The sequence below is a fragment of the Odocoileus virginianus genome, chromosome 29, assembly GCF_023699985.2.
Source record: "Odocoileus virginianus isolate 20LAN1187 ecotype Illinois chromosome 29, Ovbor_1.2, whole genome shotgun sequence".
Taxonomy (NCBI): Eukaryota; Metazoa; Chordata; class Mammalia; order Artiodactyla; family Cervidae; genus Odocoileus; species Odocoileus virginianus.
In genome coordinates, this window is record NC_069702.1 from 18384616 (window position 1) to 18442706 (window position 58091).

Sequence of the window (58091 nt, forward strand, 5' to 3'; positions counted from 1 at the left end):
GGCAGATTCTTTACCAGCCAAGCCACAAAGGCCCAGGAATACTGGAGTGGGTAGCCTATCCCTTCTCCAGGATATCTTCCTGACCCAGGAATCGAACCAGGGTCACCTGCGTTGCAGGTGGATTCTTTACCAACTGAGCCATCAGGGAAGCCCCTAGTTCCCAGACCAGGGATCAAACCCACGTCCCCTGCATTAAAAGGCAGATTCATATCTACTGGATCGCCAGGGAAGTCCTGGGACCCTGTATTTTATCTGGGCTCCTTCAGTCAGAGTTCCTCAAAATTTAAAGAAATGTAAGCGGACAGGCTCAGCATAACCTGATGTCTAGATTGGGTTGTGACTGATAGGGACACGTGGGCAGCAGGTAGGTGTGGGTGGGACAGAAGAGTGAAGCCTAGGAAAGTGAGTATTAAGGTAGATTCCAGCAAAGTCCAAAGGTTGAAGGAAGTGGGTGCGGGGAATACTGATGAGAAGTTTCTGAGAAGCCTGTGAAACAGCCTGGGCTCGGAAGTGGAACAAGGGTAAGAGTAGTGCGTTTTATAATTCCTTCCATCTGAACAGAGTTTTACAACTTCACACCGGTCATCTCCATTGACTTATGCAGGAACCTTTCAGAGAGAGGGCATGACTCGTTGATCTCAATGAAAAATGAGGAAACAAAAGACTCAATATAGGTCAGGCAAGTTCCCTTGGATAACCTTGGTGAATGGCCCTGCTGAGACTCAAACAAGGCCTTCGACTACACGTCACTTCCTCTGCTTTCTGAATGCTTGTTCTACGACCAAAGAAGTTAATCAGAGTGGTAAGAAGAAGCAACACCAGCATCAACAGCTAACATTTATTGAGCACTTACCTGGTGCCAGTTCTGAGTGCCTTGTGTATTTAATCACCTCTCACAGTATCCTGATGAGGTGGGTATTATTACCATCACCAATGTATAACTGGCACAGAGAGAGACAGAGCAAATCGTTCAAGAAGATACAGAATGAGCATTCAGGTCCAGTTATTCTAGTTCAAGAGCCCAAGTAGCTGATGAAGACTCAGTTCTCCTTAACCAAACTTCAGTCAGGTTCCTCTGAGATATCTTCCCCATCAGGTCTCAACCTTGTCCCTGTCCTGTTCTTGCTGAGTCTAATGCAGCAAGGATCTTGGTAAGTCCATTTAGAGAGAATTCCTCACCCTTAATATATATATGACTTTTGACTGCACTGTGTGGCATATGGGATTTTAGCTCTCTGACAAGGGATTGAACCCGTGCCCCTTGCAGTGGAGGCTTAGAATCTTAACCACTGGACTACCAGGGAATCCCTCCCTGACCTTCATATCTGATCAAATTCCTCATCCCCCTGCCTCCCCCATAGTTATCTCATCACCCTGGTCTGTCTTCAGCAAGAATCTTATTAAGTCAGTTTAGCAAGAATCCCCCTACCCATAATGTCTTCTCTTACTGCCTCTCCATTTACTACTGACCTCCTCAGACTGCTTGTCAGCTGTAAATCCCCAGCTGTGTTTTCTGTATTCAGAATTTTTGTTGTCGTTTAGTTGTAAAGTCATGTCTGACTCTTTTGTGACCTGATGGACTGTAGATTTCCAGGTTCCTCTGTCCATAGGATTTCCCAAACAAGAATACTGGAGTGGGTTGCCATTTTCTTCTCCAGGAGATCTTCCTGACCCAGGGATCAAACTCACGTCTCCTGCATTGGCAGGTGGATTTTTTACCACTAAGCCACAAGGAAGCCCAAGATATAATTTTTCTTTTGGGGGGGGTAGGAAAAAGCAAATTTATTTTCATTTAGACAAGATAAAAACAAGTATTTTTTTGAACATAGTCAATGAAATAAAATTATCATTATTCAGATTGTTTATTTGGTAATACAGGACTGGATATTTGGAAATCTACTGAACTGAATGGCAGGACAAACACCTAATAACAGGAATAGTTGCTTTTCTTATCATTCCATAAATCACCTCCTCTTTTTGAAGTCCCAGGGCCATCCCATTCCTTGGCCATAATTACCTAACTTGTCCTTGGATCTCATTATCTTTGTGGGGCTCCCATACAAACATAACTAGCTGTGTTTTTCTTCTGTTAATTATCTTATGTCAGTTTCATTAACAGACCAGCCTCAAGAACCTAGAAGGGTAGAGGAAAATATTTCCTCTCCTACACAAGTAATCCATTGATCTTGTGCAATATGCAACCACTCTATTGGAAACAGATATACAACAACAGACAAGACAAGGGAGTCCCTTGTCTCCAAGGAGCTGTGGTTTGACCAGGAACTGAATAATCTGAAATTGGGACAGGTCCATAAAGTCCAGAAAGCAAGATTCCTGTAGTCTTAGACAATAATCTATAGAAGAGCAGCAAGAATAAAGTCTTTGGTGCATCTTTATAACCCAGGGACCAACGCAATGATCCACTCAGCTTGTTGAGTCTAGCGTATGCAGAGCTCGCAACATCCAATGACAGTGGTTAAGTTCATACAGTGTGTTAAAATGAATGTTAATTACAACAAGAATGAAGCAACTGAAGAAACATGTTCTTTTTTTTTCTTTTAAGCAGAAGTGAGTTCTTTCAAATGTTACTGTTAATTTTTGCAATTGTGTCTTGAAAGCACTTTCCTGTCAACTTTTTCCATGATCGTGTCAACGCGGGGGGGGTGGGGTGGGGGGGGAGAGCAATGCAGCAGTCTGTTTTTCAAGATTTGTATCAAGTCAAACAACACTTTTCATCCCCACAAAGATGAGAGGTTCTTCCCTTGCTTGAAGTAGAGTAGGTGATGGGCCAGGTGCTACTTCCTCACCCAGGCTCTAATTTTAATTTTTGCTCCAAAATAGTGTATTTAAACAAAATTTTTCACAGTGTGTATTTCACAGGATGTGAAAACCCAAACCAGCTTCACTGGTCTGGGTGGGGTTGAACTTTCTGCCCACAATTCAATTAACCCACCTGTGCAGTAACTGAATCATCCCACAAGGCAAAACAAGCATGAATGTGTTTGGCTGCATAGGCAATAGAAATTAAGGGCTGGGTCCTGAAGCTTTGTTTTCAGAAGGAAAATACTTGTTTGTGATTCCCTTCCTACCATGATTCTTCCACCCCCTACCTCGCCCCAGTCCAGGTGGGGTTCCTGTGTTTTATCCTCCCAAAGCACCCGTTTGCAATGCATTTGTGATCTTCTGTGATTTTCTGTCTTCTTGCAGTGAAACTTCGGCTAACAAAGGACTGGTTTACTTGGATCTCATTTACTACGGGATCCTGGATGCCTGGCAGAGTAAGTGCTCAACAAATATGTGTGCTGATGACCAATCAACTGGGGCTTCCCAGATGGCTCCATGATCAAGAATCTGCCTGCCAATTCAGGAGATGCAGGTTCAATCCCTGGGTCAGGGAAGATCTCCTGGAGGAGGTAATGGCAACCCACTCCAGTATTCTTGCCTGAAAAGTCCCATGGACAAAGGAGCCTGGCTCGCTACAGTCCATGGGATTGCAAGAGTCAGACGCAACTGAACACAGATGCACGACCCATTGACTGTCCACTTTCTAGCTGTGGTTAACATGTGCGGAAATCAAGAGAGCCCCATGCTTATTCAGAGCAACTGAGTCCATCTTGACTCTACCTTTTCTAGTTTTCTGGAAGATTCACCCAGGCCTTCTGAACTTCATTTTTTCATCTGCAAAATAAAGATGGTAATAATAACTTCCTCCTCTGCGGCATTTCTAAGGAGCTAATATGATGATGGACTTGTAAGTGCTTAGTAGACATTCCAAGTACATCAGCCAAATTCAATTAAGTGGTGAATTTATCAGTGTGGATGCTATAAACGATGGTAGAAAATGAGTAACTTAAAAATTACAGAGACTTCCCTGGTAGCCCAGTGTTTGAGAGTCCGCCTCCCAATGCCGAGGACTTGGGTTTGATCCCTGGTCAGGGAACGAAGACCTCACATGCCACAGGGCAACTGAGCCTGCATGCTCTAGAGCCCATGCTCTGCAACTAGAGAAAGCCTGCACCTACAACAAAAGGCCCAAAGCACCAGAAGGAAGACCCAGTGCAGCAAAAAAAAAAAAAAAAAAATGCAGATATGGCTATGTACATCCTTGCCACCCAAAGTCAGTTTATCTGAGGATATCCATACCATGTGGGAACTCATGGAAGTGTCAGCAAATGAACACATTCACTGTCTGCCTTCTCTTGTCCTGACTATTTGAGTGCAGGCTCCTTGAGGCTGGGGAGCTCACTGAGTGCCAAGTTCTAGGTCAACGTCAGGCCTAACTGTATTCAATACTTGTTTACTGAATGAATGACTGCTTGACCTGAATGAGCTCTACACTTCCTCCAGCTGTTGAACCTTCGTGCACCAGGTGTGTGACTAATGCCTGGGAATTAAATTGCTTTACCTGTATTGCTCAGTTGTGTCCTACTCTTTGCAACTCCATGGACTGTAGCCCACCAGGCTCCTCTGTTCATGGGATTCTCCAGGCAAGGATACTGGAGTGGGTTGCCGTTCCCTTCTCCAGGTATCCAAACTCTGTCTGGATTTTAGTGTCTATGAATCCACCCCTGAATTTTGTTTCCTCTTGGCATAGAATTGTACCTAATCACTAATCCTCTGGATTAACCAAAGGACACACTCATTTCTATGGGTACCTACCAATTCTGGTTTCCCAGGGATGTCGTAAGGACACCCACCCGGGCAGAACTTCCAGGAAACTGACCCAATAAGAAAGTTACCATCAGAGTGGCTGCCGGGGTGGGATGGGGAAGGAAATAGGGAGGTTTTGTTTAATGAATATAGAGTTTCAGTTTTGCAAGATGAAAAATTCTGGAGATCGGTGGAACAAAAATGTGAATATATTTAGTTTTACTGAACTGTGTACTTAAAAATAGAAGATCAGTGTGGTGACCCAAGGACAAAACAGCAGATAAAACCCAGGAGGGTCTTGGAATGCAGGAATGAAAAAACCAAACCCTTATCATCCTTCCCTCCCCCATGTTGTAACTATTAATGGATTTCAGGTCCTCCTGAGCAGTATAACCTCTCTCCCCTGCTACCCCATAGGGAGAAGGTATTTGCCTTACTCTTCCCCCTACCCAGTATACATGCCTCATCCAATCAGCAAATGACTCACAAGACCCCTATCCCACTCCTTGTACCATGGCTATGAAAGTGGACCCTGTTCAGTAAGGGTTCTCTAAGGACTTCTGTTCAACGTCGGTCCTCTCTTGAGCTGGCCTGCTGTTAGAACAGCATCTCCCACTCTAATAAACTTTATTTCCCTCTCATTCTGTCTCATGTCAAAATTCTTTTCCAACCCATGCCTGGACCACGACAGTCAGTAAGTTTTATGTTGTGCATATTTTTTGCCACAATATTTAAAAATGTAATCATTGGAAGTCTCCACCATACACTCAAGAAAAAGGGTGAGACCTCCAAGGTATAAGGATACTGCATTTTATTTTATGACAGATTGTATTTAAAGCTTAGGTGTTCTTATCACCTCTGGAATTCTATAGCTTCAGAGAAGCATTGATCTGTAGGGTCAAATAGGAATAAAATATCATCCAAACATTTCACATTCCCAGACAAAAATAGAGCTTCGAAAAATTAGTGTCCACACTATAAAACAGTGTGTGAAAGTTATTAAATGCACAAAATACATGAACCTAAATTAGCTATAATGTTGCAGCCATGCGTTCTGGGAAACAAACTCACTCAGAAGGACAATGCAGATAATGGAGTGCAGTTTATTACACTGGCGGGCCCAAGGCAGAGTCTCCTCTTAGCCAAGGACCCCGACCAGTTTTTGTGAAAACTTTATATACCTTAAGTGTACATGCTCAAACCCACCTCCCCAAATTCCTTGAAACTAGTCTGGACAGGGTAAAAGAGAGATACGATCAAAGTTAACCCATGATTCATGTGTCATAAACCTAGATAGTTAAACCGTGGACATTTATCAATAGGCCTGTGGTCATACCCCATAAGCATAATGGGATTTATGACTTTGCTCTGTTACAGAGATAATTAGCATGTTCTTTTAGGCAAAGGAGAGTCTAGGTACAAGTTCTGAGGCTCCTTCATCCGGGGGGTCTGGTTTTCCAGTTTGTATGTTTCCATAGATACAGGGCACATAGCTCAAAGTCCACAGTCCGGCCCAAGATAGAGTCCTGCTTTCAAGATGGAACCTGTTCTGTCTGTTTCCTCCTTCAGTAACACTTAGGGGATTTTCCCCAGCCTTATTGGGATATCACTGACATATAACACTGAGCGAGTGTACGGTATGCAAACTGTTGAGTTGATACACTTACCTATCGGCAAAGATTACCACCTGCAGCTAACACTTCCAACAAGTCACACAATTACAGCTTCTTTTCTGTGCTGAAAACATATGAGATCTACTCTCTTAACAGCTCTGAAGGGCGTCACACAGTATTAACAGTGTTTGGGTTTTGAACAAAAGTTACTTAACTGGAAACTCCTCTAGCAACAACTACAGACCTGTGGGGTAGAATATACACACCTGGTTTTCCACCGTTACCATTCAACATCTCCATTCAAGTTACTCTGCTGAATTTGCACGCCTTTTGTCTTCTTGCTTCACAGAGCACGGTTACCTAGAGCTAACGGAAATAGGAAAAGTTTCAGTATTTACATTTCCCTTCTTTAGAAACCCAGAAACTTTCATCCATCAGCTTTGCCAATTTTCATATTTACACAACTGTTTCAGTGGCAGCAACACTGTAACCAGAGGAATTTACAGTTAGTCCAGGGCTTTCTCCCATTCCTGGAGAAGGCAATGGCGCCCCACTCCAGTACTCTTGCCTGGAAAATCCCATGGGCGGAGGAGCCTGGTGGGCTGCAGTCCATGGGGTCGCAGAGAGTCGGACACGACTGAAGCGACTTAGCAGCAGCAGCAGCGTTTCTCACATTCCCCTCTCAGTTTTGCTTCTTAAAGCATACGGCATCATTGCCCTGCCTCCTTTACAAAAATGTTCTCTACAACTTGTCTCCAGCTGTGGGTTTTTTTTTTTTTTTTTGGAGGGAGTTTCCTCCTCCTTCTCTGGCTCTATCCTTCCTGCTACCTTTCTCACTTGGTTTTCTCCTCTATTCACTCAGAGAATACTTCTAGAGGGGCGGCAATGTGCTCCCAAGAGGGGGTAAAATGGATGTATAGCCTGCTCCCTTGGGGTCTCCCTGAGACCAGAGAGACAGGTGTGGATCAAATCAACACAGGGACAAAGGTGGACTTGCAATGGCAGTTCCTGATGGGGGCACTGGGCCAAGGGGAGATCAGGGAAGGCCACTGGGTCTGAGCTCTGAAGGATGGGTGGGTGTCTGTGGACAGGTGAAAGGGCGAGGCCAGAACCCCAATGCTCTGTCTCAGGCAGCACCATCTTCACCCACATCCTTAATTTACATGGCACTTGTGGTTTACAACCACCCAGACATCACGCTGATGTTCTGTGGGGTGGAGGGCAGGCGTTAGTATTAATAGCTCTTCATGTAACCGAGGACACACACAAGGTTTGTTAAAGCCACTGAATGGTGTACCCAGGATGACGTGATCTGGGAGAGGCACTGGACTGACCTCAGGTCTCAGCCATAACTCCTGGGAATACCATCTCCTCTTCCTTGGTGACTCAGTCATTCATAAGATCTCAACAGAAAGTTCTCAGACCCACTTCTCTGGTCCTACCAGAGAATGAAAAATGCACTTTTTCACATTAGCAGCTGGATATTTCTACATGGGCACCCTAAAAAATGTCACTTAAGTAAAACATCAAAAACTGTTTGTTGTTGTTGTTCAGTTGCTAAGTCGTGTCTGACTCTGCGATTCCACAGACTGCAGCTCCTTCACCATCTCCTGGAATTCCCTCAAACTCATGTCCATTGAGACAGTGATGCCATCCAGCCATCTCATCCTCTGTCATCGCCTTCTCCTCCTGCCCTCAATCTTTCCTAGCATCAGGGTCTTTTCCAGTGAGTTGGCTCTTCACATCAGGTGGCCAAAGTACTGGAGCTTCAGCTTTAGATACTATTTCCCTTTTTCATAGTTTTCTTAACCTAATATTGGACATTTGTTTTCCCCATTGAACTACATGGTCATTTTATCTAATTCTAAGAAAAAAAAGACCTTGTTTTCATTCTAATAGAACTGCATGAAATCAATTTTAAAAGAATTGACTTTATTATAAGATTTCTCATCCAAAAACATGGAAATCTTTTCCAGCTGTTCAGATTTTTTTTGTTTTAATAAGACAGTAAGATTTTTTCTCTATATTTTCTGTTACTTTCTTATTAGAATTATTCCTAAGTAGTTTATAGTTTTCACCACTATTATATATGAAAAAAAATATGTTCCCATTTTTACTTTTTTGCTGGTTCTTATTAGAGCAGAAAAAGACCTTTTGATTTCTGTATATTTATCTAGTATCCATCCACTTTATCACATTCTCTTGTAATATTTGCTATTGGTTTGAAATAAATAGTCTTTTGCCTGTTTAAATAATTTTCTTTTATACCTACCTGCTTAGAATTTTTATTCAGATTGAATGGTTGTTGAATTTAAGCAAGTGTTGTTAGAATATCTGCTGATGTTTTCTCTTAGTTTATCAGTGTAATAGATTATGGTGATGGATTTAGAGACTAACCCACTCATGCAGTTGTGGAATAACTTATTTATTGTCTTTTATTTATTGCTTATTATTGTCTTTTATTCTTTTGATATAATGTATCAAGAAGTCTTCTATAATTGTCCTCTCTAAATCATCAGTGATATTAATCTATAATTATAATTAATAATTAAAAATAATCTACATGTTTTTTCTTTCTTAAATTTTGGTGTTAAAATTACATTGACTGAAAACATCATTTTAAAAGACTTTTCAATGGCTTGGAGGAGTGGCTGAATTTCCATTTATAACCAGCTCCCAGGTGATACTAATACTACCAGTCCATGAACACACTTTGAGTATCGAGGGTCTAAATTACTTAGCACTGGAATTATCAGACATTTAGAGGTAGATTAAAGCCCAACTCTGAGGCCATCGGGCCCTAGAATCTTTTCAGTATTGACTCCAAGCACATTATCATTATTCTGTTTTTGTTTTTTCTGTCTTCTTGGGTCTATTTTAATAGCTTGTGCTTTTGCCAGGAAATCACACATTTCTGTAGGCTTTCATAATCATTGCTGTAGAGTTGCCTATAATGAGTCTCTCAAATTTTAAAATTTCTCACATACCTATGGTCATGACTTTTTTTCTCATTCCTAACCTCTTTTATTTTCTTCTCTTTTTTTGACCTCGTCAACTTTGCACATTTTTTTGTCTGTTTTATATATAGTTTATTAGTCTATTCACTAACTTTTGGAGTTATTTCCAGCAGATTCTAATTCGTCTTTACTAACTATTTTAATCTATTATTTTTTCTATATCATTAATTTCAACTTTTACCTTTGTTGATTGATTTCAATTTCGTGTTTTCTTTTTCTAACTTTTTTAAGATGAATATTTAGTTCCTTTTTTTTTGGTTTTACTTTTAAATTGTGAAGGCATTTTAGAGCTCTAAGTGTTCCTTTCAGTACTGTTTTCAGGGTCCTATTACTTTCAATAAAAGTGGATTCTTCTTTTTTTTTTTTTCATTTATTTTTATTAGTTGGAGGCTAATTACTTTACAATATTGTACTGGGTTTTGTCATACACTGACATGAATCAGCCATGGATTTACATGTTATTCCCCATCCTGATCCCCCCTCCCACCTCCCTCTCCACCTGATCCCTCTGGGTCTTCCCAGTGCACCAGGTCCAAGCACTTGTCTCATGCATCCAACCTGGGCTGGTGATCTATTTCACCCTAGATAATATACATGTTTCGATGCTGTTCTCCTGAAACTTCCCACCCTCGCCTTCTCCTACAGAGTCCAAATGACTTTTTTCTTGTTTCTTGAGGTAAGCCTGTAATGCTATGAACCTTCCCCTTAGCACTGCTTTTACAGTGTCCCATAGGTTTTTGGTTGTTGTGTTTTCATTTTCATTCATTTCTATGCATATTTTGATTTTGTTTTTGATTTCTTCTATGATTTGCTGGTTATTCAGAAGCGTGTTATTTAGCCTCCATATGTTTGAATTTTTAACAATTTTTTTCCTGTAATTGAGATCTAATCTTACTGCACTGTGGACAGAAAAGATGACTGGAATGATTTCAATTTTTTTGAATTTTCCAAGACTAGATTTATGGCCCAGGATGTGATCTATTCTGGAGAAGGTTCCGTGTGCACTTGAGAAAAAGGTGAAGTTGATTGTTTTGGGGTGAAATGTCCTATAGATATCAATTAGGTCTAGCTGGTCCATTGTGTCATTTAAAGTTTGTGTTTCCTTGTTAATTTTCTGTTTAGTTATCTATCCATAGTTGTGAGTGGGGTATTAAAGTCTCCCACTATTATTGTGTTACTATTAATTTCCTCTTTCATACTTGTTAGCGTTTGCCTTACATATTGCAGTGCTCCTATGCTGGGTGCATATATTTTTATAATTGTTATATCTTCTTCTTGGATTGATCCTTTGATCATTATGTAGTGTCCTTCTTTGTCTCTTTTCACATCCTTTATTTGAAAGTCTATTTTTTTTTGATATGAGTATTGCGACTCCTGCTTTCTTTTGGTCTCCGTTTGCGTGAAATATTTTTTCCAGCCCTTCACTTTTAGTCTGTATGTGTCTCTTGTTTTGAGGTGGGTCTCTTGTAGACAGCATATATAGGGGTCTTGTTTTTGTATCCATTCAGCCAATCTTTTTCTTTTGGTTTGGGGCATTCAACCCATTTACATTTAAAGTAATTATTGATAGGTGTGGTCCCGTTGCCATTTACTTTGTTGTTTTGGGTTCACGTTTATACAACCTTTCTGTGTTTCCTGTCTAGAGAAGATCCTTTGGCATTTGTTGAAGAGCTGGTTTGGAGGTGCTGAATTCTCTCAGCTTTTGCTTGTCTGTAAAGCTTTTGAATTCTCCTTCATATATGAATGAGATCCTTGCTGGGTACAGTAATCTAGGTTGTAGGTTATTCTCTTTCATTACTTTAAGTATGTCCTGCCATTCCCTTCTGGCCTGGAGGGTTTCTATTGATAGATCAGCTGTTATCCTTATGGGAATCCCTTTGTGTGTTATTTATTGTTTCTCCTTTGCTGCTTTTAATATTTGTTCTTTGTGTTTGATCTTTGTTAATTTGACTAATACATGTCTTGGGGTGTTTCGCCTTGGGTTTATCCTGTTTGGGACTCTCTGGGTTTCTTGGACTTGGGTGGCTATTTCCTTCCCCATTTTAGGGAAGTTTTCAGCTATTATCTCCTCGAGTATCTTCTCATGGCCTTTCTTTTTGTCTTCTTCTTCTGGGACTGCTATGATTCAAATGTTGGGGTGTTTCACATTGTCCCAGAGGTCCCTGTGGTTGTCCTCATTTCTTTTGATTCTTTTTTCTTTTTTCCTCTCTGCTTCATTTATTTCCACCATTTTATCTTCTACCTCACTTATCCTATCTTCTGTCTCCATTATTCTACTCTTGGTTCCCTCCAGAGTGTTTTTGATCTCATTTATTTCATTATTCATTTTTAATTGACTCTTTTTTATTTCTTCTAGGTCTTTATTAAACATTTCTTGCATCTTCTCAATCTTTGTCTCCAGGCTATTTATCTGTAACTCCATTTTGTTTTCAAGATTTTAGATCATTTTTATTATCATTATTCTAAATTCTTTTTCAGATAGATTCCCTATCTCCTCTTCTTTTGTTTGACTTGGTGGGCATTTTTCATGTTCCTTTACCTGTTGGGTATTTCTCTGCCTTTTCATCTTGTTTAGATTGCTGTGTCTGGAGTGGGCTTTCTGTATTCTGGAGGTCTGTGGTTCCTTTTTGTTGTGGAGGTTTTACCCAGTGGGTGGGGCTGGACGATTGGCTTGTCAAGGTTTCCTGGTTAGGGAAGCTTGCATTGGTGTTCTGGTGTGTGGAACTAGATTTCTTCTCTCTGGAGTGCAATGGAGTGCCCAGTAATGAGTTTTGAGATGGGTCTATGTGTTAGGTGTGACTTTGGGCAGCCTGTATGTTGACGCTCAGGGCTATGTTCCTGCATTGCTGGAGAATTTGTGTGGTATGTCTTGCTCTGAAACTTACTGGCTCTTGGGTGGTGGTTGGTTTCAGTGTAGGTATGGAGGCTTTTGGACGGTCTCATTACTTAGTATGTTCCGTGTAGTCAGGAGTTTTCTGGTGTTTTCAGGTTTTGGGCTTAAGTCTCCTGCCTCTGGATTTCAGTTTTATTCTTCCAGTAGTCTCAAGACTTCTCCAACTATACAGCACTGATAATAAAACTTCTAGGTTAATGGTGAAAAGATTCTCCACCATAAGGGACACCCAGAGAGGTTCACAGAGTTACATGAAGAAGAGGAGAGGGAGGAGGGAGATAGAGATGAGCAGGAGGAGAAAAAGGGGGATCAAGAGGAGAGAGACAGATCTACGCAGTTCTCTGTTCCCAAAGTGTTCTCCGTAGCCCAGGCACCCACAAAGATTCACAGAACTGGATTGGGAAGAGAAGGGGAAGGGAGGAAATAGAGGTGTTCTGAGGTAGAAAACGGAGAGTCAAGATTGGGAGAGAATAATCAACACAGTCCTGAATAGAAATGGGAGCTGAATATTGGATTCTTAAATGTCCAAAATTTATATCACATACTGAAAAACAAAGATTAAAAATCTACAGTAGAGGTTAGACTCTTAAAAATACAATATTAAAAACAAGAACAAAAACACAAAAAATTTTAGAAATATATATATGAAGTTTGGTTTAAAAATAGGGCTTCTCTTTTCTTTTTTTGCAAGGTTATAGTGAAATGAAAATAAAAATTAAGGAGTAGTAGAGGAGTAATAGAGGACTTTAAAAGGGAATAAGAGAAAAAGAAAAAAAAAGAAAACAGAAAGAAAAAAACAAGAGAAAAAATTTTTTTCCTAATTAAAAAAATCGTAAAAATCTATGAAAATGAAAGTTAAGGAGTAATGGGGGAGTAATAGGGAATTTTAAAAGAAAATAAAAGAGAAAGAATAAAAAAGAAAAAAATTTTTTAATTAAAAAAAAAGTAAAAATAGATCTAGGAATTTCTCTGGAGCTGTTGCAGTCATTTTGGGTTTGGTTCAGTTTCAGATAGCTCCTCGTTCAGCTTACACTTCTTGATATCTACAGGCACCTTCTGATGTAGTCGGTGTTATCTACAGGGGTTTTAATCTGTTGCACCGGTCCCTTCTGAAGCGGTTCCCTTTATTTGGCTTTTGTTTGCCGGTCTCTTCAGTGTCTAATTTCCGCCCTGACACAGGCGGACGGGGGTGGTCTCTTGTTCAGGTTGCTGGTTCCGTCGTGTTGCGGGGAGGGACTGGCGCTGCTTTCCCCGTCTACGCTGCTCAGGCTCCCGGCTGCTCTATATGGAGCGGGCCCTGCGCTGCGCGCGGTTCCAGCCCTCGGGTGTTCCACAAAAGCACGGACTCGGCTGCGCCTGCGTTTGGTGCCTTCCCCGCCCCAGCGGCTCAGGCAGCCAGGAGCTTGACGGGCGCACTCTCCCTGGGTGTGGCGCGCCTTCTCTCCTCCGCCGTCCCAGTCTCAGTTTCCACCCACGCCAGTCGGGTGCATGCGCTTTCTGCCCTCTGCGTCCCCAGGCCCAGTCCCCGCCGGCGCCGGTTGGGTGCCTGCGCCCTGTGTCTCGCCGCGACCCTCCCAGCAGATGTCGACCATCCAGAATCTCAGCAAGTCTTTGGTTAGAAACTGGAGGCCCGTTTGCAGTGTGGTAGAGGATGCAGTCCTTGGGGCCAAGCCTGCCCCTTTCCCCTCCCCCCTGCCTCCTGCCTCCAGCAGGGCTGGGCTGGTCCGCAGCCGTCTAGCTCCTCCGGACTTGCTCAGTCCCTTTGTTCTGTGAACGGCCGGCAGTGTGTTTGGGCCGGTTAATTTTCTCTCTCTCTTTTGCTGTCCCACAGTTTAAGTTGGTAACTCACAAAAGCTCCCTCCGATTGCCCTCAGGGCACTCAGGCCCGGTCCTTACCCTAAGCAATGCCACCCGCTCCTCTCCGTTCCGCCCCCACTTGCTGGTGGCGGATGCGGGCGTCTGGGGTACTTTTCTGCTGGGAGTTGCTTTTAGGCACGTAATCTACGGGTTTTATTTATTTTTCTCCTCCCAGTTAGGTTGCCCTCCGAGATTTAAAAACTTCCCCAGACCCACCAGTGCGAGGGTTTCCTGGTGTTTGGAAACTTCCTATATTAAGACTCCCTTCCCGGGATGGATCTCCGTCCCTAGCTCTTTTGTCTCTCTTTTTATCTTTTCTATTTTGTCCTACCTCCTTTTGAAGACAATGGGCTGCTTTTCTGGGCACCTGATGACCTCAGCTAGCGATCAGAAGTTGTTTTGTGAAGTTTGCTCTGCGTTCAATTGCTCTTTTGATGAATTTGTAGGGGAGAAAGTGGTCTCCCCATCCTATTCCTCCGCCATCTTGGCTCCTCCCCACAAAGTGGATTCTTTTTCACTGGCTTCTAGAGAGTTTTTCCTATCTACATCATTCTTGTGACAATTATGATTGTCAATATATGTAAAAAGAGTAGTTGCCCTACTCTTTTTCATATAAGCAAATGTGCGTGTTAACTATTGTTATTATTTATCTATTTATTATAGACGATGTGAGAGGACAAGCCTGGAGCTATTGGTGACCCCTGTACCTTCATGTGAAGTTTGAGAAGGAATGAAGTTGGCCTGAAGCAGAGCAGAACTAAGACCGATGGGCCCCGATCACAGGGTTGGACCTGGAGCAAGCTGGTCCCAAAATCGGTTGCACCAAAGACTTTTCAGATATGAGGCAATAAATTTCCTTTTTTGCTTAGTGTGGTCTTCTCTGGTAGCTCGGGCAGTAAGGAATCCACCTGCAATTCAGGAGACCCCAGTTCAATCCCTGAGTCATGAAGATCCCCTGGAGAAGGGACAGGCTACCCACTCCAGGATTCTTGGGCTCCCTGTAGCTCAGACACTAAAGAATCCACCTCATGTTCGACTTTTGCGACTCCATGAACTGTAGTCTGCCAGGCTCCTCTGTCCATGGAATTCTCCAGGCAAGAATACTGGAGTGGGTAGCCATTTCCTTCTCCAGGGGATCTTCCTGACCCAGAAATCAAATCTGCATTGCAAGCAGATTCTTTACCAACTGAGCTATGAGCGAAGCCCATGACTAACACTTAATATTTACTGTTAATATTCTGTGATTGGAGTCAGAAAGAGTCTTAAACAATACAACTGCCAAGCGGTGCCCCAGGATAGAAACTTGAGATCCATTTCAATTTTGCTGTCTCGCTGTCCACATTCCATATAGCAAGTCTGCAGATTCTACTTCTTAAATTTCTTTTCATTATTCCTTTTCCCCACTTCCTTAATTCAAGGGAGAGGGGGCAAAAAAGCAGTATTTGCTGAATACTTATAGACTGCCAAGTAGTGGTGGTATGACTACATGACTTTAGTCACAAAGTCAAGTCTGACCCTTGTGACCCTTCAGACTGTAGCCCACCGGGCTCCTCTGTCCATAGCATTTCCCAGCAAGAATACTGGAGTGGGTTGCCATTTCCTTCTTCAGGGCTCTGACTCAGGGATGGAACCCAAGTCTCCTGCATTGGCAGGCGATTCTTTACCACTGAGCCACTAGGAAAGCTCAGACGGTTAGGACATGTTCACTATTTAATCCCAACAGTAACCCTATGAAGAATTTGAAACACAGAGATGGTGACTAACTAGACCAAGGTCACACAGTGAGCCAGCAGTGATTCTCACTCCAGAAGCCACACTGGGCACCCCTATGCCAGACTGTCTTAAACATTTACTCAGTGGCTAACCCCAGAAGCAATAGTTATAGAACTCCACCCCAGGCAGTGCCCATATGACACAGGCCAGTGGCTACTTAGTCCTTTTGGAAAATGGAAGTGACTCTCCAAAGCAGTCTAGTCAATACCCAACCTGATCACTTTTCGCCGAGAGTTTGTCATCAACCACTAAATCTCCACATTCTCAGCCCCAAAGCTTGTGGAACCTGTTTGCAAAGAGAAGAGCAACACCAGCCAGGTTGGAGCTATGCCACATCTTTTGATTAAAGAAAGACAAAAAAAAAAATGGCCTGGTGATTTTCTCAGCAGGAGTTCACACACAAACACACACACCCACCCACACACCTGTTCACATGTCTGTCTCCTTGAAAATATAGTTCCTGGACTTCTCCTTGTGGTCTAGCGCTTAAGAAGCTTTCTGCCAATGCAGGGAACAGGGGTTCAAGTCCTGGCCCGGGAAGGTTCCACATGCTGCAGGTCAACTAGGCCTGCACACTACAAATGCTGAAGCCCAAGCACCCTAGGTCCCGTGCTGTGCAACAAGAGAAGCCATTGCAATGAGAAGCCCATGCACCACAGCTAGGGAGTAGCCCCTGCTTGCTGCAGCCAGAGAAAGCCTACACAGTAATGAAGACCCAGCACAGTCATAAATAAATAAACAAATTTTAATATATATATAGTTCTTCATGGAGTCTTTCCCGTTGTTTTTGTTTTTAATTTTTTAAATGTTTGGCCACACAGCACATAGGATCCCTGACCAGGGATCGGATCCACACCCCCTGCAGTGGGAACTCGGCATCTTAACCACTGGACCATCACAGAAGTCCCTGTGGAGTCTTTCCTAAGTAGTCCTATAAACCTCTCTCTGCTGCCATTCCAGGACTCCTCACATAGACCATCTGAACACTTCCTACTTCTTCAGATGCTCCTTTCACTTCCTCAAATCCACCGAGCTCACGCCGGGACTTTGGCCCTCTCTTGGGATGCTCCTCCCACCCATCCGCACAGCCACCTCCCCATCCTCCTCGGGTGTCTGCTCCAGGGAGGCCTCCCCTGCCCATCCTGTCTGAGGTAGGTCCTGCCTTCCCCGACTCCCTCTCAGAACCACGGCCTCTTGATGACTGTCTTTGCAACCCTTAGAACAATACACAACAGTTTTATTCACTTGGATGCTGACTTGGGGTTTGTTTGTGTTTGCGTGTGTTTTTCTTTCCTCTTTCTCGTTTACTGGGATAAAACCAAATGGGCATCTTGAGAGCAGGAAACCTGTTTGTTGCTCTTATATCGCTGGTACCTCACACAGCCCTGTTGTGTAGCAAGGACTCAGTATATATGTATATGTTTGTTGAGTGAATGAATAAAAGGATCAGAGACTAGAATATAGAACCTGGGGGGCCTGATTTAACCCCAATCACAGATGACCTGCTGGGTCCCTTTTAAAAGTGCTCAGTTGGTATAAATGGGAAGAATGCATGAAGTTCCCAAATCCTAGCTCCTTCCCTATTTGATGGAACTCAATTAATCCCTGGGTGATTCTTTTCCTATTTCTGTGTGACTGGCTCTGAGTGAGTGAGTGAGTGTTCAGTCATGTCCAACTCTGTGATCCCATGGACCTCCCACCAGGATCCTCTGTTCCTGGAATTTTCCAGGCAAGAATGATGGAGTGGGTTGCCATCTCCTCCACCAGGGGATCTTCCTGATCCAGGGATTGAACCCGCGTTCTCCTGAATTGGCAGGTGGATTCTTTACTACTGTGACACCTGTGGCTGGCTAAGACCATAACTCTAAATATATTTTAATGTGATCCCACAGGTCCCTGAGTTTCACTCATGCCAGTGACAGAGGCCTCCCCCTGTCCTTCAAAGGGCTCAGCGTCCAGCTGGGGAATGGGGCAGGTGAGATATCCTACTGTGGAGGAGAGGGGTACACAGAGGGCTTTGAAAGAACCTTAAAAGGGGGGCTTCATCCTGAGAAAGAGTAGGGGTGATGGGAGGGGAACGCGACTCTATTGCATATCGTCCATGTATCTAGGCTCTCCCATATTATCTTATTTAATCCTCCCCAGGGCCCTGTGATGTGGATGTTTTCACCACTGTTTTACAGTTGAGAGTCATAGTGGAAAAATACAGACTTTTATGTCAGATAAGCCTGAATTCACGTTCCATCCTTTCAGATTAGCTGCTGTAGGGCCCTTGGAAACTATTTGACTTCTCTGGACGCAGTTTCCTTATTTTTATTATTGTAGTAACAATGACAGTTGCTATGAATGTCAAATGATGAAGATATATGACACATTAGTTGAAATGATTTTGTGCTTTAAGCACATGTTGATTTAATACATTACAGCCCTTTTTTATTAAGAGATTTGCCCAAGATCCACAGAATAAGTGGCCTAGAACTTGATGACCTGTTGCTTTGACTCTTGGGAGTCCCTTGGACAGCACGGAGATCAAATCAGTCAATTCTAAAGGAAATCAACTCTGAATATTCATTGGAAGGAGTGATGCTGAAGCTGAAATTCTACTACTTAGGCCACCTGATGCGAAGAGTCAACTCATTGGGAAAGACCCTGATGCTGGGAAAGATTGAAGGTAGGAGGAGAAGGGGGTGATGGAGGACCAGATGGTTGGATGGCATCACCAACTCAATGGACATGAGTTTGAATCAAACTCTGGGAGAGAGTGAAGGACAGGGAAGCCTGGCATGCTGCGGTCCATGGAGTCCCAAAGAGTCGGACGCAACTGATCCTCTGAACTGAACTGAACTAAAGAAACAACAAAAGGATATTTTCTTTTTTTTTTTTTTTTTTTTTGATACTGGAGTGGGTTGCCATTTCCTTCTCCACGGGATCTTCCTGACCCAGGGTCGGACCTGCGTCTCCTGCACAGGCAGGCAGATTCTTTACCACTGAGCCACCAGGGGAGGATATTTTCTATATGGGCCATACGATGTGTCTCACTTCCCAGATCATAAACTCTCCTAGGACAGGAATGATGTCACTGCTCATTTTGGCTGAGTGCCATGGTTTCGGCTCACACTGTAGTCTTCTACAATAAGATCATGTTGATTGTGCTGATACCTGAGTTTTCTAGTCAGTGGTATGTATGAATATCAGTAGACTTGCTGAAGGTCTCCCTAAAATCAGTGAGCGCTCAGGTACTCCTTTCCCCTTATCTTCCACCTCCAAGAACAACTTCTGTACACACAGCTCCTGTACACAGGAGAACGTAAAGTAGTTTCAGTGATATGACTCATTCAAGTTTTATATTCAAACACCACGGGAAAAACTCTACAACTTAAGAGTTACATCGAAAAGGATTATGTTTTAACCTCCGCTAAATGAACACACTTTAAATCAGCAACCAGGAAACAACTGAAGTTTTCGTATTCAGTATTGCGTATCTGTGTGCTTATCTACTGATTCATGAAGTGATTCAGCTCCTCTCTCATCGCTCTGCCCGGTCTCTAAGAACTGCCCATTCCTGTTGTGATTAAACAATAGGAATGGTGGTTTCCGTTAAAGCTACGCTTCTGTTTTCCATCCTTGCTTTGGTCCTCTGCATCCTTCATTGTTGTTGTTTAGTCACTAAGTCGTGTCCAACTCTTTGCGACCCGGTGGATTATAGCCCACCAGGGTCCTCTGTCCATGACATTTTGCAGGCAAGAATACTCGAGTGGGTAGCCATGCTGTTCTCTAGGGGATCTTCCTGACCCAAGGATGGAACCTGAGTCTCCTGCTTTGCAGGCAGAGTCTTTACTGCTGAGCCACCAGGGAAACCCTGCACCTTCTCTTTGTATGAAATTGTCCCTGCAGTGATCTCCATGATGACAGGCTTGCCTTCTAGACTCCAGGCTGCACACCAGCACCAGACTGGTGACTCCAAAATTGCCGCTGTCCCTCTCTGCACCCCTAACCTTCAATATCTTCTCTTGTCTCTCATTGGCCATACAGCGCTTTAGCTTAGAAAACAACCTGACAAGAAGGAAATCTAATATGTCTTTAGCATTTTTGAATCATAAGGCCAGCTGCTCAATTCTCACTTTTAAACATGTGTCAAGACACTTAAATGCCTTAGGAAATAGATGAATTCTAGAAATTCTGAATAAATAAAATTTGGACCTTCATAAGATGTGCTGTTGCCCAATCATAGATAAATCTTGCTGTCTAAGGAAGCAGTATTATCAGGCAAATGTCGCATAAAATAAATGGAATCAGATCAAGTGGAGTGTCCGCTTTCTTAAGCGGAGAAACACTGACCACCCCACCCCAAGCAGTCAAGACAGGCTTGCTTTCTTTCCTCCAGTCTTTCCACACCCCCCCTCCAACCCCGCCTTAACTGATGACAGCCCTGGGCTGCACAACAAAACGGTCGTGTTCCAGAGGTTTTTCCTGCTGATCTGAGCTGCTGTCTTCTGCAGTCAGCCTGTGTGTGGTGAGTATTTTTGCAATAACTTTAATGTTGCCAACTTCTTGTCTTTCTTTTTCATCCTCTTTCAAAAGAAAATTATTTTAAAAATAATAAATTATTGAGCCAGTAAATTCTTATCATATAACTAATATATGATAAGACAGAATTGAATAATAGGTGAATTTTTGTTAAAACCCACATGTCTGCAACATGTAATTGTCTTTTAACTTAAATTTGACAGGGGCGATTCATAAGATCCTGTGTATAGACTGTTTCTTAAAAATGAAGAGACATTTTTGAAGTGAAAAAATATTCTTAGTTATAAAGAAGAAATTAAGACTGGTGTGTTTAAGCAGATTATTCTAAATTCCTTCTAGAAACATTGTTATTTTATAATTAGTTTCAAGATTTGCTGTGGAAATTACCATTGCTAGATTTTGCGGTTTATTACTACTTTGCGGTCTGAAGTTAATTCTCTCTGTCTTTATATAACAAAAACAAATTTTTGAGATCATCACAGTCTGGCCATTTGTCACCTTCCCTGATTTGCATTGTTGTTATTATGGGCAATATTACCAAGGCAGATCTTAGTGTTTTCACTGTTGAGGGAATGATTAACTCTTCTCACGTGTATGATTTAAAGAAAGGGGTCAGGGAGAAAAGTTTTTTTTTTCTTTTTTATTTCTTAAAGATGGTTGATAAAAGGCATGACATATAGATGCATGTCTGGTCTAGAGACTTTGAAATTGTGCATATGAGACTTACTGTTTCTGTATTTGTACATTTGTTCATTGAGCCTATACTCTGTTCCAGGCATCATGTTAGGATAAAAAGATGAGTGGCCAGAATTCATAGAGCTCAGACTCCAGTAGAGGCAAGGGACCTGAAAACAGCTGATCTTAAAGTATCAGGTCAGATGCTCATACTCAGCCACACAGTCATGTCTGAATCTTTGTGACCCCATGGACTGTAGCCCACCAGACTCCTCTGTCCATGGAATTCTACAGGCAAGAATACTGGAGCAGGTTACCATTTCCTTTTTCTGGGCATCTTCCCAGCCCAGGGATCAAAACTGCATCTCCTGCTTCTCCTGCATTGGCAGGCAGATTCTTTACCATTTGAGCCTCCTGGGAAGCCTTGAGAGGCCTTGTGTGTGTGTGTCTTAGTCACACAGTCGTGTCTGACTGTTTGTGACCTCATGGACTATAGCCTGCCAGGCTCCTCTGTCGATAGAATTCTCCCAGCAAGAATACTGGAGTGGGTTGCCGTTCCCTTCTCCAGGGGATCTTCCTGACCCAGGGATTGAGCCCAGGTCTCCTGCATTGCAGGTGGATTCTTTACTGTCTGAGCTGCAGGCCCTCAGAGAGGCCTCTTGTTGTTCAGCCACTCAGTCCTGTCTGACTCTGCGACCCCCTGGACTGCAGCCCACCTAAACCGAAGGCTTCTCTGTCCTTCACCATCTCCCAGGGTTTACTCAGACTCATGCCCATTGAGTCAGTGATGAGGTCTTAAACACGCTGAAAAAAGTGTGATATGCTGTTCATCTACATTCCTCCATATGTAAAGAAGTCCAGCGTAATTGTGATTATTTTCCTCAAAGATTACCTTTATTTGAGGAAGGAGAATAAATATTTCTCCTGTATTTTATTTCACTTTATCGCTGCCCTGAGGATATGCTTGCTTTAGCTCTTTCGAAGCCATCCAAAGCAATCCATCGGAAGAACCGCCCCAGTGCACTTCCATGTATTGGCAAAATGCAGAGGAAGCCAAGAGTACTGAGCAAGCATCATTGTTTAGCCATCAGCTTTATTGAGAAATTAGCACTTAACACTACTCTTAAACTCTTAAACTTCTCTAGGGGATCTTCCCAACCCAGGGATCGAACCTGTGTCCCCTGCATTGGCGGGTAAATTCTTTACCACTGAGCCACCAGGGAAGCCCTTGGATTATGGACACCACCCAAATTCACCATTCTGTAATTTTGACCTTTGATTTTATGGCTAATGACCAGCACTATCTTAACCCTCTTTTCTTCCATCACCAATGCAATTTGTGGGCACTGAGTGGGGTGAAGGGCTCTTCCCACTGCCGCCCCCCCCCAATAACAACCCCATCCCGTGCTAATAGCACAAAATCTAAAATTATTTAGCAAAGTTGACTGTTGACCAAAAAAGACTTTTTAAAAAATCAGCTGGGTCCCTTCAAGATGTTTGTGCTGAAGTGAATGGAGCTATTAGCTATAAGTGATCTTCAACCCACGTGACTCAAAGGACAGATGATTCCAGTTCTAATTTAAGTTGCAGCAAGTTTTAAATTACTGTCCTGTACTTCTTAGGTCTTCTGGTTCTTTTAGCCAAGTTACAGGTTTGCTATGCTGCTAAGACCAGATAATAGATATTCCAAACATGGGTGGAGACAAGCCCTCTGCAAGTCCAGGAGCTGGTGACCCCCTCTTCTCTTTCTGGGATTCTCCCCTGCTGAGTTCCTACTGGAGACAAAGATTTCCAAGAAAGAGTTGAAGAGACAACAGATAGAATAAAGGCAAGACATGAGTCTGGGAAAATAATTGCCTAAGGGAGGAATCTGACTTTAGTTGAGAGTTTTCATAGCTGAATATGACTTAAAACTTCTAACTCATGGATTCATTCACTGAACCAATAATATTTCAGCTTTTAATTCTGCAGACAGAAATAAATAGGGGGATGAGCTGGAAGAACTCAAACTCTTTCTTGGAAAGACTCTTTCTGTTCCTTTATATCAACTCAAGAGTCACGGTAGAAGTTTTAACTAATTAGATAATAATTATGAGCTAAAGCCCAATGGTTGGATCCCAATTCTAAAAGAGATAAATGCTCACTCCCCAGTTATAACAAAAAAGAAAACAGCCTTTTTTTCCTGTAGGAAAAATGTTTTACTGCCACATTTGGGAGTAAACTCATTAAAATGTGTTCCTACACACACAAAACAAATTTTTATTGGATTAAATGGAAGGACAGACATCACAGATGTCAACAGTAGTTAATCTTTGGACTTCCCTGGCAGTCCAGTGGTTAAAACTCCATGCTTTCACTGCCAGGGTACAGGTTTGACCCCTGGTCAGGGAACTAAATATCCCGCATGCTGTATGCCCCCCTAAAAAAAATAGTGGTTAGCCTTGCATGCTGGATTTAAAAGAAATATTTTCTTTTGACATTTTTGTGATATTTAGATTTATCTTCATTGATTGTACTATTTGAACTAAGTTTTTAAAATTATTTTCACATATTTTTCACATATTTGGGGTGAAAATTAAGTGGGAGGGGACATTTGAAATTAGAGGGGAAATGTGTGTTTTATCTTTGTGTTAAAGACTTACATTCCATTCTTTCAGTACTCAAATCATCGTTTTGGATAGACGTCCTTTAATAATTACGATAATTCAATTCTCAGCCCTCCCTGTACCCTGGAATCACCTAGGAAGCTTTAAAAATATCAACTCCAAAGCCTCCTTCACTTAGACCAATGGGATCAGAATCAGAATGAAGGGAAGTGGTCAACTTATTATATAATCTAAGGGTCCATATTGTAATTTTTGTCTTCGTAGCATTGACCAGGAAGTTTGCTGTTGTTGTTTAGTCGCTAAATCATGTTGACTCTTCTGAGACCCCATAGACTGTAGCCTGCCAGGCTCCTCTGTCCGTGGGATTTCTCAAGCAAGTATACTGGAGTGCCTTCTCCAGGTGATCTTCCCAAACCAGGGATCGAATCTGTGTCTCCTGCATTGGCCGGTGGATTCTTTACCACTGAGCCACCAGGGAAGCCCAACCAGGAAGTCATATTACCTAAAATGAAACTCCATGAGCACTTTACTGCTTTCTTCTGTCGTCACAATGGGTGGGTTTTGGTAGCACCCAGTGTAAAAGTTTTCCAGCTCTCCGGTGTAGAACTTGGACTTTGATCAGTTGTACAGTCAGATGTGATTCATTGGTGTGTGCTCAAGATGTACTGCTCAATAAAACACCAGCTTGTTTTAAATGGATATTTAAATACCAGTCATAGCCCATGTTGGCCAAGTCTCCTTTCTAAGCTTCCCCACTGGTCACTTGCTAAAGTAGTTTTATTAATAGAATGGATTTCTAAGGAAAACACAGACTTTCCTGCAGGTGTGCCTTTAGCTTATCTCCATGTTGAATTAGGATAGCCATCAACTCACCTCCACACTTCTATTCAGGTGCATGTCCTGTTTGCATCTTTTAGTTTTTACACTACATTTGCTTTATATGCCTTTTCCTCACACCTGTTGCTACGTGTAATAGGCAGCCCTTGCTGGGTATCTGAACTCAGATTCATGCCCAAGACTTCTAATTTAGCCTCAGCGCTGCACAAGTCTTATCAAACCCCAGGTGGTGAAAATACTATCCATGGAGGAATATTCGAGAACATTCATCCATGTTTTTCACTGAGCAATCTAAAAAAATCTGATTTTTAATCTTGAATCATCCCAGATTATCAGAGAGGTAGATACTCAGATGATATCATTTTAGCTTCTTGCTTTCACTGATTCTACCCCAGAATTGTGCTATAACCTTGTATTAGGGAATAGGTTTGGGAAAGTCACTGCTCTTTCTATTATACAGCTATTGAGATAGGCTTTGGCCACTGCATTTTATGTATCATCTCCTTTTTGAGGAAATTGAGAAATCTGTCTAGGTCTCAATCTCTTTTTATTTTATGGATGTGATCAGTCTCCTAAATGTTTGTATTCCCTCTTTGCTTTGCCTAGTGGGAAGCTCAGAGACTAATTTTCAGCCCATACCCAGCACTAGACAGGAAACTTAGAACTGGTGCCGAATTTACTCCAGGCTTTATTTTCCCTGATCTCTTTATTTTTGAGTCTCGTTTTGTATGTAATTTAGCAGATGGTTCAAATCTTTTTAAAAACAGGGCAAGACTATGAATCAAAATTTCTCAGCCTTGACGCTAGTGAGCCAAATAATTTCTTGTTTGTGCGAATGGGTACGAAGTGGAAGAGAAGGGAAGGGACAGAGACAGAGGAAGAGCCTTCCTGGCCTCTACCTGCCAGGTGCCAACAAGCCGTTCTCCCCCTTCCCGGAGCTGTGACAACCAGAATGACATTGCCAAATGTCCCCTGACTGAAACTCACTGGTATAAATGAATCGATAAACTTAATACTGAATATGTAGGGGAAGAAAAGCTTTCCTCAACCCTCTTAGGGTTCCTGGCTGGGTCTGAAAATTAAACTCAGTTTGACAGGGGAAATGCAGGCAAATGTTATTAAATGTACATGGGAACTTTTGCAAGAAAATTAAAGACTCAAAGAAGTGACCATAGCAGGAAACGTTTATACTTTTAGACAAAGAAACCATAAATTTGTGAAGAGTTGACAAGATAAGAAGGTTTGCCCGAGGGGTACTACATGGTGAGAAAGTCACAAGGTTTGCTTACTCTAAGCCCTAAATTCCATCTCTGGTGCTAAGGATGTCTGCCTTCCTTCCGGTTCAGGGAGGGTACCTTTCTCTTGAGAGACTTACCCCCTCTTGCTTTCTGGGAAGACAGGTGAAGGGAGAGACCTTCCTGCTTTTGCTATTTTCTCAAACCCCTTCAGGGGCGTCCCCAAAGGTGGCGCTAGTGGTAAAGAACCCGCCTGCCAATGCAGGAGACTCAGGAGACCCAGGTTCAATCCCTGGGTTGGGAAGATGCCGTGGAGAAGGAAATGGCTACCCACTCTAGTATTCTTGCCCGGAGAATTCCATGGACCGAGGACCCTGGCAAGCTATGGTCCATGGGGTCACAAAGAGTCGGTCACAAGTGAAGCAACTTAACACGCCTGCAAGCTCCTTCAGCTTCAGTATGCCAAGGTGTCATATTTCAGGGCACTGGGTCCTGAACCCCACCAAGAACTAGTAATTTCTAAGCTACGTGGAGGCCACTGTCTTTGAGGGACACAAAGATCACTGAAACCCACTGACCACGCTCAGAAAAGCCAAAAATTAGCCAAAAAAGAAAACAGAAGTTTTCAGAATATGCATAATTAGATATAGCTCATATCTGAAGTTATTATAGCCACTGTAGTTCTCCTAATGACTCTGGGGAGAAGGAAGTGAAGGTACTATCATTGTCATTTAGAGAAAAGGTGCAGAGTAGCAAGTATCGACGGTTAGAGCTATGGTTAGAGCCCAGCATCCTGACCTCCAAGTCCAGGGGGCTCTTCAACACACCACCAAAGTGTTGTTGGGCATGTTCAAGGGAGGGAGAGAGGCAAACCCAACTTGGAGGATTTGGAGTGGCTTCCTGGAGGAGGTAGCGTTTGAGATGAGATGTTGACTGGTCAATAGAGAAAGTGGAGGCATGAACTCACAGCAGGAATGGAATAGATGGAAAGCTTGCAGAGTGGTGAGGAAGCTGACCAGATACAGGAAGGAAAGGGTCAGGGAAGGACTAGGAAAACAGGGTGCGTTGTGCTGTAAAGAGCTTCTGAGGGCAGGCTTACGGGGTTTGGCTGTGAAAAGGCGATCATTCCCTAGAACCATGTATGCTTGACAGCCTCTCATAACTTATAAGATAAAAGTAGAGAAGAAGCTTAATGAATTAAGTCACCAAAGAGATTAATAATGGTAGGATGACAGCAGGGGCATGGATCACTTTATCAAGTGATCATTATTCTCTACTCTGTCCCCAAATTAAAGGCTTTAGTGAGCCAAGTCCCCTTCACCGTCTTGATGAAAGGAGGGTAACTGAACTTTCCTGGTGTCCAAAAATTTCCCAGTCTTGCACTATCAAGAACACAAGAGGTGGGTGGGACAGAGAGGGGAGTGGAGGGAGGCTCAAGAGGAAGGGGACACATGTGTACTTAAGGCTGAACAACGTTGTTGTAAGGCAGAGACCAACACAACGTTGTAAAGCAATTATCCTCCAATTAAAAAAAAAAATACAAGAGATCTCCTCATTTAAGCATTAGCAGGCATGAGCACCACTTTAACCATGAGGAAAAATGTTTTCGAGTGACCTTTCAAAAATAAAAAGATTTAGCTTCCATTAGAAAATGCCATACCATCAACTACGCATAATCATTTTAAAATTTCCTTATGACTAAGAGTTCTCATTGTTCTGGCTAAGATTTCAGAAATTACATAATAGGTGGGACATTAGGCAGCATCCTACAACAACAGGGGATTCTTATGAGATCCAGATAATTGGCTCCAGATGCAGACTCGGGCCTGCCGTGGAGGGCTGGGTGCTGGAAAAGATCAAGAAAGGAAATGTCTTCCTAGGTGCAGGGCTTGATGGTTTCTGGGGCCGGCTACAGGGAGTTGGAGGTCAGAAAGTGATGTGAGACTAATCATCTCTCTTCACTTCCAGTCTATAAACCAAAAGGGACCATTTCCTCCTCTGTCTCCTAACATCACAGTCCAGTGGTTAAGACTCTGCTTCTGATGCAGGGGGCATAGGTTCAATCCTTGGTCAGGGAACTAGAATTCCACATGTCATGCAGCACAGCCAAAAAATTTTTTTAAAGAAAAGAAATGGCACTGTAGGGGGAGAAGGATAATTTTCCCTCTAACCATCTATCTCCTCAGCTGGGGCCCTGTAACAAAAGATAAAGAGAAAAGCAGAAGTTGATTAACACCTATATCTCATATACATGGGAGAAAAGAAGGAAAACTGTAACTGTCAGAAGTGGCTTAGACTTCAGGCTTAAATATCATCTTCTGCTAAAAGCAAAAGAGAAGCTGGGAATGGACCAGTTATGGGGAGGAGGCCAGGTCAACAAGAATAAGATTTGCTGTGCAGAAAAGGGCCTGGTCCATCCAAGGGTTTCTTATGATTTCTTTCTTATTAGAGTCATTCTTCTTTTCTTGGTAGGACAGGGAGACCACCTTACAAATGGTGATCTTCTTTCTAAATATACATTTCCCTTAAAGCATGACTTCTACTCGGTTTCCTATCTTCTCCCGAGTCTGCTGTTTCTCAAAATAATCAGCTCAAAATAACTTCCCTCGTGGCTCAGGCAGTAAAGAATCTGCCTGCAATGTGGGAGACCCAGGTTCAAGCCCTGGGTCAGGGAAGATCCCCTGGAGAAAGAACTGGCAACCCACTCCAATATTCTTGCCTGGAGAATCCCATGGACAGAGGAGCCTGGTGGGATACAGTCCATAGGGTCACAAAGAGTCAGACACGACTGAGCAACTAATACACACACACAACTGTAATCCTAACAAGGCCAAACTGGCATTTGGGGATGCCATTTTCTGGTTAACAGTGTAACTGGTCCAGTGTGACGTAGAGGCTGCAGAATTCTGCTTAAGACACATTGGAGCTGGGGGGATGGAGTGGGACGCAGACTTAGACCAGGGACTAGAAGACTGGCGTGCTGTGGGTTGCTAAATGCTGCAAAATCTCAAAGTGATCAAAAGCAAGGCCTTCTCAACTGCCTTTATATAACTTCTTTGTTCCAGAAATGGGCGGCATAGAACCCATGGAATGATCTGGTAGGAAGTTGAAAGCCAGAAGGAGGTAGACAGAGGAGAAAAGAGGGGAAATCAAGGGACTGACGAGCCCTGGGAAGCCCTAGTGAATGAATGATAAGCAACAATCTCACCTGACCCCATCAAGATAGGTCAGACTGGCTGAGAGAAACAGAGCCTGTGTGAGACTCAGGCAAGTCAATGAAAACTCCTTCCACGAGACAGAGGGCTTGGTGGAATAGAAGAACTCTGACTTTGGCTTTAGCTTGCCTGGCATTGAACCAGGCTGAGCCACTTAACTTCTCCAAGTATCAGATTTCAACACAGGAAGCAAGATTGCTGCAAGGCTAGAATCCAATATCACACATCAGATTGCCAAACATGGAAATTGGCAATAGAAACTGCTCAAGAAATTTCAGTTTTCCTTCCTCTATCCATGAATAAACAATTATACATTCCCAGAGGAAATGCTCTTAAATAATTAAGCTAGAAATCAAATAAACCACTGTCCTTTGGGACACTATGGCAGGGGTGGTGGGAGTAGGGGAGGATGGTAGTGGAGAAAAGGGCCTACTCCACAACCTAGAAAAGCCCACTATTTTCACCTCGCCTCCATCACTTCCCATTCCTGTAAGTGTGGGGAGCCGTAACTGCCCCTACACTAATATTACCTCATACCAAAATCCTCCAACCCTCCAACCCTGTAAAATATAGGATGCCCAGTTAAATTTGAATTTCAAATAACAATTTTTTTTAGTGTAGCTCAAATATTGCTTGGGACATAATTTTCAAATTTAACTGAATAATCTGTATTTTTTTTTTCATAAATGTGATGACTCTATTTAATCATTTAACCATAGTTTCTGTTTTTCTCAATTTTAAACCTAGGTGCCTGCTTCCCAGATTCTTTAGAAGTCTATGAGTAAAAAGAAAGATAGCGGCATTTCCCGATATGGGCTAGGATGTGGAGCAACTGGAGCTCTCATACATTACTGATGGAGGTGTACATTAGTGCCACTACTTTGGAATACTGTTTGGCACTATTTACAAACCTTGGGACCCAACAATTCCACTCCTATATATAGATATAACAGAGATGCATACATAGTTCACCTAAAGATATGTACAAGAATGTTCATAGTAGTATCGTATTATTGGTAACAGTCCAGACTGCAAATAATACAATGGTAGCATGGATCAAGAAATTGTGGTATGTCTATAAAATGGAATATTATATAGCAATGAGCAAAATAAGCAAGAACTAGACGAATAAATAATGTTTATAATTCAATAAATATAAGGCTCAGACACAGGTGAAATGAGCTTCTGATGTTAGAAGAAAGGATAGAGGTTGCCTCTGGGTGGAGGGTTAGAGCCCCTGCGAGAGTAAGGAGGGCTTCTGGGGTTCTGTGATGTCCTAGTTCTCGATTCAGGTTGTGGTTTCAAGAATTCACTTGATGAAAATTCATCAATCATGTTTACAATTTCTATCCTTTACTGTATATATATACACCCTGGAGAAGGGAACGGCTACCGCCTCCAGTATTCTGGCCTGGAGAATTTCATGGACAGAGGAGCCTGGCAGGCTACAGTCCATGTGGTCGCAAAGATTAGGACACAACTGAGCAACTTTATATTGCATTTCAATTAAAGGGCTATTTAAAGAAAAAAAAAAACTGTAGAACTGGAGAGGTTAAACTGTCAACTAGGAACAATAAGCAGAAGGAAGAGACAAGAGGCAGGTTTGGAGGCAAGTCCCAATAGGACTTGCCACACAGAAGAAGCATCACAGAATAGGATGTCAAAAAACCTGTGAGGGGACCAGGATCCTGGCCTGATCCTTCAGCACTTGCATTTTGAACATCTTTTAAAAATATTTATTTATTTGGCTGCACAGGGTCTTAGTTGCGGCTTATGGGATCTAGCTCCCAGACCAGGGATGGAACCCAGGGGAGTCCCCACTTTGAACATTTTTTAACTCAGAAGCAATGAGTAAGGTTTCATTCCTCACAAGGACTGCTCATCCATGTCTGCTAGGAGACTGCATTCAACAGGCTTCAGGCTCATGTTTCTGCCCCAGGCTCATGTTTCATGATGCTGATGATATTTTCTAAACCACTTTCTCACCTCAGCCCAATTCACATTTGGTGATGGAAAATTCTTTTCTTTAAAAAAAAAAAAAAAATGTGCTTTCAGGATGTTTAGAAATATCCTTGGCCTCTACATACTTGTCCCCAAGTTGGGACAACCCCAGATGTCTCCAGACGTTGCCCAATGTCCTCCAGGAGTTGAAATCATCTCTGGTTGAGAACCAGTTCTCTCCACATATACTGCATACTCTAGGTCAAGTTTTCATTGACTGGTTTCAAGATATTAAAAATACATACATATGTACATGTGTACATTAGGAAAAAAAAGTAGTCACAAACTGTCTAGCTTCCTGAGGTCCCAAAATTCACCTGAGAAGGGACCCTCTAGGAAAAAACTGAACAGGGTTTGTTCATTTCAACTGGTCCCAGATTGATAGAGGTCAGTGGAAAGAAGAATGAAGTTTTTGGAATCCCTTAGAACTGAATTCAAATCCCAGCCCTGCCAGTCTGTCACTTTGGACATGTGGCTTCTTTCCCTTTTTAGGACCAATTTTTAAAAATATTTATTTATTCATTTGGCTGTGCCGGGTCTTAGTTGAGGGTCATGAGATCTTTTTAGTTGCAGCATGTGGGATCTAGTTCCCTGACTGGGGATCAAACCTGGGCCCCTTACTTTGGGAGCATGTGCTTTTAGCCACTGGACCACCAGGGCTTATTTTCTGTGTGGCTTTATTTTCTGTTTCCTCTATCAGTGCTCTTTCTTCTGTAGCCTTGTGGGAGAACTACACACACTTTACAATTCCTACAAGTATAAAAGAAGTATGGGACGGGGGAAGTATTCTTTCCTCCAGGGCCAAGTACCACTGTTTTTATTTAACTAACATTCATGGAGTATTTACTCTGCCAAGATTCCCTCAAAGAACTTTTCAAACATCAACTCATTTAATCTTCATGACAACTTTGTAACTGGGGTACAAGTGATACCCTCCATTTCACAGATGAGGAAACTGAGGCACAGAGAGGTGAAGTAACTCACCCAAGGTCATGTAGTCAGTCACTGGGAGAGATGGAGCCTAGGGCCAGAGTCCACGACCTGGTTAAGGTCATGCTTCTTCATGCTTCTCGGTCCATTTTCTCATCTTTTGGTTCCTATAACATTTCCCATAAGATGCTCCCCATATCTTTTCCCTGAAGAGACTAAGAAGAGGAGGTAGAGTCAACATGCAATCTTTGAGACAAGCTACATTTTCTCATCTATAAATTAAAGAAGTTCAACTAGCAATCATGATTTTTCCTTGGCCTTGGCGCTTACCCTCTTTGCTTCAGTATTCTTGTCTGCAGTGAAAAGAGTCTTAACAGCCTAATCCCCTGAGTGCTCTGACCTGAATATTCAATAGAGACCAGTGTTAAGTAGGAACCAAACATGAGAAGCATAGCACTCTCTATAAGCATAAGCTATGGTCGTATTGGCAACATATCACATTCAGATTTTTTCCATCAATGTTCGCTGGCACTTAGACACTCTCCCATCTGTATGGTGATTTGCAAGTTTTAAAATGTCTTCACGTATGTATTCTCATTTGAGCTTCCCAAACACTAGCAATGACTAAAATCCAAGCTTTCTGACTTCGAACCCATTGATCCCAGGTGCTTTTCTGTATCAATAAGTCATGCATAGACACTGCTACTTGGCCGCATTTAGTGTAAAACAGACAATGTCAGGTCACTGACACACAGGGAACAAGGGGCTTAATAGACATAGTCTAATCACATTAACACAACAAAGAAGAAAGTCAGATTATACTCATTTTAAAGGTGCTAAAACTGAGGCTCAGAGAATTTAGTTTAATTGTCTGAGAACACAGAGAGGGTGGAAAATAGATTTGAATCCAGGTTCATTTGTCTCCACCGGTTCCTAACCATGATCTAGGCCTGGGCTATTCAAAGTGTGGGCCAGATGCCAATAGCATTGACACCAGCCATGAGCTTGTTAAAAAGGCAAATGTTGGGTCTCACTCTGGATCTACTGAATAAGGATCTGCTTTCTAAAAGGACACCTTGGTGAGTCCTGAGCACATCATAATTTAAGAATCACTGATCTCTATTGCCCCTCAGTGAAGGTCTATCTCTGATATTCAGAAGTGCAAAATCTGTAAATAAGCACATATATGCACACACACACATCCATACACACATATATTGTAGGGTGTTTTTAAAATATACCTCTTCCCTGGTAGCTCATACTGTGAAGAATCTGCCTACAATGCAGGAGACCCAGGTTCGCTTCCTGGGTTGGGAAAATCCCCTGGAGAAGGGTATGGCAACCCACTCCAGTATTCTTGCCTAGAGAATTCTATGGACAGAGGAGCCTGGTGGGCTACAGTCCATGGGGTCACAAAGAGTTGGACATGACTGAGAAGCTAATACTTTCACTTTTTCTAAAAATTTTACTTTAAGGAAGGGAATTTGGGGATTTTAAAGCAAGTGGCATGAGTCCCTGTGTTAGACTGGGAATTGAATTAATAGATACACAATACATACCAGGACAGATGTTTTCATATATAGCAATGGTAGCATTTGCCCATTCCAGGTTTGTTTGTTTTTTTATCAATATTTCTTATTTAGGAAATTATTCGTTCTTTTTTTTAAAAATCAAACACAGCTGTAAAGTAATTAGCCTCCCTAATAAAAATAAATAGGAAAAAAAGTCAAATACAGCAAATTTTACCCTTACTCTATAAACGACTCAACACAACAAATAAATGAAGCACTAGAAGAATATTTAAGATACAGTTTTTGCCCTGTAATTTTTAGCTTTGGGGTCTCCAGGGAAGTACTTAAGGACAGTTTTCCTTTTTGATATATTGGCTAGACTGATTTTGATTACCTATACTGATAACCAAAACATTGGTTTTTATTATAAAGCAGTTTCTGTCAAGAACATAGTCTTACTGGCACATTGCTCTTTCTTTAATAGTATACACACACCCAATAGCAGAAGCAGCTTTCTGTATATGTTAACTATACTGATTTTCCCAGTAAATAATTTTTGAAGTAATGGATAATTCTTTCTTGAGGTCAGGGGTACATCTGTAACATTCAGAGCTGAACCACACATTACATATACAGCTTACTCTTGCTTGTAACTATTTCTTAAGTATCATGTGCCAACTCTGATCAAACACTAGGAGCCTCTGATAGCCTGTCTTGTGACGATACGTCCAACAGGAACATTCCAGGATTGATCAGCAGTGTCTGCTTCAATTATAAGAAAGAGACCCTGAAGTACACCTGTCGTGCACTCTGACCCTGTTTCCTGCTCCAAAAAGCAAATGTCTTCACTGTTCCTGATGCCTTCCACACTCTTTTTGCCTCCTAGGCGTTTCCTCACATTATTTTCACTGTCTAGAATGTCTACTATCTTGCCTACACAAGAGTCACATGCTCTCCAGTCAGCCTTCCTAAGTTTTTCCAGAACAAATGATTAAAAAAAAAAACAAGAAACCTGTTCCCAGATCATATGTTTGGACTTCAGCTCAGGTCCCTGGGTCAGATGTTTATCTTACACCCCTCACGAGGTCAAAGAGATTCACAGAACAGACTTGTTTTTTTGCTTTAGTTTTTGGTACACTTTTGTTATGACAGTTTCAGGTGAAAGGAGAAGGGACTCAGCCATACATATACATGTATCCATTCTCCCCCAAACTCCCCTCCGGCCAGGTTGCCACGTAACATTGAGCAGAGTTCCCTGTGCTATACAGGAGGACCTTATTTGTTACCCATTTCAAATATCACTGTGTGTACATGTCCATCCCCAGCTCCCTAACAGTCCTTTCACCCACCTTTCCTCCTCCCCCCACCCCCACCCCCTGGCAACCATAAGTTCCTTCTCTAATTCTGTGAGTCTCTTTCTAGAACAGACTTGTTTTGATTGAAAATAAATGCCACCCACTTCCTCTGTGAATTATTATACCTCTCCTTCCGGTGCTGTGCAAGTGTCTCTGCAGTTTTAGGTCTTCTATTTCACTACTGGAGAGTCCTACCTGATGAGTTCTCTTCTCCATTTCTCCTCCTTATTCAAAGTTCAAAGCCCTCTGGCTTTGTACCTACACCCAATATCAAAATAAGGCCAGACTTGCTGGATAAAAAGATTTTCAATGAATTATTCCTTTCTCTTCTTGTCCTCTTTTGATTTGGTTCTCAGAAGAATCAGTGGTTGGGAAAGCAGTCAAACAAATATGACGTAGATTTAAAAGCAGTCAGATTAGGCACTAAAACAGCTGGTCCCCTTCACCACTCTTACATCTTTTTATCAGCCCTTCTCCCTTAAGAAGCACTTTGGTACTTATTGAATACATAGATCCCCCAATCCCTTTCTAGACTTTTTAAGTTAAATCCAAATTCCTAGGGATGTATAATTTTAAAACCCCCTCAGCTGGTTCTTACTCACAGTAAATTTTTTTTCTTTTTTTTTTAGTTATTTTTATTAGTTGGAGGCTAATTACTTTACAATATTGTAGTGGTTTTTGTCATACATTGACATGAATCAACCATGGATTTACAAGTATTCCCCATCCCGATCCCCCCTCCCACCTCCCTCTCCACCCGATCCCTCTGGGTCTTCCCAGTGCACCAGGCCCGAGCACTGGTCTCATGCATCCAGCCTGGGCTGGTGATCTGTTTCACCCTAGATAATATACATGTTTCGATGCTGTTCTCTCAAAACATCCCACCCTCACCTTCTCCCACAGAGTCCAAAATTCTGTCCTGTACATCTGTGCCTCTTTTTCTGTTTTGCATATAGGGTTATCATTACCATCTTTCTAAATTCCATATACATGCGTTAGTATACTGTATTGGTCTTTATCTTTCTGGCTTACTTCACTCTGTATAATAGGCTCCAGTAAATTAAAAAAAAAAAATAAAACGTTGCCGGTTATAAGCAAGTTTTCTATTGTATTTAAATAAGTTATATCACAAATGTTAGCTAACAAGGTGACAGCGATTTTCTAAGACTGGTTTGTAAACAAACCCGTGGAAAATAACTTCTATGTAGAAGATTTTAATTAATAAGACTCCTTTATAATGAGAAATGCAAAACACTTCTACATAAGTACTGAAAAGTTTGTGTCTTATCCTTCGCGAATTTAAATTCACTCGGTTAGACAAGGGAATACGATCCATCCTCATGACTTTTAACCATCACCTCTCTGCTAATTAGCTCAGCAATATCCTACTGCATATCCACTGCATCTATCTGTATTTTTAACCGAGCGCGAGGAAGAACGTGGTGCACAGTCAGGACTGGGAACCACAGCAGTAGAATCTTTGACTGGAGACTTCCTTAGCAACATAGCGGAGGAAGACTGAAGGGAGTAAAGCGATGGGAAATGTGGGTAGAGGCTGCCCTCCAACTAGTCAAGGGAAGTATTGAAAGTGACCCGGGACCAAACGACAGAGCACGCCGACTTCCCTGGTGATCCAGTGGCTAAAACTCCTCCCTCCCAAGGCAGGGGTCCCAGGTTCGATCCCTGGCTAGGGAACTACATCCCACATGCTGCAGCTAAAAATTCTGTATGCTGCGACGAAGATCAAAGATCCCGTGGGCCTCAACTAAACCCAGCACAGCCGAAGAAATAAATAAATGCTAAAAAATAAAATTAAAAAGTACCGAGCACAGCATAGTTAGATTCGATACAAGAAAAGAGAAAGTTTTCGCATTAGTCATTAATGAGATCAAAGACATTCTCTCTCTTGAGAGTTCTTACTGGGTAACAGCTCACAAGACTTAACGATCACTGGATGAAATGTGAGAAGTATAGGGGGGACACCATTTCTTAGTGGTTTTGCAACCACTGGGTTTTTTTGTGGGACTTAAAGCCTCTTTTTTCGGAGAAACCTTCACAAAGAGAAATTCATCTTTTTCCAGGTAAACTTTGGCTGTCAGGATACCACTAGTAATCAGTTTGCTAATGCTGACATTAGCCAGAAACATCTGTTTTCATAACACCAATTTTATGGAGAAGTAAACAACTTTTACATTTACAGAAGAGCAAATGAGAGAATGCCTGTGAACTTGCTTTGTAAAAACTGATTATAATGACCATTAAATAAAAATACTTCAAATGCAAGATAGTTGTCTGAAAACAACACACACAAAAAAATCATCTTGCTGATAAAAGAGGACTTGGTGAATGGGGAAAACACACAAATACACACACACACATACACAACCAGACAACCTGAGAATGGAATCCTCATCCCTTCTCCTTTATGTTGCTTTGCTATCTTTTTATATTTTTAATTCTCAAATATCAGCAATAGTCTGGAAATGTTATGCTAAGTTGGTTGAATGTGACTGACTCCAACCAAAGGAGGTGCAGTGAAATGCTTTCTGAATTGATATCTATGTTATATCCAACCAATACAGTTAGGTGTTAAGTAATTCCTTGGTTTTGTTTTCACAGGCAGTACCCTTTTGAACTCAGTCTTAAAAATGAACCCAGTTGTCTCGCAGCCAGGTTATGGCTCGGTGGTCTCGGCGTCTAGTGACTGGCAAACCGGCACCTTTGACTGCTTTGATGACATAGGGATCTGTAAGTAAACGTAGTTGTTGCTTTCTCCTGGGCTACAATCATGCACTCACTGCCGTAACAAAAACCGCTTGCTTATCCTCTCACTGAGATCCATGTGTTATTGTAGAGATCAGAGGTCACAAGCTGGAACACCTGGGCAGACTTCACTACTGGATGCGTTTTGCGTTTTGTTTGTCCTGTACATAATGACCCCTCTTGCTGTATTAACTTTAAAACCGTAGAAACCATGTAAAAGTCAGATGCCATGGACTTCCTTGGCAGTCCAGTGGTTAGGACGCCTCGCTTCCAGGACAGGGAGCCCGGGTCAGGGAACTAAGATCCTGCATACCACAGGACCAGGTGCCCTCCCCTCTCAGATCAGATTCCACATGAAAAATGTAGCTTTCTAATCTAGATTTCTAGCTTCTCTTGAAAATTTGGAAAATCTGAAAAGAGGAGTCCTCATTCTCAACTGGCAGAAGTCAGCTGCTGCCAAGCTATTTGTTGTTGTTGGTTAGTCGCCAAGTCGTGTCCAACTCTTTGAGACCCCATGGACTGCAGCATACCAGGCTTCCCTGTCCTTCACTATCTCCCGGAGTTTGCTCAAACTCATGTCCGTTGAGTTCGTGATGCTATGCAACCATCTCAGCCTCTGCCACCCCCTTCTCCTCCCGCCTTCAATCTTTCCCAGCTTTAGGGTCTTTTCCAATGAGTCAGCTCTTCGCATCAGGTGGCCACAGTTCTGGAGCTTCAGCTTCAGCATTAGTCCTTCCAATGCATATTCAGGATTGATTTCCTTTAGGATAGAATGGTTTGATCTTGCAGTCCAGGGGACTCTCAAGAGTCTTCTAACCCCATTAGTTAACCCTATTCAAAGGGACCTTCACCCTACAGTTTGCCATATTCATCTCCATCTTCCACTGTTGGCTAGTTTGTGTTTTTTTCAACCTGTTTTATTCATTCATTTTGTCTGCCTACCTTGAATTTATTATCCTTATCCAGATCGATCATCTGGCTTTATATTTCCCACCTCATTAGCATCCCTGTGTTCTTGATGTGTTTCTCCAATCTTCTCCTTTCCCTACAGGGCTGAGTCTGTGTTTCCAGTTTTCACTATTCTTGTGAATCTTGTGGTCAATCCATTTCAGGAAGCTTTCAGGTTTTTAGCTTTCCTAACCTTAAATTCTTTCACAGTACCAAACATGCTTTGGTGTAAGACAATTTCCTTACTTCCCAGTCTATTGCCCAAAGGGATGTAGACATTCTCTGTGGGGCTAGTCTTTCCACTGTCTTGAGAAAAGAGCCGCTTTTATGTGTGTGTATGATGGAAGTTTCAAGTTCTGTGGAGACAGCCTTTTGCTGAAAACCATCAATCAAAAAATAAGAGTTTTCTTATCTCATCTAGGGTACAGCCATGACAAAACGCCACCCTAAAAAAAGTTTTTCAAAATAAGCTTGAACTCAGCACGTTTGAGAACAGTTTCCTGTTTGTCACTATTTTCTTAGGTCCTTTTTTGTCTCACACAGACTCTTAAAAGTGAAAGTTCAGTATGCTTTTTAAGTTTTTATGTCAATATCCCTTAACTTTTACTTGCTTCAATCCTCATAACAATAATAGAACTTTACTCTCTGCCAGAATGACCATCTAGAATCTGTTTCCTACTGCTTATCTCAGTTTTCCAATGATTTCTTTACTCAATGTTTTCTGATCCTAAGCACCCTCCCACAGCTTTCAGAGGGTTTCTCAGACATTCAGACGCCACAAACTTCCTATTCCAGTGCTCCAAGTATAAACAAGGATAAGGAAGAAAGATAATTTGGACATGCTCAGATCAACAAGGCAGGAACTTCTGGGTGGGGGGTGACTATTTTGATGATTTAATGAGTTAAGGTTGTCAGGGGAGAAGTTAGCAATTTTTTTTAAAGCAATGTTTTTTCTAAACTTTTTATTTTGTATTGGGGTATGGCTGATTAACAATCAATGTTGTGATAGTTTTCAGGTGAACAGCGAAGGGACTCAGCCATATATATACATGCATCCATTCTCCCCCAAATTCCCCTCCCATCCTGGCAAGGCAGGCATTTTGCAGTTAAATCTGACCTGGCATATGACGAGCAAATTTCCCCAGTGTGTGCGGGATCTAGAAGCAAGACATAAAGAGCCAGGTGACCCCATTGTTTTCACCAAGTGTCCATTAAGGCCATTTCCTGAGTATGTATTTTCTTGAAAGCGGTATGCTCAGTTGTGTTCGACTTTGCAACTCCATGGACTGTAGCCCGCCAGGCTCCTCCATCCATGGGATATTCTCCAGGCAAGAATACTGGAGTGGGTTGCCTTGCCCTCCTCCAGGGGATCTTCCCAACCCAGTGATAGGACCCATATCTCTTATGTCTCCTGCATTGGCAGGCAGGTTCTTTCCCACGGAGTCGCCCGGGAAGCCCTTGGAAGAGGTGTGATTAAGTCGGCCTCCTTACAATCCTGACTGATTCCTCTGTGATTTCACCCTGCACTCAGGTCTCTGCGGGGCTCTCTGTCCCCTGTGCCTTTCGTGTCAGATCGCCTCTGACATGAACGAATGCTGCTTATGCGGTTTAAGTGTCGCCATGAGGACAATGTATCGGACCCGATACGGCATCCCGGTGAGTTGCCCACGTCCACCATGAAATAGTCGCCCAGACAGCCCCACAACCTTCCTTCAGTCTGACGGCATCTCCATGATTGCCCTCCTCATCATCATGACTTGACCCTAGTCTTTTCTCCACTGCCGTCCTAAACATTTTTCCTTTAAACTTTTTATTTTGTATTGGGGTATAGGTGATAAACAATATTGTGACAATTTCAGGTGTCCAGCGAATGGACTCAGCCATACATATAAACGTATCCATTACATCCAGGCTGCCACATAACATTCAGCAGAGTTCCATGTGCTGTACAGTGGGTCCTTGTTGGTTTTCCATTTTGGATATAGCAGTGTGTACATGACCTTCTCGAACTCCATAACTATCCCTTACCCCACGTCTTACACTTTTCAAATGATTTACAGAGACTATTTATCTATCCCTTGGGATAATTCACAATAAAACTTTTTATTGATGCAATAGGTGTGTCTCTGATAAAGCTGCTGGAGATGAGCAGGTGAGGGATGAAGGTCAGCACAGAGTCTCTCCTGGATTTACTCAGAGCCAGACAGTGGACTCTGCAGGGTGGGTGGCTGTTGCTTAGAAAGCCTTAGGTGAAAAATAAGTGTATACAGATCCCCACGGAGCTGGCACATTTTTGAGCCAGTTACCTCACTGATAACTCGTAAAACAGTGTTCATTCACTCAAAAGATATTATTGAGCACCTAGAACCTTGTTAAGTCCAAAGCTATTGTTCATTCATTCAACGGGGATTTATTGAATATGCAGAACATATCAAGGACAGATGCTAAAGACACACCAATGAACAAAGGAAATGAAAATTTCTGTCTTCATGGAGCTCACTTCAATTTTTTTGAGATTTTTACTTTAACATAATTTCAGACTTAAAAGTCACAGAAGAAAAAAAAAAGTCACAGAAGTGGTACAAAGACTTCCTAAACAATCTTTACCCAGATTTCCCCAATATTTAAAAAGTACCAGATTTGATTGACTTTCTCTCTTTCTTATCTCTATTTATCTATTCTATTTTTTTTCTGAATCATTTGAGACTAAATTAAAAACTTGATACCCTATTATCTCTATTTCAGTGTGTATTTCTTAAAAATAAGAATGTTCTTATTTTATCACAATATGATTATCAAAAGGAATTTAACATTGATACAGTACTATTAGCTAATCCATGGGTGTTATTTAAACTTTACCAATTATCCCAATAACTTTCTTTAGATGAAAAAAAAAAAAATCAGTTGTCTGCACCAGCTTCTGCCAACCCCTGGCCTTTACTTTCTTTTTGGACTATCCAGGGCAACAAAAATGTGAAATTCTGCCCTCAGCTGAGCTGAGTAAGGGCCCCTGGGGGTTGATTGGAGATGTCTGTGGCATCTGTCTGTCCATAGGACTGCCTCAAGGGAGCGGTGGCAAAGCTGCAGTGATGAGATAGAGATGCTGAGGAGTTAAGCCAACTGTTTGCCCTCTCTTGAAGAAGATAGGGTAACATGGGTGTGTGTGCCCATATCACTGGAGGCACAGAGTGCCTGTGGACAGTATTAGAGGGTGTGGGTGGGGAATAATCTGAAGGGAGATCTAACGATGAAAGCAGGCAGAGCCGGGCGAGTGATTCTGTCAGTGGAAAATTGCAATCACGCAGGCGCTGGGAGGGTTAAGATGAACTGGGGCCACTGGAACTGAAGGAAGTCATGCAGTTGTCTTCTATAATATGGAAGATTTTCTCAGTCTTTGTCTTTTGTTTTTTAATGAATACAGATCAGTTATTTCGTAGACTATCCCTCAATTTGGTTTGTCAAATGTTTCCTCATGATAAGACTTTTGGCATCAACTCTACAAAAGTGATGCTGTGTTCGCCTTGCATCACATGACATCAAGTTATCTCATTGTGTGTAATGTTCACTTTGATTCCTTAGTTAAGATAGTGTCTGTCAAGATTCTCCACCACAAAGTTGCTATTTTCCCCTTTATAATGGATACAGATCTTGTAGAGAGATGTAAATCAAACTTTCACCCACTAGTTGTAACATCCGTGATAGATTCTTGCCTCCATCAGTTATTACTGTGATGGTTGTCAATGGGAGAGCTTAGACACTAATGGAAGAAAACTGTTACAATATAACTAAGAATAAGTAAGAATATAATGTATAGGTTGGTGATATGTACAATAGAGGAAAATGAAACAAGGAAGAGGAATTTAGTGTTGAAAGGTTCTAATTTTAAATTGCGTTATCAGGAAAGACTCAGTAAGAAGGTAAAGACCTAGTCTATGCCTGTACCACACTAAATATGCTCAGTTTCTTCTGACCTCGGTAGCTAAGTAGTGTCGGGCCTGGTTAGTACTTGGATGGGGGAGAAAATAAAGACCTAAGAGGATGAGAGGCTGGTTCATCTGGGAAAGGTCCAGGCAGAGGAATGAGCTAGAGCCAAGGTTCTGAAGTAGAGCTTACCTGGAATGTCCTAGACATCGCAAGCAGCTAGAGAGGTAGAAAGACTGGAGGTGGGGTGGGAGATGGGGAGTGGTAATAGGAGAAGATGATATCAGAGCATGAGCAAGAGTGAGACCTTCCAGGGCCTTGCAGACCGTTTTAGGAAATCTAGCCTTCATTTTAAGCGAGCTGGAAAGTGATTAAAATCCTTTTAAACACAGAAGTGACATGAGGTACTTGTATTCCTGGAAACTTGGCCTCTCACTCATTGTGACCAATAACAATTCATCTCCCTAAGCCTTGGCTCTCTGATAAAATAGTAACGGTGACACCTCCCCTAAGGTGGTGTAGTAAGAGCCACAGGGGAAAAGGCAGGGAAAGGACTTAGCACAGGGTCTGGCAAGTAATAGTGCTCAGTGAGTACCTATTGTAACTTTTTGTTCTTAGCTCAGCTGTCTCTGGGCAGCCTGCATCCCTCCCCTGGGCTTGCTCAGCTGCCGACTCTCTCAGCAGTCCCTGTGTTCTCATGTACATCTCTGGGGGCAGCCGAACTTAACTCCAGGGTTCTTAACTTCGTGACTGTTCCATAAACTTCCCCAAACCACACGCTAAGTGCTGGGTGTATGTAGCTGTGAACATAGTTGTGTACCTGGGTGTATGTAGTTGTGTATACGGGAGTGAGATTCTCAAAGTGGTCCCCAAGTGGGTAGAGGACGGAGTGCTGAGCTGAATTCCGGAGATAAGTTTCTGGAAACAGCTCAGGAAATAGCTCACTTTGGGGCTCTCTGACAAGTCATTTGCTAGCATCAATTTTCTCATCTTTCATGAAAAAGTTGTACAAGATGATTTCTAAGATCTTCCTAGGGTCTAGGATTCTATAAATTTTCTTGGTGTCTATTATATAAGTGTATTTATAGACAGTGTTATCTCTAGCCTTCTTTCTTAGAACAGACCTCTAAAATGGCTAATAAACCCTAGGACTGATTTGTGTAGTTCAGGTTCTCTTCTTTGTTTCCCCTTTACATCCATGCAAACATTTATAAAGCTGCCCCAACACAGCCTCTCTGACCTGGCCCTCCCTTCATGGGCACAGACAGGCAAGAGAGCATCCCCTTGGCCGGGGCCACAACCCCCACAGCAGAGGGGAAACAGAAGAATCAACCACAGGTTGAACTCCTCTGCGCTGGAATACTGCTCGGACATATATTTGCTCATATACTACTTACAAATGCTTTGTGGTGCAGGCAGTGCTACCTCCACTTCGTGGACATGAAAAGCAGGAATGAGAAAGCCTTAAGGTCATAGAACATGGAAATGCTGAAATTTGGGCTCAAGTTTTTTTTGTTTTTTTTTTTTAATTATTACTTTATTTTTTTAAATTGAAATGTAAACAAAATTTACAATGTGGTGTTCATTTCTGTACATCAACGTGAATCAGTTTTACATATATGTATATAAAATCCCTCCCTCTTAGACCTCCCACCCACCCTGCTTCATCCCACGCCTCCAGATCATCACAGAGCACTGAGCTGAACTCCCAGTGTATACAGCAGGTTCCCACTAGCTATTTTATACATGGAAGTGTATATATATCTATGCCACTCTCTCAATTCACCCCACCCCATGGGCTCAAGTTTATTCTGACTTACAGTCAGGCCTAGTTTTTTCCCACTTGACCATCTTGTCTTCCCAAGTCCATGTGTATTGAGTCATGTACTACAACCCATTCATTTGCTTACTGATTCTGTAACCAGTGCTCATGACCAGATTTCTTTTTTTTTTTTTAACAGCTTCCAAAAAAGTGAAGCACCAGTCCCCTTTTCCAAACAGAGTGATGAATGCAAAAATCTTTATTTCTGGTACCATTTCCCAAGAAGCTGTTCTGGCCAAGGCATTTATGTCCCTTGCTAACTTCAGCATAGTGTAAACCTGTAGTTCATGTCCTCTCATTTGAAAAAGGAATGTTTTTTTCTTCTCAATATTCTCTATACCTGTATATGAAACAGACTTAGAATTAGGGTGTGTTTTCTAAAGGTTTCCCTAGGTTTCTCAGCAAATAATGGTGGGACTTTTTTCTCCTACAAACTTCCTGAGATAAAGACAGGTATAGACATGCTGGAACAGAAAACTAGTTACATCCTTGTTGAATATTTTCTTTTTTATATTAATAACATATTATGTATATTAAATAAATGTTGGCTTAATGAAGGCTTAAAAGATGAATAAAAATAATGAACTGAAGCATGGAAAAAAAACAAGCACTTTGAAGAAGGGTTAAAGGGTTTGGATGATTTTCCAGGGAAAAAGAAATGGCCAAGGGACCAAATTGTCTTCAAACTGAGTATCTGTTCCTCTATTTGATGAGGGTCACAACAATAGATTTCTAACATGGGTATCTTGTTGTCAAGTCTTTATTCCACACACTTTCTCTGTTAGATAAAAATCAAAATCACTATAGCAATGAAAAAGTTTATGAAAATTAAATCACTTTTCTCACCACTTAGGAACTCCCAAACTTTATAGGCTAAATCTACTCTCTTTCTTTTTCCTGCTCTCTCTCTCTCTCTCCGTCTCTCTGTGCACACTGGAAATTGGGAATTGTACTAAATTCAACATTTTAAAAAATAAGTGCTATCCAAAAATGGAGTGCAAAAGATTTCAGTCAGTCAAGACACACAGTCACATAACCTGCTCATCAGATTAGACCCCTCGGGTCACCCAGTGCTGACTGTACAGAGCAGGAGTCCCTGGTAAGGCATCTCTACCCACAGGTCATCGAAGACCCAACTGCACCTCCCATGGAGAGGGCCTTCAAAACTCTGCAAAGCAGTTCTTTCTACAGTTTTTATAGACACACTCTTCATTCTCTAATTTCTTCTTTTGCCCATAATGTATAGATCCTCTCTTACTATGGACTGCCTCCCTTGCAGAACATGAGAGATGTCAATGAAAATGATTCAAGGGGTACAGGGTGAGGTGTGATCTAGCACTATACTCACAATCAATTGGAAAAATTGGTGCATTACACAACTGGTTTTAAAGGGAATCACTCCACATCAGTAAAAATAGTAAGTAAATCAAAATGTTTTTAAAAAGGAAAAAAAAAAAAAGAGAACTCTTGCAGAACAGATAATAGAGAACTGTGGCTATGATTGTAACCTGCAGATCATTTGAAATGGTATGTTATGATGAAAAGGGTACTGGCTTGAGAGGAGAAAGACCAGTCACTGCCCCCAGTTTATGTGATTTAGTTAGTAAGTCAGTTAACTTTACTTGGTCATCAAAAAAACAGAGATGGGCTTCCCTGATGGCTCAGTGGTAAAGAATCCACATGCCAATGCAGGAGACATGGGTTCTATCCCTGACCTGGGAAGATCCCACATGCCATGGAGCAACTCAGCCGGCGCGTCACAACTGTTGAGCCTGTGCTCTAGAGCCCAGGAGCCGAAACTGCTGAAGCGCACACATCCAGAGCCCATGCTCTGCAACAAGAGAAGCCGCTGAAAGGAGAAGCCTGCACAACTGGGGAGTAGCCCCCACTCACCGCAACTAAAGAAAAGCCTGCGCAACGACGAAGACCCAGCACAGCCAAAAATAAATGACTAAATAAATGACTTTTCTATAAAAAGAAAAATAGAGATAGCATGATAAACAAGTGACATAAAATGTATGTTTTAAAGAGGTTTGAAAAGTGAAACAAGTGCAGGGAATTGTGTGACTATTCATGGGCTACCTGTTGATCCATTTGTTTGTTTTTTAACAGGGATCCATTTGTAAAGATTTCCTGTGTCTGGCATTTTTACCACACTGTGCCCTTTGCCAACTCAAGCGAGACATTGAAAAGAGAAAAGCAATGAATGCTTTATAAAAGATACTTGGTAAGTTGGCGGGACTTCTTTGATTTGTGAGTAGCAAAAGAAATTCTCAAAGGTATCTTTGATTTCTTTGGTTCTCTATCTCACAGATCCATGAGATGGCCCTTGACAAAGGGAGGGCAGATGATTTTCAATGGCCAGCCTGCACCAATCAGTTGGGACTCAGCTTCCCAGAGAGCCTGGGTAGAGAGGGCTAGTCCTGATTGGATGGGGAAGAATTCTGGGATTTGTTAGGATGTCTGCCACAGATGGAGTGGCCGTATGATATACCAGATAAATGTGCCACATATCCTCCATGTGTATCTTCACAGCATCATGATTGAAGCTAGCAGAGATATGTGTATGACAGAACATTCATTTCCCAAAGCCTACATCTCAGGTCCGCTGCTGTCAACAGTAACCCACTGAGATGTCACACTAACTGTGATGATATAATGTATCTAGTGATATGTTCTTGTCAACACCACAATATTAAAATAGTAATTTGTTCTCCAAAGTGGTAGAAAGCTACCTTAGTCTCTATGAATGAAGTGTGGACAATTCAACCAGTTATCCAAAATGCCCAAAGCTCCCATTTAGGAAGAAGAGTACTGCCTTTTTGGCAGTGATATTGTCAAAGCTGGGCAACTGCTCATATGCCTAGTTTCCTAAGCTCTCCTGGTCACATTTTTAATCTTCTTAGTTCTTCCTATTTTTCTTAGGCAAGAGGACGATGGCTTACTCAGTCCTGTCTTTCCATCTCTTACTGCCAGTCCTGTGGAATTTATCATCCAAGTTTTATTTTCACCTGGAAAAGGCTATTCTCTAAAAGTCCATTCTCCTGAGAGGTCTTTGAGAGCATTTGATCAGGATACTGCATTCATCTGTGCAAACAGTTGACATGGGCACAATCTGTCTCTCTTTCAGCTCTTTTGCCACATGCAGCACAAAATTATGTCCTCTTCATGAACATTTTAGCTCATTTCTTTCAGTGCCATCTTAGTATCTTAGTATTTGTCTTCTGACTGCTTTCCTCAATGACTGATGTGCTTAACCCATTTACAAGCAGAGTCAACATGGTGAGTTTTCTTATTCTTTTACCTCCTTGTACCCCTGCCTCCTGAGACTCAACTATTGTTTCTCTTCCAAAGCAGTGATGTTTCTTTAAAGCCATTTGCTACCAGTGCGATTCAGAATTTTGCCAAAGTAACCCTAGTCCCCTACATCAGTTCAGTTTAGTCACTGTCATGTCTGACGCTGCGACCCCATGGACTGCAGCACACCAGGCCTCTCTGTCCATCACCAACTCCTGGAGCTTGCTCAAACCCATGTCCATCAAGTCGGTGATGTCATCCAACTGTGTCATCCTCTGTCGTCCCCTTCTCCTCCTGCCTTCAATCTTGCCCAGAATCAAGGTCTTTTCTAGTGAGTCAGTTCTTCGCAGAATGTGGCCAAATTATTAGAGCTTCAGCTTCAGCATCAGTCCTTCCAATGAATATGTATGTAGTCCCCTACATAGAATGTGGCAAGTTACTGGTCCAGTCATCCAGTTAATCAAAAAAATTGTTCTGGGATCTCTGCCTTTTAGAGTCTCTTGCCTTAGTGTAAATAATATTTCACTGACATTTGATAAGAGAAATTATCTCTGGCAATCTGCGAAGCATTCTGTTGGTTTACCTAACAACATAGCAATGGTACCTGACATAATAGTCACTTAATAACTATTGTGGATGAATAAATAGATGCAACTTTCAAGCAAGGAAGCATGGTAAGCTCTAACCTAGGAGATTCATTGAATCTTAGCTAGTGGTTGTGACTCATTCAAATATTGGGTTGACCAAAATGTTCATAAAATCTTATGGAAAAACCTTGAATTTCTTGGCCAACTGAGTAAATTGTACTGAACCAGGGGTCATGATTTGATATAGATTTTAAATATGTAGCAATTTGGGGGCTTCCCTGGAGGTCCAGTGGTTAAGACTCTGCACTTCCACTGCAGAGGGTGTGGGTTCAATCCCTGGTCGGGGAACCAAGATTCCATATGCCATGTGGCCAAATAAATAAATATTTAGAAATAAATCAATATGTAGCAATTTGGCAGTAAGATAGCAGTGGAATGAAAGTTTTGATACTTGCAACAAGGATAATGTAAAAGTGGAATTCTTTCGTTGATTTGGTCTTTCTCTTTCTGATTTCTACAGGTCAAATTCACATGGTAGTGAAAGAAAATGCTTCAATGAAATACTGCATCTATTCAGTGCTATCTCATCCTAAATCTTAGAAACTAATTCAGCTAATCATATGGCTTCAAATGGCTTCAAAACATTTTTAATTTTTGATTTGCTTTGAAAGAAATACATTTCCAGTGCTCTTCTCTAAGATGACTGCCATTAAAAATTAATTTCCTCAACAATTCCTGTGTCTTTAAATACTTCATCATGGAATTAGCATTCCCATATGCTTCTGTTTTTGTTGTTGTTGTTGTTTGTATTAGGGTATAACCAATTAGGGGCCCCCCAGGTGACATGAATTTGACCCCTGGGTTGGGAAGGTCCCCTGCAGGAGGGCACAGCAACCCACTCCTGTACTTTTGCCCAGAGAATCCCATGGACAGAGGAGCCTGGCAGGCTACAGTCCATAGAACTGCAAAGACTCAGACACAACTGCAGTGACTTAGCATGCACGCTGGTAACTCAGTGGTAAAGAATCCACCTGCCAGTTTGGGAGATACAAGAGACACAGGTTTGATCCCTGGAATGGGAAGATCCTCTGGAGGAGAAGACGGCAACCCACTCCAGTATTCTTGCTGTGATAATCCCATGGGCTACAGTCCATGGGTCTCAGAGGCAGACATGACTGAGCAACTGAGCCTGTCCTAGCTGATTAACAATGTTGTGATGGTACCAGGGGAACAGCAAATGGACTTAGCCACACGTGTACATGCAACTATTCTCCCCCAAACTGCCCTCTTATCCAGGCTGCCACATAGCATACAATAGGTTTCTTTTTACAAATGAGCCAAGTTTGTCCAAATGTCAAAGTTGAATGATGAGTATGTAGAGATGTTTCATTCTACTTTTCTACCTTTACGTAAGTTTGAAAATGTCCAGTATAAAAAGTGTTTTAAATGTTGTCAAAAGGCTTTTGTTATTTTGGATTTGCCTTGCACCAGGAGACCAGGTGTTAACCCTGCAAGGCCCCTCACCCCAGGAAAGTGTGGTTTCCTCCTCCAGGGAGTTTCATCCGCCTTTGGCAGGTCTTCACAGTAAATCATTTCCAGGAATTAATTGCCTAGCAATTCAGAGTTTACTGCAGATTTTATACACACAGGGAGGATTTCTACCATAAACCACACATAAAACCACCTAATTAAAATTCCCATTGCACATCTCTGTCCTCTCCCAAGTCGTCTCTGGTAGCAAGCCAGACACAAGGACTCCACTTAATTTTTCTTTTGTTTTTTTTTCCAGGTTAACTTCGGATTTTGTTTCATTTTGTAATTGAGATATAGCTGACATATAACATTGCATTAGGGGTGTGTATGTATGTGTGTGCACTTAGTCACTCAGTCATGTCCAACTCCTTGCAACACCATGGACTGTAGCCTGCCAGGCTCCTCTGTCCTTGGATATGCAACATAAAAACGTGACACATGTATATATTGCAAAATGGTCACCACAATCATTCTAGTTCACATCCGTCACCACATAGTTACAAGATTTTTTTCTTGTGATGAGAACTTTCAAAATCTACTCTCTCAGCAACTTTCAAATATGCAATAAAGAAAAGTGAAATGGCATTTACAAGGTCACTAATATATACAGAATTGCAGTGCTGGGTCCAGAGAGCAGGGCTTTGAGTCTTATTTTGTTGTTCATGACAGTACACAAGTCTTTTTTTTTTCCTTATAAAAATTAACCCTAGGACTTTCCTGGTGGTCCAGTAGTTAAGAATCCGCCTGCAATGCAAGGAACACAGGTTCTATCCCCGGTCAGGGAACTAAGATTCCACAGGCCACGGGGCAAGGAAGCTCATGCTCAGTAGCTGTACTGAGCCCGCGTGAAATGGACCCTGTGTTCTGCAACAAGAGGAGCCACTTCAGTAAGAAGCCCACGCATCACAACTAGAGAGTAGCCCCTGCTCACCACAGCTAGAGAAAACCTGCATGCAGAAACAACGACCCAGTGCAGCCAAAAATTAATAAATAAAACTTCAAAAATTGGCCCTAGTGTTCAGGATTCCAAGGATTGCTATAAACTTATACAATACCCTGTCTTTTGCCTTCCTAGCACTCTTCATCTTTCTGTGTTTTGGTTTAACACCTGCATCAATGGTAATTGATAAGCATCATGAAAACAGAGACAGATCATATTTGTCCTAATTTCCTTCTTACTCACCCAGCACATGGAAAATATTGTGTCAAAAAGTCACTAGATTAGGTTCAAAGGTATAAAAAGTGGCAAGAATTGTAATCAGATAAGACATTTATGCAAAATGAAACTATTTGGAGTTTTTTCCTAGTCATTTTCCTTACGAAAATATGGGGTGGTGTAAATACTATTTTATAAATTGTTTTGTTTTATGGCTTAACCACAAATTATGAAAGATTTCTCATATTAGTAAATATCAAAAATAGGCAGTACAATGTTACTGACTATAGTCACCATGTTGTAATTTGTATCCCCATGACTTATTCACTAGAAGTTTGTATCTTAGGACCACCCTCATTTGCCCACCTTCCACCTCTGGCAACCACAAATCTGTTCTCTGTATCTATGAATTTGGGTGTTTTGGGTTTTGATTTGGTTTGGTTTTTTAGATTCCACAAGTATGTGAGATCATATGATATTTGTCTTTCTCTGTCTGACTTATTTCACTAAGCATAATGCCTTTAAGCGTACATGTTTACACACACACACAGATTCTCTTTATCCATTTATCTGTCTTGTTGTTTCCATGTATTGGCTACTGTAAATATGCTGCAGTGACCATGGGGGTGAAGCCCACATACCTTTCTGATGCAGAGCAATTTAGTTCCATCTCAGCTTTCTAGTCCCAGAAACCACAGCCCCAGAGATGCAGAATGGGTCTCGCTGTTGTTCAGTCGCTTAGCTGTGTTCAATTCTTTGCGACCCCATGGACTGCAGCACACCAGGCTTCCCTGTCCTTCATTATCTTCCTGGAGCTTTCTCAAACTCATGTCCATTGAGTCAGTGATGCCATCCAACCATCTCGTCTTCTGTCACCCCCTTCTCCTCCTGCCTTCAATCTTTTCCAGCATCAGAGTCTTTTCCAATGACCTGACTCTTTGCATCAGGTGGCCAAAGTATTGGAGCCTCAGCATCAGTCCTTCCAATAACACTCAGGGTTGATTGGCATGGGTGTGGAATTCTGCTATTGAGCAAAATAATGTGCTTCCCAAGTAGCTTATTTTAAAATTACTTTAAAATTATGATAGATTAAAATGTTTTTAAAAAATCTTTGATGTAGCTGATGACAGTTTTTAGTAGTCTCATTTCCCCACTCTTGATATTATGCTGTATCCCATACATTCCCACTGGCTAAGGCTCCCTCATACCAGGCCAGTTCCTGTGTGTGTTAGTTGCTCAGTCGTGGCTGACTCTTTGTGACTCCCATGGACTGTAACCCACCAGGCTCCTCTGTCCCCGGGATTTCCCAGGGACTAGAATACTAGAGCAGGTAGCCATTGACTTCTCCAAGGAATCTTCCCGACCCAGGGATCAAACTCTGGTCTTCTGCATTGCGAGCAGATTACCATCTGAATCACCAGGGAAACTTCCTTAAATCAAACACTCCTTAAATGCTACATCATGCTAGAAGCAAATTGCTAAAGACGAGAAGGAGCAACTCCTCAGAGGAGGTGGAGGTTGGGGAGAAGACAAGTGTTAATAGAAGATTTACAAATTGACAAAGCCAAAGACAGCAGAAGAGAACCCATTTCGCTTTTGCAGGGTATATAATGATTATCCACACATTCTGTCTGCCGTGGTTGCTCTATCAGATCAGCTGTTGCTGCTTAGTGGCTTAAACAACGGCCATTTCTTCTACTCAAGAGTCAACAATTTGTGGGACTTCCCTGGTGGTGCAGTGGATAGGATTTCGCCTGCCAATGCAGGGGACACAGGTTCGACCCTTGGTCTGGGAGGATCCCACATGCCACAGGTTACTGAGCCCATGCTCTGCAAGAGTAAGCCACAAAGAGAAGCCTGCACACAGCGACTAGAGAGCGGCCCTTGCTAGCCGCGTCTAGAGAAAACCCACATGCAGCAATGAAGACCCAATGCAGCCAAAAATAAATTAATTAAGTTTTTAAAAGTTTATACTTTGGTGTTTCCCTGGTGGCTCAGATTGTAAAGAATTCACCTGCCAGTGCAGGAGACTTGGGTTCAATCCCTGGGTCAGGAAGATCCCCTGGAGAAGGAAATGGCTACTCACTCCGGTATTCTTGCCTAGAGAATTCCGTAGACAGAGGCGCCTGGTGGGCTACAGTCCAGAGAGTTGTAAAGAGTCAGACACATCTGAGTGACTTTCACACTCTGGGTAGGATATGCGGCCTCTGCTCACGAAGTGTGAACTGGGGAAGCCCAGCCAGGGCTGGGAAACAGTGCTGCCTCTTGGCTGTGGTTCGGCTTGAGCCTAAGAGCTTGGGTTCCTCTCCACGTTAGCCACCCCACCGGCTGCTCGGATTGTCTCACCGTGGGGTTGTTGGGTGTCCAGGGCAAGCATCTTGAGAAAACCATACGGAAGTGAGTGACATTTTATGATCTAGTTTTAGGAGTCACACAGCTTCACTTCTGCTGAACTCTCTTTATTGAGGAAGTGGCAAAGGTCCTCCTGGTTTCAAGAGAAAGGGAACACAGATTCTTACTTTTTTTTTTTTTTTTTTTAAAGAAAGTTTACTGCATCCAGGGAAAACAAGAACAACTTCTTATTGAAAGAACCCCAGACTCTAACTCAGCAGTCCCCAACCTTTTTGGTACCAGGGACTGGTTTTGTGAGAGACAACAGGGGCTTCCTTGGTGGCTCAGTTGGTAAAGAACCTGCCTGCCAATGGAGAAGACATAAAGAGACACGGGTTCAATCCCTGGGCCAGGAAGATCCCCTGGAGGAGGGAATTGCTACCCACTCCAGTATTCTTGCCTGGAAAATCCCATGGATGGAGGAGTCTGGTGGTCTACAGTCCATGGGGTGGCCAAGAGTTAGACACAACTGAGAGACTAACACTAGTTTTTCCATGGCTGGAGGTGGGGGGATGGTTTGGGGATGATTCCAGTGCATTAGTTAGTGTGCACTTTGTTTCTATTATTGTTACATCAGTTCCACCTCATATCATCAGGCATTAGATCCTGGAGGTTGGGGACGCTTCCTCTAACTCTTAACGGAGTGTGGCAAAGTGCTTGAAGAATGTAAGAGACAGAGCTACTATTGTGGCCATTTTGGAAAATGCAATCTGCCACAGATGCCTTGAAGAGCTCCGTATCGTGTGTCTTGGGTTTGAGCTGCCGTCCATCTGTTCTCAGTAAAGTTCCTCTTGGAGGGCTGAGGCAAAGCGATGGCATGCTGCCCAGCCCGGGTTGTCAGTTATGATGGCATAAATTCCATAGTACCGGCTAAGTCTTCCTGGTGACGTTGAAAAGACTTCAGAGCGTAAATGTGGTTGAAGCTTACAACAATGACCTATTCTTCCAGAGATTCTCATTCAGATCTATGGTGGGATCCAGGAGTCTGAATTTTTTTAAAGGATGACAAGTTTTCTTTTTCTTTAATCTTTATTGGAATATAGTTGCTTTACAGTTAGTTTCTACTATACACCAAAATGAATCAGCCATATGTATATATATATATCCCCTCCGTTTTGGATTTCCTTTCCATGCCGGTCACCACAGAGCATTAAGGACAATTCCCTGTGCTGCACAATAGGTTCTTCTCTGTTATCTGCTTTATACACGGTAAGTGTTATGTCAATCCCAATCTCCCAATTTCTCCCACCCACTCCCTTTCCCCTTGGTGGCCATACATCTGTTTCCTGCATCTGTGTCTCTATTTCTCCTTTGCAAATAGGCTCACCTGTACCCTTCTTCTAGATTCCAGATATATGCGTTAATATGCAATATTGGTTTTTCTCTTTCTGACTTACCTCACTCTGCATGATGGTCTCTAGGAAAAAGGACCGAAAGTTTTTCTGATGCAGGTTGTCCCTCTGCTGTGAGGCCAGTGTGCTTGCCAGTCGACAGTCATTGAAGGAGCCCAAATGTGGTAACTCAGGTACAGACCATGCTTACAGCGCTGGGGTTGAAGTTCGGAGCTGGGGTACCCTGCTTTACCCTCTGCTTCCTTCCTCAGGCCTCTCCACTTTAGTTTTCTTTTCCGTTTCTGCTCTGAGTCCTGTGTCCCAGCAATCTGGTTCTCTCTGTAGGGACAAAACCTCTATTCCATTCCATTCTATTCTATTCCATTCCATTCCATTCCATTCTATTCTATTCTATTCTATTCTATTCTATTCTATTCTATTCTATCCTATTCTATCCTATTCTATTCCTATTCTATCCTATCCTATCCTATCCTATCCTATCCTATCCTATCCTATCCTATCCTAGGAACAGGGCATAACACAATATTGTTGCTCAGAGGCTGAATCGTGTCAGCCACTCTGCGATCCCATGGACTGCAGCATGTCAGGCTTCCCTGTCCTTCTATAACAAGTCATTTTCTGCATTTCCCACAATCTCATCCTCCCGTTAATCAGTCTAATTTTCTCCACCCTCTCCAGAATGTCGAGGTTTTGATTCTACAGCGGCTGCTTTCTGCTCCAAATTGTTGGGGGTCTTCTCCTGGAGGAGGTATTTTTGCAGTACTCTCTTAGTACAGAATACCCCTAAAAACTTCTGAACTGGAGCCTGGCCCAGATAATCTTAGAACCTGATGCCTGTGATCCCTAAGTTTTGTCCTCACTCAGTTTCTTCTGTCTCAGGCTTTCACAGAACTTCTGCTTCAGAGCTAGAACTCAAACTTATTGTTTCCTATGTTTTCAACTGTTCTGATGGGTGTGAGGTGATGTCTCATCGTGGTTTTGATTGGGATGTCCCTGATGATTAGTGATGTGGAGCATCTCCTCATGTGCCTGTGGGCCATCTGTGTGTCTTCTTTGAAAAAAAAAAAAAGTCTATTCAAGTTCTCTGCCCATTTTTTAACTGAGTTGTTTTTCTCCTTCCAGATACAATGAGTACAGAATCTTTCAGTCTGGCCTAGAACAACCCAGGAATGGCGGGTGGGGTAGCACTCCCTATTTGGTGGGTGAGCCATGTCCTATTTGGCATGTTCAGTTTCAGATAATACTGTTTGGTTGTTGCTGTTGCTGTTTGGTTGCCCAGTCATGTGAGATGCTTTAAGGCCCCATGGACTGCAGCATGCCAGGCCTCCCTGTCCCTCACCGTCACCTAAAGTTTGCCCAAGTTCAGGTCCACTGCATCAGTGGTGCCATCCAGCCATCTCATCCTCTGACACCCTCTTCTCCTGCTGCCCTCAATCTTTCCCAGCATCAGGGTCTCTACCTCCAAGTCGGCTCTTCTCATCAGGTGGTCAAAGAACTGGAGCTTCAGCTTCAGCATCAGTCCTTCCAATGAATATTCAGGGTTGATTTCCCTAAAGATTGACTTGTTTGATCAACTGTTTGGTTACTTACATATAAAACCAAACCACTTATCTTCTTCTCATTCCTCTAGATGTGTCTGATGAAGATACATTAATACTTTTAAAACCTCTGATGATTTGTTCGAACCAAGAAATGATTTTCTTTCCCCTAAAACTGAAAACAGAAGTATTTCTTCCAGGACAAAAGAGGACTCTTCCCCATGAATTTGCAATTTTTACTGACAGCAAAAATACAAATTTCTGGCAGCTAAAATACAGCCATTTTTCAAGGTTTCCAGCTTTCAAAAGCATGGAGGTCCAAACTCTGAAAGGCACAATCAAGAAAAGCTAAATGCTAGTGGATTTAACTGAGGGATGTGAAAAAAGGGAAGAAATTCAGGATAATTTGTTTTCCAGCGTAAGCAGCCACTAAGCAAAATGGAGGAGACTGGAGTAGGGTGGGAAAAGAGTTTCAAGAACAAGAACACTGCAAGATCTTTGGGGACTTGTTAAGTTTGAAGTGAAACATCCAAAGGGAATCAAGAGAGCAGATGTCAAGAGTTTGTCAGTCAAAGGAGAGACTCAGGGGAGAAACACAAATTTAGGATTCCATGACACTTGAATCCATGGGGATGAATGAGATCAGCAAGAAATCAAAAACAGAAGAAGAGGGTTGAGGGCCAGCACTGAAGAACTCCAAGATTGGGAAATCAGTTGGAAAAGGAACGGTTAGGGACTTCCTTGGTTAAGACTTCACCTTCCAATGTAGGGGCTGTGGGCTTGATCCCTGGTCAGGGAACTCAGATCCCACACACCTTGAGGCCAAGAAGCCAAAATGTAAAACAGAAGCAATATTGTGATAAATTCAATAAAGACTTTTAAAATGGTCTACCATCAAAAAAAAATCTAAAAACAAAAGGAAAGGTTAGCAAAATTCAGAAGGAACAGCTTGTGTAAAGAGAGTAAAACCAAGGAAGACAGAAAAGGAGAGTGTTTCAAAAGTGAGAAACCAAATAACATGCAGACGCTCAGATTGAGCAGGTCATGCCAGTGGTAAAGAACATGCCTGCCAACGCACAAGACATAAAGAGACACGGGTTCGATCCCTGGGTCGGGAAGATCCCCTGGCGAAGGAAATGGCAACCCACTCGGGTATTCTTGCCTAGAGAATCCCCTGGGCAGAGGAGCCTGGAGGGGTACAGTCCTAGGGTTGCAGAGTCGGACACCACTGAAGCAACATAGCACACACACAGAGACCTTTTGGAGAGTTTCTCTCATTTTGAAGGAGGCTGGGAAAGGACAGCAAATGATTTCCCCTGGAGCTGACTATGGAAGGGTAAACATCTTGGGGGAATAAAAGTGCTAGATCATTCCTCTCTACATGTTGAGGGTGATAAAGCCCAGAAAAATGAATGGAACAAGGGGAGAAGGTAGGAGGGAGACAATGAGAGGACTAAACCAAAGAAAATGTCCCTTGGGTCCCTAAAATGAACTCAGCTTTAGTGGCGTGGCTCACTGTCAAGTCCCAAGGGCCCACTCTACTGAACAATCACTTGCAAAAGATTGATTGCTTAGTTATCTGCATTTCCTTAGAAATAAACTATCATCATTCTGGCATTTTACAGGATATGGCTGTCATCTCAACCTTGGGTCATTTTTAAAAGATGTGCTGACCTGCATTGCTTTCTCAGAGTTTCAGCCAAGAATATCATTCATGGCAGGGTGGGAGGCTGGGGATGGAGGGAGGCAGGTTCTGTCCACCTTCCCAGCAGTGTGATCAGGAATCTCACAGAAAGGATCCTGTCTTCTTCATTTCTTTACCCTCTTTAGAGCTTCACAGATAGCTTGGCACACAGGAAGCACTCCACAAATAATTCATTCAGCAAGTCTTTGCAGAGTGCCTATGATGTGCCTCTCTGTGCCTCAGTTTTTGAACTTACAAAATGAGGATAATATTAGTACCTACTTCACAGGGCTGATGTAAAGATATAATGAGAAATATATATATAAAGTGCTTAAAAGAGTATCTAACATGTGGTTGTTGTTCAGTTGCTAAGTCATGTCCGACTCTTTGCAATCCCATGAACT

The 58091-nt window shown here is 42.3% G+C and overlaps 1 protein-coding gene and 2 long non-coding RNA genes across 5 annotated transcripts; 1 reads left to right on the forward strand and 2 right to left on the reverse strand.

The window, feature by feature from the left end:
• Positions 1-2665: 2665 nt before the first annotated feature.
• LOC139032034 (uncharacterized) lies at positions 2666-7021 on the reverse strand. 2 transcript variants are annotated; one of them, XR_011484572.1, is made up of 3 exons: positions 6832-6992; positions 6530-6629; positions 2666-3678 (listed from the first exon to the last, which is right to left on the reverse strand). It is a non-coding gene; the product is annotated as an uncharacterized lncRNA (long non-coding RNA). The 2 variants fall into 2 exon arrangements; XR_011484571.1 differs by lacking the exon at positions 2666-3678 and having other exon boundaries at positions 5738-6629; positions 6832-7021.
• A 9769-nt stretch (positions 7022-16790) lies between these two features.
• On the forward strand, positions 16791-48765 carry LOC110136880 (placenta-specific gene 8 protein-like). Its single transcript, XM_070458214.1, has 6 exons — positions 16791-16954; positions 17696-17778; positions 37315-37443; positions 39938-40062; positions 46262-46376; positions 48554-48765. Exons 1-5 carry the CDS (start codon positions 16806-16808, stop codon positions 46364-46366), a joined length of 591 nt encoding a protein of 196 aa, XP_070314315.1. The 5' UTR covers positions 16791-16805; the 3' UTR covers positions 46367-46376; positions 48554-48765.
• LOC139032035 (uncharacterized) lies at positions 18103-53104 on the reverse strand. Of its 2 annotated transcripts, XR_011484574.1 has the most exons (4): positions 51364-53104; positions 32160-32229; positions 31884-32044; positions 18103-19094 (listed from the first exon to the last, which is right to left on the reverse strand). It is a non-coding gene; the product is annotated as an uncharacterized lncRNA (long non-coding RNA). The 2 variants fall into 2 exon arrangements; XR_011484573.1 differs by lacking the exon at positions 32160-32229.
• Positions 53105-58091: the final 4987 nt, after the last annotated feature.

Coding starts and splice junctions, on each gene's coding strand:
- LOC110136880 (XM_070458214.1), top strand. CDS start 16,806: ATGCTCCTTTCACTTCCTCAAATCCACCGAGCTCACGCCGGGACTTTG. Junction 16,955..17,695: donor CCCTGCCCATCCTGTCTGAG/GTAGGTCCTGCC, acceptor GTGATCCCACAG/GTCCCTGAGTTTCACTCATG. Junction 40,063..46,261: donor GGACCCGATACGGCATCCCG/GTGAGTTGCCCA, acceptor GTTTTTTAACAG/GGATCCATTTGTAAAGATTT.